This window comes from Danio rerio, chromosome 19, assembly GCF_049306965.1.
Source record: "Danio rerio strain Tuebingen ecotype United States chromosome 19, GRCz12tu, whole genome shotgun sequence".
In the NCBI taxonomy this organism is placed as follows: Eukaryota; Metazoa; Chordata; class Actinopteri; order Cypriniformes; family Danionidae; genus Danio; species Danio rerio.
In genome coordinates, this window is record NC_133194.1 from 25,932,539 (window position 1) to 26,004,627 (window position 72,089).

The following is a 72,089-nucleotide window of genomic DNA, read 5'->3' on the forward strand; positions in this document are numbered from 1 at the left end:
TTTTTAACAGAAAACTGTTAAACAGAGCATCTACTGCGTGAGAATGAAAGATAATGGATCTACTTTCACATTCGCTCTTAAATAGAGAAACCTTTACGCACAGACATCAATTAGTCTATAAATAAATAATTTTGCTTGTTAAGCGCAAATATTCATTTTAAAACTATTTCTAAATTCAGTTCTAATTTCCAGCAAGTGAATAAATGAATAATAATAACAAAATGTGCTCAAAAACCTGAGTTATATCCTAAAACACATGCTGTGCCCCTTATGGTCTAAAACCTGACAGGTGGGCAAATCTTAGCTTGTTTTTAATAAAACAAATATAAATATGGATATAATAAATAATACTGCTAATAATAATAATAACATTATACAAAAGCAAATTGTTAAGAATGAACTGAAAAAGCCTCCCGAGATGAAGAAGACATAAAGCAGTGATTTTTCATATTTATGTAGGCTAGAAAATAATATGTTTTGTAATATTTTAATCCTTTATATTTATATCCTATATCTATTCTTATTATATCCTATATATCCTTAATATTAATTTTTTTCATATGTAAAGATATTTGCCTATTGCTCTCTTGTGCGTATTAAGCAGTGCGTAAGCGAGGCGCAACTCTGCGCCGGAGTTTAGACCGGGTTTGTTTTGGTTTAATAAAAAATCTATTATAGTTTCTCAAAATAGCAACGCGCCAGCCGTGCACCTCAGAACGCCTTCCTTTTTAGACCAGAACGCCTATGGGCACACATATAAGTGCTAATGCATTTGCTATTTAAACAGCGTAGCACAACGCCTCAAATCGACTCTTGCGCCAAGCTGAAACTACTAAAAGACTACTGCGCCGCGCCTTGCGCCACATTGCGCCGGGTGTATGATAGGGCCCCATGTCATGTAACTTAACCAAAGCACATCATTGGCCACACTAAGGTCTTCTCTTTCCAACTAAAACAATTCAATGTTGGTCTTAAAGAAACAGTGACAGGGGAATGAACACAAATATGATGTTGCCATATGGCAACACCATGCGGTAGAGGGTTAAGTGTGCGAAAAGCCTAGAAGCTGTCTGATGTTTGAATGCTTGAGATATTGAGATATCGTTCAGAATGTCTCAACACACACACACACGCATATATACACACACACACAGAAATTTTCTTAGTTTATTTCTTAAGTTAATTAGGTTATAACGCCTATATGTATGACACAGTTAATGATGTTACGTAAGAGTGTGATTGTTGATGTTTTGAGATTGTAAGCAGCATGACCGACAAACTCTGTCCACTTTATTTTAGTTGAATCCCGTTGGTCCCGCGACACAGTCTTACATCTGTTAATTGTGTCTTGGATTTTAAAACTCGAAAAGGTCAACTCTGGGTCATTCTCAGCGCTGGGTAAATCTAGCTTTTTCTTTCACACTGCTTATAATTTACTAGGTAATCCAGGGTTAAGAACAGTGTGGAAAAAATCCAAAATTTTTTTTAAAATTCAAGTAATAAAACTGAGTCTTGAGGGAAAACCGATCAAAGGTTAAAGGTCATTTAGGCCTTATGCGGTTTCAACACTTGTTCTGAAATGAACCAATTGTCTTTGCTTTTCCAGCAGAATGGCTAGTGTCTGTCCTCTAGTGGCCTCTGACTGATACTGTCTGAACTTACGTTTTTATTCAGTCTTATAGATGTGGAAATGTCAGACCAGTAGATCTTGATTTTACAGGAACTTTTTTTTTGGTCCCGAGAGGAAAATGACCCCGAAGTTATTGTAGAAGAATAAAAAATACAGTCTGTACAGTATAAACATCATTACTTATATATCTTCTTAAAGAGTTATGTTCAAGCCTCTGTGTGTGTATGTGTGTGTGTGTGTGAGAGTGTCTGCACAGTCCTCTACCCACTTTTTACTACATTGTGCTTTAATTACTCAATTTGTTCACAATTTCCCAAAACCTTGCTCAGTTACAGTCACATCAGTTTATAAGTGTGTGTGTGTATGTGTTTAGTTGTCCTGGTACTTAAGTGTTCAAGTAATTTGTTTAAGTGTTTCATTCACTGCTGTCTGCTTTTTCAGCATCTTGGCTGATTTGATATATTTTTGATGAAAACAGGACTGGTGCGACAAATATATTTTATTCATGTTTTTATTTACAAATGTTTTCATTGTTGGGGCTGTGCCCTCTTCTCAGGATCTTTTGTGTCTTTTCCAGGATCTTTTCTTGAGGCTTGATCTTTTTTTCTGGATCTTCTGTTGTTGCTGTGACCTTTTTTTTAGGATTTTTTGTTGCTGATGTGTCCTTTTTTAAGCTCTACTGTTGAATCTGTAACTTTTTTAGCGTCAGGAACTGTGGTGCTCAGTAGTGTAAACAATCTTTCCCATCCATTTGCACTACATTCCTTATTGCTTATTCCTTGACCTGAAACATTCAGACACACACCAAATCAAGGTTATTGATTCAGATTCGTCACAATAAACAAAAACCATAAAATGTACAATAAAAAAAACTTTTTTCAAATGAAAGGAGAATCTATTTTCCAAATCATTAGAAGCTGATCTACAGTTCAGTACCTTAAACCATTGATGGAGAATGATTTCTTCCAGAGGAATCCGCTGGCTTGGGTTTTCCTGCAGGAGAGCTTGAATCAAGTCACAGCATTCTGTGCAGAACGATGGTGGGAAGAAGTGAGAGAAACACATCATCAACTTCAACTTTACATCTGCTGTCATTTTATTAATCTATAAGATCTGACTCTACTCTCCTTTAGAATCAGAACATTGTCACCATTATCCAATATCCAACTCTTAGTTTTAATCCATGATTTTGTATGATTTAAACTACAACTGCTCGTCTATGATGTGATGAATGACATCTTACCTTCTGACAATCCAGGCTCAGTCCAGTTTCCATCATCGATCCTCTGCGTGTCCGTGACTTCAGGAAATCGTTGACACAGCAGCAGGAATAACAGAACTCCTAAAGACCATACAGTGGATGGTTCTGCATGGTATTCGTCGTCTAGGTAGTACTCCGGTGGGAAGTACTCCTTTGTGCCTGAAGGAACAAGATTTGGTCTCAGCATGAAACACTAAAGCATGTTTTCTCTGTAACATGAAAATACATGATTGGTCAAATTGACAGTACAGACTACAGGTGTTAAGTTTAATACATACCACAGAAACTGTCATAGCCAGAATCCTGGAGAAGAGCCCCACAGCCAAAGTCAATTAGCTTGACCTCCAGCGTGTCCGTGTTGACCAGCAGGTTCTCCAGCTTTATGTCTCGGTGAAATACCCCACGTCTGCAGCACATGAGACCGGCCGTTGTTGCCTGCTCCATGATCTTTTGAGCCTGGAGTTCAGTGATGGAGCCGAGAGACATTATGAAGTCCAACAGATCTACACATGGTGAAGGTCTTTCCAGGATCATGATGTAACAATCCTGCTGGTCCTGCCAGTCCAGAAGCTCAATAATCTCTGGAACCTTGCCACCTCTATGAGCCAGTATCAACAGGCCGATCTCTAAAGGAAGGGGCTCAGGATGACCAGCCTAGAAGAAAGATTAGTTAGGCGGTGTTGCTTCCCCAAATATACTGTTGTCAGTGCCTTTACATGTTTACTTACGATGTTGATGTATTTCATGTTCGATGGCTTTCTGGCAATTTTTACTGCCACCTGCTCAACAAAACAACACTTCTGTTATAATCACATCAAATGCACTAAAAAGTGAACATAATATATGATAAAGGGATTGTTCACCTCAAGGCCATCCTCCAAGTGCTTCCCTTCATAGACGCTGCCAAATCCTCCCTCTCCAATCTCCTTGCCGAGTTCATACCGGTCCAGAATGTCACCTGTTAAAAGATGAATAATTGCAGCTGATGTGAAATGTCAAGCACTGACAGACACGTGTGTAATGTTTGAGGTGGAATAGACATATACCTATATTCAATAATTCAATACATCGTGAAAATGAACCTGCACAATACTGATATGGTGGACACTTCAAAATACAGCAAACAGTGATTGAAACTTTGAGTGCTTTTAAAAATATATATTTATATTTACAGAACTTAATGTAATGTACTCTACTGCATACTGAAGAGGATCATGAGAGAAGGCCACACATTCTCAAATGACCACTAGATTTACCTTCAGAACTCTTCTTGTGGATCTGAACAGAAGTCTGGTCCTCCTGACTAGAGCTGCTGCTGGACTTCTGGACTTTACAGGAGAGCAGCTTTTCAGGACTGTCAGTCCTTCTCCTCTTTCTCTCACTTTCCTCAGCAACATCAGTGGACTGAAGGCTGGTGATGGATATTTGAGGTGTATGAGGATGGAAATCGTTCACATGAGAGCTGTGACAACTTCGTTTTCTCTTTTGGCCACAGAGAAAAGTCATCCACTGGTTGTCATCTGTATTTAGAGATGTAAGACATGCATTAATGATAATGATAATGGCTTATAAAATTGATTTGTGTTTTGATGTAAAGTGTAAAGACACACTTCATCTTAGAGATCAGAAACAGTCATGAATTGGGTTTCTTATAGTGAATGCTCATAATTTGCCCTCAACAAATCTGATTCATACACATTTTATGCCCATTATTGAGTCCATTGAATATTGATATTTATACCATTTTTATATTTCAGTGATATTATTAATAATCTGCAATTATTTAAATGATTTATGTACAATACAGATTGTTGTTAAAGTTTTCTCTTTTAGTGGATAAATTATGAGAAACTTTGATTACCAAACAATTGGTTCTACTTAGATTTGTGTTAGAAACCTAAAACAAGTTAAAAAGTTATTTTTTTATTGTATGTGTTCAGTTTTTAGTTATTTTACTCTCAAAATCATTCCTCATAAATCTGCAGACTTTTTAACAAAATTCTCAGCAGAAATAGCAAAACAGAATCTGTCTGGGCCGATATGTACATGTACAGAGATCTAGTGAACACAAAACATGGTCAGATTGACAAACAGTGACTGGATTTACCCTCAGCGTAAAGGGAGAGCGGCTTTTCAAAACTCTCCCACCTCCTCTTCTTTCTCACTTGTATCTCAATCTCCTCACCAACACCAACAGGTGAATGGTTCTCAGCCACATTGGCGCTGGATGTTGGAGGTGTACGAGTATGGAAATCATACACCTGAGTTCCTTGAGAACAACGCTTTCTTTTCAATGCCATAATAACAGAATTCACTGGGAACACTACTATTACCAACTGCAATGAGAAGACGCAATGAGGAGATTCTGAACTGTCTTCTACTTTTAATCCTGCGTTCTTCTGTTTCTATGACAGCGCATTCCGGAACACTTGTTTACATTCAAAATCCCAGCACCATATTGGACAAGCTATCTAAACTAGATATATAATAGACAGACAGTTAGATACAAGCTTTAATCTTTAATCTTTCACTTCTCAATAATAAGGAACAGTATTTTCACCACAAATATCTACATAAATACAAGAAATAAACTTGTAAATACAACACCAAACTGATTCTGAAACATTATTGTCCAGAAACTAAATAAAACACTGTCATTTTAAGATTAGATAATCTCAAGTAATTTTGATTTAACTGAAGAAAATTCTATTAAATGTTGTAATTGCTAACAGAACAAACTTAAAATAACATTATTAGGCCTACATTTAGTCATGTGACATATGTGTAAAGTAAAACATAAAACTAAGACTAACATTATTATCCAGTAACAAAATGAAACAAAGTAATTTAAAGCTTATTTATATACAGTAGATTTTAGCTGAAAATAAGTTAGATTTATATTTATATATGAGCAATTTCAGTGTTATGGATGTGACATTTGTAGCAAAAACTCAAAACATAAATTCACATAGAAAATATTTGTTTAACACTTCATTAAACTGTTTCCAGAACAACTGACCACAGAGTTATGGGATCAGAAAAATATCGTTCTGTATACGTTTTGAACTTTAAATGAAAATACTTTGTAGAAATTCTGTGAAATAAACTGCACGACCTAAAATAAGTAATGATCATCAAAATGATAAGAGTTGGCTCTCTATAAAACAAAAATGATTGATTTTATTTTATTTAATATTTTTGCCTTTATGAGGAAAAAGTGTCGTTATGGATGTGACCGATGTGAAATTGTTACTTGTGTGACTTTGGTAAATCAAATATAATTGTTTGAAAAAGCCGACAGAGACATTTTTGAGCATTTTTTAAGTTCTGTAAAATACTTGCTTAAAAAAAAAAAAAAAAAAAGAAACGGGTTCTGTATTTTGGTGAAAACTTAATTTTTTTCATGGCAAGGTTGACATTTGCATGGAATTGCTAAGATATGTTATATGTATAAGCATTAAGACTATATTTAGAGTCATCTTTGTTGGAGAGAAGAATTTATTTCAATCAAGTAACGTTTATATGTGAATTATGTATAGCTATCACTATTTTCTATTATTGTTGGAAACACTCACATCTTATTACAGTAACTCGATGTTTTTCCTGCAAAGACAAGTATGAGGGAGGTGACGACCTCTATCAAATTTTGTACAACCTCCACCTTTTAACAAAAATCAGGCAGGCGATCACTACTGACAGACCCTAAGTAATGCTCAAGTGCTGGTCATGTATTTAATTACATTTAATGTTAACAGTTTAAAATAAGATCATGTTTTGATAAGATTCCAGCAATAATACAAAATGTGTTTATTTCCCGTAGCAAACGTTTCATCATGACTACTAAATGAATAATGCCTGAATAGTGTCATGTGCTCATTCAAAACTTTAAATCAAGCATTGTCAGCTGTAGTCACCAAGCAGTGTTTAAAATAGTTTGTTTGCATTTATGTCTTTAAAATGTTTTGTGTATGAAATATTTGACCTCTCAGATGAGTGTCACTTTTACCTCAGGCCAGGCCCGTGCAGAGACTTTCGTCTTTTCCTCTCTGTCTATCAAGCTGGATGGCTTGATAACCTCCTCAACCCCTGTTGTAAGTAGAAGGTGGGAGAGCTGTGTGAGAGCTTAAATGTATTAAAATAAAATACTATATATAATAAAATATTTTGAAAATACTACAAAATGCTAATAAAAGGGAGCATGAAATGTCTTCACAAACCTTCTATCAATAGGCCTATTTGATCAATCCCTCCACCATTAAACTGGCTTAGTGTAGTAAACCATGTTTGACAGCAACAGCGTTTCTCTGAGCAAGTTTAAGTCAGCTTCTCTGTCGACTCATTCACGTCTACTAAACATAAAACATGTAACTTTTGTTTCTCTTTGATTTTAAGTTTTATACAGAAAGTATTGTCTTGAAGATGATCCCTTTAACGCTGTAAAAATCATTCACAGCACATAATGAGTTGGAATATGATACTATATCTCTTGATTGCTACCATCTCTAAAAGTCTTATATTTCAACATTTTTGCAGTTGAAATCTTTAATACTGAATGTAAAATCATGATTTCTGAAAACTACTAAAATCTCTAGTTTTAGTCATTTCTATATTTCTTTACAATTGTACTCTTCAACACACAGTATAAAACATACTGTACTGTACATGAAGTATACAAGAAGACATTTACAATAGGGGAGCGCAGGGCACAAAGTAACGTGGGGTGAAGTGTAACACAGAGTTTTAGGGTATTTGCTCAGGCTTGATCATGGCATACTTCCGAGGTTTTCACCACAGTGTCAGCAGATGTCTTCCTGGCAATTATTGAATAAGTTCGGTGAAATATGGATGAGAAACACAAGAGAAACCATTTTTTATTATAGTCAATATTTTTTTATTTAAAATAATCTGTGAAAGTATAAATGTGAAATCTTGTATTGTTGTGATCACCGTCTTCTAGGCTAAAAGATAAAACCATTTTGAAAGATGTAAGAAACACACAGTGACTGCTAGCCAGTTTTGAGGAAAACATGACACAGTGGGGTTAGTTGTAACAGGGTGTTAAAATTAAGCCACACACTGTTGAACACCAATTAAACTAACACAACATTTTTTAATTTTGAGAACTTTTTTAATAAAATGATTTTTAATCGATTTTTTTTTTTTGACAAAAATATTTTGTAGGGTCCAGCCAGTTGGTCCAATGATGGTATCCAATGGTGGATGAAGGTTCACTGCATGTTCGGTCTTTCCAGTGCACAATGTTGATTTATATTAAACTTAACTCATATCTGACTTCAATTTTAGTATGAGGTGGTTTAGAATATTAATATGTTTATCCTCGTTTTATCTGACTCCAATTATAAAATATTGAGAAGGTTATTTTGTTTCCGTTCACATTAATTTAGATTATGATTGAATATTCTCTTCGGTTCATCATTTTATGTTATTCTCGTTCATTGGGATCTCTATAACATCCTGAATCTTGTACCGGCCGAGTATACAATTTCTTAAGCACAAGCATGTCAGTCTTGGTCACTAAACAGTGGCGATTGACCGCTATCCTAAAAAGGCAGAACCCTACTTACTCAGATTAGGATATTTTTTATGCGGTCCCCATAGGTCTGCTACCTCCTAAATCAGACAGAGCTATTTAGTCATATAACGATCATTACTATAGAATTAAGCAGACCAGTCGTACTTAAACTAGTAGTAACTTTGAATAATCACTATACTATCTAAATAGTATTAAAAGTTTATCGGGTGAAGGACTATCCCCTTAGATATCCTTTTACAGCCTAAGTATACATGAATAAATGCCAATTTGTTAGTCGGAGCTCTAGAGACATCGTGTAGCGTGCCGCAATGCTCGGTCTACCGTTTTCTAGTCCGCTACTAACCTGAACAGGGGCTTGTGGTGCTATGAAATTACCACAATCTATAATAACACGAACTCTGTTTGAATCATTCAAAACATAACAATTTATTAGTCAGGTAAATGTATTATGCCAATTCAATCAGTCAATTCATAAACGATCAATACAAAACATCAAATTATCAAAGATAAATCCAAGATGAAAAAGATGCATTCCTGACTTTGAAATATACATAACATGGAACAAGCCATGTTATGGGCTGATCTGGTTAGGCAGAATCGCGCTGAGTTTTTCTCAACCCTTACCTTAAATAATCCAAGAATTCCCTCAAGGAAGGGGGTGTGTGTGTAAAAAGTCACACCCTTCACAGTGGTTCAAAAGATGCCTGAAGTTATATATTTATTGTTTTGATTATGTCTATTTCTGAGAGAATGAGACCATTGTACCAATCGCACTGAGACATTTCAAATGATATCAAACATGATAGTTAAAGTCAGTTTGGTTAATCTAAAACATTCAAACATTGAAATGACCATATGCGTGAGTTGGGGGGATGAAGCTGAGTTTCAGCATACTCAGATGCAAATGCAGCAGGAACTGGTTTTTCCCGCATTCCCCTTGCTGAGTTGTGAAGTTACCAGTCTCTGTTTTCAGCTCATGTTTTGAATTGTCAAATATATCAGAATATTTGCAATATTTCAATTCTTACAATTTTATTGCTAATACTCTAAATAAAGGCATTGTATAATAATGGATAATAATCCAAATAAATTCAAATGTATTTATCCAATAAATAAGTAAACATACTGTGCTATGTAGAATAAAAATAAATTGATCTAGGTACTGAGAAAATATAGGTGTTATTTAAAGTAAACTGGATTTAAATTGTGTGTAATCTGCCTTTTTAAGCATGTGTTACAACTAACCTTCTGTCTGTTACAGCTTGCCCCGCAGGTGGGGTAAATAGTAACATTTTTACTTCTGGCACTTTTGGCAACACTGCACAGAAACCATAGGTTCGGCGATCATAATTTCAGAGCTCATTTGTAGGAGAGGCTTGTGTTTTGTTTGTAAAAACAAATGGTTTGTCTAACCCCAATACTTTGTTTATTATTTGACCAAGTGTTACTTTGTGCTCCGCTCTGCCCTACTGTAATCCATCTAATTACATTGTTATAACAAGGCAAATACAATGTTGTTAATTAATAATTATAATGTAATGACATAATAATGATATCCAAACTAAAAGTTTGTAATTACATATGTACTGTGTATATTTAAGTATAAATACACAAATACTGTACTTGAAATACACAAATAAACAATAATAAATGCAATAGCAATGTACAGTTGAAGTCAAAATTATTAGCCCCCCTGAATATTTTCCCCCAATTTCTGTGTGATGAAGAGAGATTTTTCTCAACCCATTTCTAAACATAATAGTTTTAATAACTTATCTATCTCTAATAACTGATTTATTTTATCTTTGCCATGATGACTGTAAATAATATTTGACTAGATATTTTTCAAGACACTTCTATACAGCTCAAAGTGACATTTAAAGGCTTAAATAGGCAGGTTAGGGTAATTAGGCAAGTTATTGTATAACAATGGTGTGTTCTGTAGACTATCTGGAAAAATATAGCTTAAAGGGGTTAATAATTTTGTCTTTAAAATGGTTTTTAAAAAATTAAGAACTGCTTTTATTCTAGCTGAAATAAAACAACTAAGACTTTCTCCTGAAATAAAAATAATCAGACATACTGTGAACATTTCCCTGCTCCGTTAAACATAATTTTAAGAATATTTAAAAAATAAAAATAATAATAAAAAAGGGGGGCTAATAATTCTGACTTCAACTGCAAGTACAAAGTAATGACATAGTAAGTTTGTAAGGACATGTGTACTGTACTGTGTATATTTACCTGTACAACTATAAATAACCAAATACTGTAAGAAAGAAACGTTTAGAAATATTATCTTGTATGTAACTACAAATGCTAATAATTCTAACATGCTAATGACATGCCAATCATGCTAGCATCATGCAATTCATATGCTAATCATGCTAATGACATGCTAATTTATACAGAAAACATAATGAGATGCCAATCATGCTAGCAACATGCTATTCATATTCTAATCATGCTAATGACATGCTAATTCATGCTAGAACTGTGTTAATAACATGCTAAGTCATGCTAGAATCATGTTAAAACATACAAATTCATTGTAGAATCATGTTAATGACATGCCAATTTATGCTACAATTATGCTAATTCATGCTGGAATTATTCTAACATGCTAATTTGTACTAGTATCATGTTAGTAACATGCTAATCCATGCTAGAATCATGCTAAAGGGCTATGACCCCCCCACCCCCCGTTTTAGCAGGGTGTTTTCACATCTCTACTTTGGAAAAAATCAGAAAAGTGGGCGTGTCCAGTTTTGTTTGGGGGGGGGGAGGGTGTCGGAGGAAGGAAAAAGGGATGGTCCATAAATCTTTGCATAAAAATGGGAGTGTCAGTTTGGGCACGCGCTGATTTTCCCTCAGGCAAAACAAACACAGACGCAGAAGAGAAAGACAGTCACTGTTTTTACATGGATATCGGTAATCAAATTATTTGCCAAATTATTAAATAGTGAACTTTAACTGCAGTTTGGCTTCTTTCATTCAGGAATTTCATTCATGCCCCTGGTGACAAACGAGATATTTCATTCGAGGAATTGCTGGAAGCGTGTATTTTTCATGAAATGTTTGTTACCGCACAGCGAATGAGAGACAAAAAACCCTCCACATTTCTCTGTAACTTAAATGCACTCAGTAGGTAGCGTCAGAAAGCTGCGTGTGTTATTCCTGTCACAAAATGCGACGGTAAGTTTGGTTGTGGTGCTTAAACGTTTACACTCAGAAGAGCAGCATTTACAGCAGATTTTTCTGTCCATAATATTGTAGTGATGATAATGTACGGTAAACTTTATTGACTTAGAAATCATTTGACTAAGGTCTGTCTTAAAACTCTGAAAAAGTACAGCGGACAGATACAAACTAACTTTGCCTCTGAATAAACAAACAAAGACCACTAGTCGCTCACTTACCAAATCTGTAAAGACAGAATAATCAACACAAACTGGATCAGCGTCTTTATTAAAAGGAGACGAGCAGCAATTCCAGATTTCACCATTTCCAAATGAGAAAAGCTCTCGGGGAAAAAAACACGTATTTCTGTCGCGCGTCGCGTGCACTGATCCACACGTGAGTCCAGCTGCGCTCTCATAGAGGGGAAATGAAAACAAAATCCTTACTGCAGCAAATTATATAAGCAACACTGACGACCCGTAACTCCAAACAATTCATGTTCTCCCACTTAGCAACACAACGTGGCGTCTCTCTGCCATCTGAACACTGTAACTGGTAAACAGTCTTGGAGGCTATCATGCATATTAATGAAGTTTCACTGCATACATAATAGAGCGCGCTGATTAGTTTGAACCAAGTCTTACTCATGAAAGAAGGCAGTGTTTTTAGCAGTGTGGGACACACATACGACTGTTAACAGCTCAGCTTGTGACCCTTTAATAACATGCTAATTCATGCTATAATTATGCTAATCCGTGCTAGAATCATGTTAATAACATGCTAAGTCATGCTAGAATCATGCTAATTCATGCTATAATTATGCTTATAACATGGTAATTCATGCTAGATTCATGCTAATAACATGCAAATCTATGCTAGAATCATGCTAATTCATGCTAGAATCATGTTAATAACATCCATCCTAGCTTTATGGTAAAATGCAAATTCATGCTAAAATTATGCTAAATACATGCTAATTTGTACTAGAATCATGCTAAGTGATGCTAGAATTATGTTAATAACATGCTAATTCATGCTAGAATCATGCTAAAACATGCCAATTCATGGTTGAATCACAATAATGACATGTTAAATCATGCTAGAATCATGCTAATAACTTGCTAGGTCATGCTAGAATCATCCTAATAACATGCTAGATCATGCTGGAAGTATGCTTTTAACATGCTTGATCATGCTAATAACATGCTAAGTCATGCTATAATCATGCTAATAGCATGCTAATTTATGCTAGAATCATGCTAATAACAAGCTAATCCATGCTAGAACAATGGTAACAACGTGATAATCCTAGCTAGAATCATGTTAATAACATGCTAATCCACCCTAGATTCAGGATAATATCATGCTAATTCATGCTAGAATCATGCTATAAAATGCTAATTTATACAAGAATCATGCTAACAACATGCTAATCCATGCTAGAATCATGCTAATAGCAAGCTAATCCATGCTAGAATCATGCTAATAACATGCTAATTTGTACTAAAATCATCCAAATCGCATGTTAATCCATGCTTGAAGTATGCTACTTCATGCTAGAATGATGCTAATAACATGCTAATTCACACTGGAATCATGCTAACAACATGATAATCCTCTTTAGAACCATGTTAATAAAATGGTAATCCATCCTAGATTCATGATAATAACATGCTAATTCATGCTAGAATCATGCTAAAACATGCTTAAATCATGCTAATAACATGCTAATCCATGCTATAATCATGCTAATAGCATGGTAATCCATGCTATAATCATGCTAATAACATGCTAATTTGTACTAAAATCATCCAAATAGCATGTTAATCCATGCTTGAAGTATGCTAATTTATGCTAGAATTATGCTAATAACATGATAATTGGTACTAGAATCATGAAAATAACAAGCTTATCCATGCAATAAACATACTAAAACATGCAAATTTACACTGGAATCATGCTAACAACATGATAATCCTTGCTAGAAACATGTTAATAACATGGTAAACCATCCTAGATTCATGATAATAACATGCTAATTCATGCTAGAATCTTGCTAAAGCATGCTTGAATCATGCTAATAGCATGCTAATCCATGCTTGAATCATGCTAATAACATGCTAATTTGTACTAGGATCATGCAAATAGAATATTAATCCATGCTTGACGTATGCTAATTAATGCTAGAATTATGCTAATAACATGCTTATTTGTACAAGAATCATGAAAATAACAAGCTAATCCATGCAATAATCATGCTAAAACCATGATAAATCACACTGGAATCATGCTATCAACATGATGATCCTCGCTAGAATCATGTTCATAACATGGTAATCCATCCTAGTTTCATGATAATAACATGCTAATTCATACAAGAATCATGCTAACCCATGCTTGAATCATGCTAATTACATGCTAATCCATAAAATCATGGTAATAACATTCTAATTTGTACTAGAATCATGCTAATTGCATGCTAATCCATGCTTAAATAATGCTAATAACATGCTAATTCGAACTAGAACCATGCTAACAAACAGTGTTATGCAAGTTACTTCCAAACTATCACATTACACATTACTTGTTACTGTTATTTTAAAGTAATCCTTTACCTTACAATATTACTGTCTCTGAATTGTAATATTTTACATTTTACTCTTATATTACTTTTTAGTTACTTTCACCTAAATAACTATACATTTAAAACTTTTAGTTGTAAATTGACTAAATGAAGTGCAGAGCATTTTACATCCATTAGAAAGCAATATGATTTAGCATTATGACTGTGACCAATGCAGGCTATAACAATATAGTATATAATTGTCAACGCGAAGGCTCAAGACAATGCAAGAAAGGATGACAGTCAGAATCACAAATGATCTGAGGGTGCTTTCACACCTGTGAATCGATTCAGTTGTTCAAAAACAGACATTACAATTGTTATATTGTTGTTCTTTGCTCTTGGTGCGGTTCGCTTTAAAATTGCAAAGTTTCTAAACAGACCAAAAGAGCTAAAACAAGTCACATGTGAGTAAACTCTCCTCACATTGGTCAAAGTTTCATGGTTTATTTTGCAGATGAATGACCTCCCGCCCTACTCATAATTCTCTCTTCATGTAGCCGTATGCCTTTTACATATCCATAAAACAATGTGATATAACCGGGCTCGGATTATATCACTTTCTCACTACAATCGATCCGCTCCAGAGTTTTTTTTCAATCGAGCCGAGACCACCTCATTCAAGCAATTTCAAAGCAATTGATCCGAGCTAGATTGCTGCATTCAAATATGCCAAATGAACAGCGCTAACTGGGCAAACGAGACAGCTTCCAAAACAAAAGTCTAGGTGTGAAAGCCCCCTCAGTCTGTTTAAAGTATGGGTGAGGTACAGTGATTATCTGGCAATATCTGTGAATAGCTTGGGTATATTGATATTAGACAAAACAAGCCTATATTTGCCATTACAAGATGCATTTTGTTTTCTTTTTTTATTGTTGCCATTATTTTATTGACTTTAAATTCAAGTGGTTCACAACATAACGAAGTGAGCACGATGAACATAGCTTTCTCAATATAAAGTGCTATTAGAGGACCAACCCCTCAACCTGTCATTTTAGGCCATAGAAATGAACATATAGGCTAAAGCACTGCTTAAAAAGAAAACAGATAAAACAGAGATCTCTATGCCTCTAAAAGTATTATATCCGTGTAGATAATGAACATTCCATAAAGAATAAGATGACACACAGGCTGGCTCGACTGCTCTCCCTTTTACTTCGCTCTTTTTGATAACAACTACAACAACCAGGCATTTCCAGTACCAGTGTTGGGAGTAATGCGTTACAAAAGTAATGTATTACAGTAATGTATTACATTTTCTTGTAACGCAGTAGTGTAAGGCATTACTAATACATTTTCAGTAATATTTTGCTCGGTACATGTTCAGTAACGCGTGCGTTACAACACACTTTTCGCCCGCAAGACATTAACAAATAAAAAATACCACAGTTCTATTTTCTGTTCGTGGCTAGAGAATATATGCGCGTGCTGTCATTAATATCCCTCTGGCTATGGGACCTTTTTACTTTGAACGCGGAATGATTTCAGCTTCTGAGCTCAAGGTCCGGGGCTATTGGCTCAGCCAGGTTCGCAGTACGCGCAGCGGAAAATAGATAAAAATGAGCATAAGACAGTGCATTCGCGAGACGGACGTTAGTGCATGGCGTTATTTCACTGACAAATGTCGTAAGCTCATTCATGTAATCAGGTGAAAGAACGTGCCGGTTTCCTCTGTGGACAAAACTCCTCGCGTTCACTCAACACTGGCTGGGCTGCTCACGTGCTAACGACCTGCTCTCGCTCCGTCAGATAATGCAGACTCACAATCTGTGCCTTGTGTTTCCTCTTCCTTTCGTTCTGTTGCTCTCCAGAAATCCTCCTATTTAATTGTTATCCCAAGAATTTTTATATGGTTTATATATTGCTACACTATTTACTTACAGGTTAAGATAAATTCTATAATAAATACTAGTGTTTTTGAGTGTAAGGTATACTCCCTATGTTTTAGGCTGGCATTTATAATGAATGCTTAAGCATACTGTCGTATTAAGAATAGTGAACTCATAAAATTAAATATAAAGTGTAGTTTTACTACAGTAAAGTGTGGTGAATTGTTTTACAATCTACCCCATATTGTAAAAAAACTACAGCACTGGATCATTTGTTTATATTACACTTGTTGTGTTACCATAGCAACTATAGTATTACCACAACAGAGTAATTAAAGTACTTAATGACAATATGTGTGTTCAGGGGCCCTGTGGAACAGCTTCTTCTCAAAATGAAGATGATGGCAGGGAAAATGTCCTCCACAATCTCATCAACAATGTGGAAGACAACAGACACTAGTTCACTTTATTTTAGTTGCCATAAAAAAAAATGTGATTGATAATGAGATTTATTTGAAGAGTGAAGAGTACAGTAGGCTATAATACCTTAGCAAGTGTTTCTATTAGTTACATTTCTGCTTGGTTAGTTTTTATTTTTGTCTAAGTGCTTTTTATTTGAAATATCTCATCATATAACATATAGCCAACAATGTTATGGTTTATTAGATTAAAAATTATTTTCTGTCTATTTTAGCATTTTGGTTGTTGTTAATAAATAGTGTACTAATATAATTCATATCAAAAAGATTGAAAGGAAGAGGGAACACAAGACACAAATTGTGAGTTTGCATATAATCTCACTGAGAGAGCAGTGTACTGAGAGCAAGAAAACTTATGCGTGAGCAGTGCATATTTGAGAGATCGTGAGAATTTGAGCTTCATGATTTTGGCTAAAGTGAGAATCACGATTTTTTTAGCTTAAAATAAAGATCTCGATTTTCTCACGATTCTGTAGATGTAAAATAAAGATTAATATGAGTCTGCAATTATTATTGTTTTTTTTATCAAACGTGGTAAAACAACTACTAGTTTCTATAAAGATTTCTATTCTACTTATAATAATTCTGAATTTGAATTATGTTTGAGCTATAGGCCTATGCTTGCAACCTGTCCTTGACAACATTATTAGACCATTTCATTTATTCACTGGTAAAATCAACATTATACAGACTAGATTAGTTATACTGATACTGTAAACATTTATTTCACAACTGTGAACACAACTGTGTGTTCGCTATAAAAGAAAAAAACATATCAAATGCTTGTCGCAATCATAACTCTAAAATGAGATATGATTAAATGATGTGCACACTTTCGTTTTCATTTTCACTGCTAAGTGCTGTTCATATTTTGCGCGCGGCTCCCAAACAATCACTCTGTGCCACAAACTGATTATTATTAACAACTTTATTACCTGTTATCCACAGCCTATGCAGGTTCTGTTCACTAAAGTAGATGTGCGCATCTATCATTAAGTAGGGCGCACGCCTGTGGCAATCCCAGATTAATAAATGGACAAAGCCGAAAAGAAAATACAAAATTTTTTAATAACTGTCTCTTTTTCAACAAAAATGTGTAACATTTCATCTCAATGTCAAAAACGCCTCTAAATCATCATATTTACACACATTTTCAGTTTCAGGTTTCTGCTCAATTTTATGTGGTGCTGCATTATTTAGTCGACTCTAATGTTGTGTTTCATTCTGGTCTTTTACATTGTCAACAGAGCAGTCCGGCGAAATGACAAAGATAGCTGATCCTGATTGGCTCTTATGCTTGCATTGGAAATGCTGATTGGCTCAAGGCAAGGCAAGTTTATTTATATAGCACATTTCATACACAGTGGCAATACAAAGTGCTTTACATAAACAAGAATAAAAGAAACAGGTAAAATAAAAATAAAAACAAATAATAAAATGAGTAAAAAAAAACATAAAAACAGGTAAAATGTGATATAAAAGAATGAAGAAGAAGAGAAAAGAACCTTATAGAGTTAAGCTAGAGTTCGACTTTATAGATAAACCTTTTTTTGCTTTCTAAATACTAAGCCTTAAAATGTTGAGAATTTATAAATAAAATGCCACAATGTAAATAAGTTGTCATTTAATAAGAATATGTGAATAACTCAGTTTTGACAAAAATGTCATATACAACCGTATAATTTCAAGGTGATGATATAAAAAATAGCTCTCTGCTTTTGCTGCTATTACACATGAGTTGGAAGTTTTTGACCAGTGTGTAGACTGGAGTATTATTCAATATTTTTGTCTCATACTGATTAACTATGTCAAAGTTTGTAATTAACTATAAAGAGCACCAGCAGATCCGCTACTGGCATTTGAAACAGTCAATGAAGTATTTAAGGTATCGCCACTAAAAGACCTTTTTATGTTGTTTGTCTTATTTTCCTGTCTTATTTTGACTTGCTCCTGAATCCACCCTTACTATCGGTCTCTTGTTTCTTTATATTTGATGTATAATTTCCATCCATACTCCAAGCATTGATCGACATCTTCAGTATTCTTCAATTTTCTAGTCTCATCTCAAGCCTTGGCATACACTGTAAACCCTAATGCTGTAACTAATTAATTGAGTTGAGTTCTATTAACTTAAATCATTAAAATTCGTTTATCTTAATTAACCTTGATGAGTATTTAGAACTTTTTCTTATTTTTGAGTTTGTAAAAATTTAATCTTTCAAGTAAGGTGAACAATTCTGCTGGGTTTAATCTATACAAAATGTCTCTTTAAAGTTTCATTAACTCAAATTCTGTCAGCCTAGTGATTTTGCGTCTGACGTCATCCAGGTTCACGTACGTGCTCATGCTTCATTCGTTTTTTTCAAGATGGCGGATCGGCCTCGCTTCACACTACAGTAAGTAAAATATTTACAAATCCAAGAAATATTTAATGTATGTTTTAATTAATATAATCACAGTAACAGTTCAATGTAATGTAGAGTTAATCAGGGTGCGTTTACATGTCGTACATTACAGAAAACATGTTTAGCCTCACTTGTTGCTAACTAACGTTAACGTTACTGTTTAAAAAGTTAGAATCAGTGCAATGTTAGCGTTAGTTGTAATGTGTTAACTCTGAATTTTAACAGAGTGTGATAAAGACAAAAATATTTAAAATCGGCAGATTACATTTTTCAAAAAAATTTAAATCTTGGCGCGAGTATGCCTTTTCTCAGCCTGTGCTGAAGTTGTCATGGAGACGTGCGCTCTCACAACCGCATGTCATGGCGCTGCGCTGAACTCCATCCAGTCTGTGAATGTGGTATTATCTTCGCGATCTGTAGGCACTTCGGAAACGAAAGGCGCAAGAAACGTAATTTTGAAAGGCGCAAGAAACGCAAGAAACGGTATTTTCTGATGACGCGCAAAAACGTAGTCTCAAAACTTAACTCTGTCACACGCAGCTTGTTGCTTGCTGATCCATGTATGAGGATAGCCTGACGGAGAACATTTAAGCTGCGCTCCTCACCTGAGCAGGAACAGAGCAGAGCTTCATTTTACACTACCACATTGAGGTAAAGTTGGTTTTATATTCATACATTCATTTAGTAACAACTTGTGACTCGCTCCATAAATTGTTTACCATGGTTCTTTGTCTATTCGTTCTGAAATCACATGCAAGTATGACATGAAAACAACATTACACTAAATGCACTATTTTTTTTGACTGAACAATGTTGTACTTTGAAAGTCATTGGCTGCTAATATGATTTCACCATTAAGAATATGCAAAAATTACCTTTCTGAAATTATATTATTAAGGAGAAAGTCTGAATGTGTAAATATAAAACTAACTTTACCTCAATCACCAGCACTGATCAACACTTAATATTTCCTCGCGCTTAAGACGACATCTCTGCATATCAATGATTACCTGATTAATGCGATCAGTTAAGTGAGTTTAAATGTCATTTAGGTCAAATGTATTTTAAAGGTATGATAAAAGTTTTTTTTTTTTTCAATCTATTTTTTAAAATGTCTACTCTGGAGAGAATATAAACAGCCTAAAAAACAAAGTATGCATATCTATAACACATTAATACAAAATTATGTTATTAAATAAAATAATAACAAAACAAAATATTCAAGACGTGGTAAAGAAGACAGTTTTCTGATGTGCAAATTTTGTAGCTTAAAATATATTTATATCTTAAAAATATAAATATTTTAGTCTATATATTTTTACATCATTAGACAATAAGGTAAGTTTTGTTATTTCTAGCTTTTAAAATCAGGCCTTAAATTTCTTTGTCGTCCTATTCAGTTTTAGAAATTTCAATACTGTTTAAATCTGTGTTCATCGAATTAAAGCAACTAACATGATAATCAGCTCTATTGCTAACCATTTTGGAGGTTAACGTTAGACATCAGGCAATTGTACTACTTCCACTCTCAGCTAAATGACACTGTGACTTTGTGTACATACAGAATTGAAGGTCGGGTGTTGCTGACTACAGATAGGTTCTTAAATGGAGGCATGTGAAAGGTGGGTAAAATATTTATTTTGTACTACTATGCCTGGCATATCCAGATAAAATAAATATTACAGTGTATTTATCAATGATACTTTTGCAGCAAGGAAAGTGAAACTTCAGCTAGACCTTGAGTTCAGTTTACAACATGAAGATCCTGCTTTCAACATCTGATCAACACCTGATTTTCATCTGAGGTAAAAAATAGATAAGTAAATGAAACATAATAATAATATTAATACATTTTTTCTAGAATTGTATATTTTGTGGTGTGGGTTTGTTTTATGAAATTCTCTCTTGTTTCTTTTTGCTGTTTGCAGAGTACCAACATGTTACAAATGAGAATTTTCCCCACAAATTCTTTGCAAAACTGGACCACCACCTATTTCATTTGATGACAATTTTAAGGCAAACAGCATCCAAAACTGGCAAGACAGCAGATACCCTGGCTAATCTTTTAAAGGTTTATGATGAGCAGGTATGTTTGGGGTCACGTGTTAAAGTATACATTAAAATATAATTTGAATTATTATTATTTTTTTAATTTTTAAAAAATTGATTCTTGATTTCCAGGAACTGCATGATGTCAGTTCATGACGGACTACTGTTATCAGAGATCTTTTGGTCTTGCTGCGTGAGCGTGACTTAAGATTCTTTAGGAACACCATGGTAAGACTTCATTCATTCTTTTCACAATTAGGCATGTTTAATGAAAAGATGAAAGTTTTGAAAACTTTTACTTAATAACATATTTGTAATCAAGAATAGTTGATGAATCATATAATATTGGCTCAGTCATTTTGATACTGTCCTTACATTAATATCCTTGAATTATGTTTTTAGATTGATAATCCTGCTGACTGAAGATGCTTTATTGGCCCTGCATTCACTAAGGGTCTCTGTTGTCCTGAAGAATGAATTGGACACCACCCACAGCACACTTCCAGACCTTTCTTGTCTTGTATGGATTAATGTATGCTCTTCACATAATATATAGTAAAGGACTTTGAACTTGTGCAAAAAGTTTTGCTTGGCATGGATGATGGAAAATAAAAAGTCTCGTAGCATGGAAACCTTAAAGAATGAGTTGATGTAGAGCTTTTATTTTTTTTTAACTTAATAAAGACTGTCTCTGGGGTAGTAACTTCAAAACATTTATTTACCTTTAATTGGTAAGTATGCATTTTATTATATATAGGGATAGTTTGTCCAAATGTAAAATTCTGTCATTTACTAACTCTTCACTTGTCCCAAACCTGCTTGAATTTCTTGCTTCTGTTGAACACAAAAGTTAAGTAAAGCTGACAACCTGTAACCACTGACTTTCTAATAGGAAAACAAATACTGTGGAAATCGGTGGTTACAGGTCTCAGCTTTTTTTTTTTTTTTTCAACAGAAGAAAGAAACTCAAACAGGTTTGGAATAAGTAAATGACAGAATCATAGTTCAACCAACACTGTATATATATATATATATATATATATATATATATATATATATATATATATATATATATATATATATATATATATACATTGTAACGAGCGCACACATGCCACGTCGCCCTGGTCGCTAATTCAACCCAGCTGGACCATCATCAACACAGGATCGTTCACAGCTGGACGTCATCAAGTGGAGAGGCATATAAACCAAGCCCACGCAAGGAGAAGATGAGCTTCATTCACCCAATGACTCCATGCGCTAACGCTTGTCTCTCTGTCTCTCCACAGCAGACTCCAGCTCGTGACGATCCCACATCCGACTACTCACTGTCCTTCACTTACTTCCCGGAGCACCAGAGCACCTCACCTTGAAGAAGAGCACCGTTTACACCCCATTCACGTTGTAAATAAAGCACCCTCCGGGGACTTGTCTGTAAACTTATCCAACTGTGTCGCTGTTTTCCCTCTGCCTCGCTACAATATATATATATATATATATATATATATATATATATATATATATATATATATATATATATATATATAATCTGCTCTCCGTTAAACAGAAATTGGGGGGAAAATAAATGGGGGCGAATAATTCTGACTTCAACGATATATATATATATATATATATACACAGTTTCTGTGTAGTTTACACTAAACGAGTCACTTCACAGAATGTGCACTTATTATTTTTTTTAACGAATGCCTTAAGAGTAAGTTTTACACTTATTAATGTATTATTAAATTTTATCAAACTTATAGTTGTTTTTTCTTGAGGCTCTTATGTCTGATATCATATTTACATTGTGGGTAATTTTTATTAATTTCAGAATAGTGTTCATTTTCAATCTCTTTATGTCTAATAGTTTTTATTGTTTTAAGACATTTGTAATTGCATAGGAGACAAATTTGAAAGTACTGTTGGACATTTTTTCTTTAACAATAAATGTCTAAAATGGTATTGTCTGTGTGTTTTAAATTACAGATTTATTTTGACAGATTTATGGGGTTTAAAGATTAAAATAATGGCTAATTTTAATTGTGAAACTGACGATGGAGAAGTTAATTTTAAAAAATGCTATCAAAATGTATGAGCTGGGTGACTAAGTATGTAAAGGTGAGATAAATAATTAAAAATAAGTTAATTGTTATTAAAATGTATGAGCTGGGTGATTTAAGTATTTAAAGTTGAAAGAAATTAAAGCAATTAAGTTAATTGGTATTAAAATGTATGAGCTGGGTGACTAAGTATTTTAAGTTTGGAAAAATTAAAACAATTAAGTTAATTGCAATTAAAACGTATAAGCTGAATAACTTGGGTATTTTAAGTTAGGTGAAGTGTCTTGCATGAGTACAACAAACTCAAAACTTAATGTTTCTGTTTACTTAAAATAGATAATTTCATAACTTAAAAAATTTGACGTAACTGATTACCTCAAATTTTTTGAGTTTTGTCAACTTATTCGGGATTACAGTGTATAACAGCAATGTAGACTTCTTACAAAGTATTTTATCTAACCAGCCAGGTCAGAGGACATGGAGAGCTTTTGAGTGGAGGATTGGAAACAACTGTTTCCTGAGTTATTTGCCTTTTTTATCTTTTGAAGTGAATTTCTTTGTATATAAGCTGGCAGTTTGGATGTATTTTGTACCATTTTAAAGCAGTTTTAATAAGACTGCTGAGAGTACACTCAGCCTTGGGTAAGGAGCTTAACTTAAAAATGACACCTTATACATACTTTCCAACAGCTGATATTCCAATAGCTTTCATTTATTATTTTTTTTTATTAATATTACTAAAAAGCTAATATTTAATTGTCATGGATATAACATAGAGTGAAGATAAATATTTTCTCCAGTAAATATTATAACAAATAAATAACAAGTCTAGTATATCCAGATACATCAGAATAAAGTAGCTACTAGCTAACAATGTTTATAAATTACACTAAACTTTACTACGCCTGTCTTATCTGCCTCAGAGCTAACTTACTCGAACTGTCTCCATCACTGCTCTTACCAAATGTCCAGTCTGCATCATTCTCATGCTCACTAAAACTCATAAAAATTCTCATGGTCACTAAAAAATCTCATCCTCACTTTCATCTGCAGGAAGAGCCAGTTCTGTCCTTTTCTTCTTTCACTTATCATTGAACATGGTGGTGCTCCCTTATACACTGTTCCCTGTATTCATATCTATTCAAAAGTAGTATTGCCATTAAAACTAGATTTTATCCATAATGCAAATGTCATTAACATACACCTAAACAACAATATATTACTAGCATTCATGTTGTTATTGTTGCAACTTAAAAGTTCACAGCTGAACTTGCTAGCTAGCTAACCCATTGCAATATTGCACGTTCCTCTATCCCACAGTGTTGGCACTTGGAAACACATACATTTAAACGATTAACAGAAAACTTAAGTGATTAAAAAAGATTGAGTAGTGAATATGTCATCGTAACTTACTGGAGGTGATGTTACAGATTTCTTTGTTGATCTAACATGAGTTGATGCTTTGTCTTTATTGAAGTTTACATTTGCATTCAGCAACTACTCACTATGAACGCCAGACTGCCAGAAATCATGCCACAGAAAAACACTGCAGGTCATGTGACTAAACCAAAGCACATTATTGGCTACACTAAGGTCTTCTCTTTCCAACTAAAACAATTCAATGTTGGTCTTAAAGAAACAGTGACAGGGGAATGAACACAAATATCATGTTGCCATATGGCAACACCATGAGGAAGAGGGATAAGTGTGCGAAAAGCCTAGAAGCTGTCTGATGTTTGTATGCTTGAGATATTGAGATATCGTTCAGAATTGTTCACACACACACACACACACACACACACACACACACATGGAAATTTTCTTAGTTTATTTCTTAAGTTAATCAGGTTATAACGCCTATATGTATGACACAGTTAATGATGTTACGTAAGAGTGTGATTGTTAATGTTTTGAGATTGTAAGCAGCATGACCGACAAACTCTGTCCACTATATTTCAGTTGAATCCCGTTGGTCCCGCGACAGTCTTACATCTGTTAATTGTGTCTTGGATTTTAAAACTCAAAGGTCAAGTCTAGGTCATTCTCAGCGCTGGGTAAATCTAGCTTTTTTTTCACACTGCTTATAATTTACTAAAACTGAGTGTTGAGGGAAAACTGATCAAAGGTTAAAGGTCATTTAGGCCTTATGCGGTTTCAACACTTGTTCTGGAATGAACCAATTTTCTTTGCTTTTCCAGCAGAATGGCTAGTGTCTGTCCTCTAGTGGCCTCTGACTGATACTGTCTGAATTTACAGATATATACAAGCCTCTGTTTGTGTGTGTGTGTGTGTGTGTGTGTGTGTGTGTGTGTGTGTGTGTGTGTGTGTGTGTGTGTGTGTGTGTGAGAGAGAGAGAGAGAGAGAGAGTGTCTGCACAATCCTCTTCTTACTTTTTTCTACATTGTGCTTTAATTACTAAATTTGTTTACATTTCCCAAAACTTTGCTCAGTTACAGTCACATCAGTTTATAAGTGTGTGTGAGAGTGTGTATGTGTTTAGTTGTTCTGATGTTTAGGTGTTCAAGTGATGTGTTTAAGTGTTTCATTCACTGCTGTCTGCTTTTTCAGCATCGTGGCTGATTTGATGTGTTTTTTGAGGAAAACAGGACTGATGCGACAAAGTATATTTTATTCATGTTTTTATTTACAAATGTTTTCGTTGTTAAAGCTGTGCCCTCTTCTCAGGATCTTTTCTTGAGGCTTATTCTTTTTTTCTGGATCTTCTGTTGTTGCTGTGACCTTTTTTAGGATTTTTGTTGCTGCTGTGTCTTTTTTTAAGCTCTCCTGTTGAATCTGTAACTTTTAGCGTCAGGAACTGTGGTGCTCAGTAGTGCAAATAATCTTTCCCATCCATTTGCACTACATTCCTTTTTTTTTATTCCTTGACCTGAAACATACAGACACACACCAAATCAAGGTTATTGATTCAGATTCGTCACAATAAACAAAAACCATAAAATCCATCAAAAAAAAAAACTTTTTCAAATGAAAAGAGAATCTATTTTCCAAATCATTAGAAGCTGATCTACAGTTCAGTACCTTAAACCATTGATGGAGAATGATTTCTTCCAGAGGAATCCGCTGGCTTGGGTTTTCCTGCAGGAGAGCTTGAATCAAGTCACAGCATTCTGTGCAGAACGATGGTGGGAAGAAGTGAGAGAAACACATTATCAACTTCAACTTTACATCTGCTGTCATTTTATTCATCTATAAGATCTGACTCTACTCTCCTTTAGAATCAGAACATTGTCACCATTATCCAATATCCAACTCTTAGTTTAATCCATGATTTTGTATGATTTAAACTACAACTGCTCGTCTATGATGTGATGAATGACGTCTTACCTTCTGACAATCCAGGCTCAGTCCAGTTTCCATCATCGATCCTCTGCGTGTCCGTGACTTCAGGAAATCGTTGACACAGCAGCAGGAATAACAGAACTCCTAAAGACCATACAGTGGATGGTTCTGCATGGTATTCGTCGTCCAGGTAGTACTCTGGTGGGAAGTACTCCTTTGTGCCTGAAGAAACAAGATTTGGTCTCAGCATGAAACACTAAAGCATGTTTTCTCTGTAACATGAAAATACATGATTGGTCAAATTGACAGTCCAGACTACAGGTGTTAAGTTTAATACATACCACAGAAACTGTCATAGCCAGAATCCTGGAGAAGAGCCCCACAGCCAAAGTCAATTAGCTTGACCTCCAGCGTGTCCGTGTTGACCAGCAGGTTCTCCAGCTTTATGTCCCGGTGAAATACCCCACGTCTGCAGCACATAAGACCGGCCGTTGTTGCCTGCTCCATGATCTTTTGAGCCTGGCGTTCAGTGATGGAGCCGAGAGACATTATGAAGTCGAACAGATCTACACATGGTGAAGGTCGTTCCAGGATCATGATGTAACAATCCTGCTGGTCCTGCCAGTCCAGCAGCTCAATGATCTCTGGAACCTTGCCGCCTCTATGAGCCAGTATCAACAGGCCGATCTCTAAAGGAAGGGGCTCAGGATGACCAGCCTAGAAGAAAGATTAGTTTGGCGATGTTGCTTCCCCAAATATACTGTTGTCAGTGCCTTTACATGTTTAAGTCTACTTACGATGTTGATGTATTTCATGTTCGATGGCTTTCTGGCTATTTTTACTGCCACCTGTTCAACAAAACAACACTTCTGTTATAATCACATCAAGTGCACTAAAAAGTGAACATAATATATGTTAAAGGGATTGTTCACCTCAAGGCCATCCTCCAAGCGCTTCCCTTTATAGACGCTGCCAAATCCTCCCTCTCCAATCTCCTTGCCGAGTTCATACTGGTCCAGAATGTTACCTGTTAAAAGATGAATAATTGCAGCTGATGTGAAATGTCAAGCACTGACAGACACGTGTGTAATGTTTGAGGTGGAATAGACATATGCCTATATTCAATAATTCAATACATCGTGAAAATGAACCTGCACAATACTGATATGGTGGACACTTCAAAATACAGCAAACAGTGATTGAAACTTTTAGAGTGCTTTTTAAAAAATATATTTATATTTACAGAACTTAATGTAATGTACTCTACTTCATACTGAAGAGGATCATGAGAGAAGGCCACACATTCTCAAATGACCACTAGATTTACCTTCAGAACTCTTCTTGTGGATCTGAACAGAAGTCTGGTCCTCCTGACTAGAGCTGCTGCTGGACTTCTGGACTTTACAGGAGAGCAGCTTTTCAGGACTGTCAGTCCTTCTCCTCTTTCTCTCATTTTCCTCAGCAACATCAGTGGACTGAAGGCTGGTGATGGATATCGGAGGTGTACGACGATGGAAATCGTTCACATAAGAGCTGTGACAACTTCGTTTTCTCTTTTGGCCACTGAGAAAAGTCATCCATTGGTTGTCATCTGTATTTAGAGATGTAAGACATGCATTAATGATAATGATAATGGCTTATAAAACTGATTTGTATTTTGATGTAAAGTGTAAAGACACACTTCATCTTAGAGATCAGAAACTGTCATGACTCGGATTTCTAACAGTGAATGCTCATAATTTGCCTTCAACAAATCTGAATCATACACATTTTATGCCCATTATTGAGCCCATTGAATATTGATATTTATACCATTTTTATATTTCAGTGATATTATTAATAATCTGCAATTATTTAAATGATTTATGTACAATACAGATTGTTGTAAAGTTTTCTCTTTTAGTGGATTAATTATGAGAAACTTTGATTACCAAACAATTGGTTCTACTTAGATTTGTGTTAGAAACCTAAAACAAGTTATAAAGTTATTTTTTTATTGTATGTGTTCGGTTTTTAGTTACTTTACTCTCAAAATCATTCCTCATAAATCTGCAGACTTTTTTAACAAAATTCTCAGCAGAAATAGCAAAACAAAATCTGTCTGGGCCTATATGTACATGTACGGAGATCTAGTGAACACAAAGCATGGTCAGATTGACAAACAGTGACTGGATTTACCCTCAGCGTAAAGGGAGAGCGGCTTTTCAAAACTCTCCCACCTCCTCTTCTTTCTCACTTGTATCTCAATCTCCTCACCAACACCAACAGGTGAAAGGTTCTCAGCCACATTGGCGCTGGATGTTGGAGGTGTACGAGTATGTAAATCATACAACTGAGTTCCTTGAGAACAACGCTTTCTTTTCAATGCCATAATAACAGAATTCACTGGGAACACTACTATTACCAACTGCAATGAGAAGACGCAATGAGGAGATTCTGAACTGTCTTCTACTTTTAATGCTGCGTTCTTCTGTTTCTATGACAGCGCATTCCGGAACACTTGTTTACATTCAAAATCCCAGCACCATATTTGACAAGCTATCTAAACTAGATATATAATAGACACACACACACACACACACACACACACACACCTAAATGATTATAAATGATTCATTGTAAATATACTAATTTTTATTGTTTTAATTACTGTTTATCCTAAAAATGTACAGTTTATTCTGATCTATTTTTGTATTGATTTGTATGAATAATCAATGTTGAGTAATAATATAATATATTGAATATCAATGTGATATATTGAATATTATGATGTATTGTTGATATTTTATTTAATAATTATATATAAATATAATATTTTTTTTGCTACTACTACAATTTACTGTGTGTACTGTTTTTTTATTATTATTATATATGTATGTTACTTTTTATGTAAACTTTATAACTGCTTTGGCAACACATTTGTAACAATTGTCATGCCAATAAAGCAATTATTAAATTGAATTAATAGACAGACAGGCAGATACAAGCTATAATCTTTAATCTTTCACTTCTCAATAATAAGGAACAGTATTTTGACCACAAATATCTAAATAAATACAAGAAATAAACTTGTAAATACAACACCAACTGATTCTGAAACATTGTCCAGAAACTAAATAAAACACTGTCATTTTAAGATTAGATAGATTTTATCTCAAATAATTTTGCTTTAATTGAAGAAAATAATAATAAATGTTGTAATTGCTAACAGAACAAACTTATTATAACATTATTATCCAGTAACAAAATTAAACAATGTAATTTTAAGCTTAATTATATACAGTAGATTTTAGCTGAAAATAAGTTAGATTTATATTTATATATGAGCAATTCCAGTGTTATGGATGTGACATTTGGAGTAAAAACTCAGAACATAAATTCACATAGAAAATATTTATATGTTTATTAATTGTAAACATGTTTTGTACTTTAAATGAAAATACTTAGTAGACATTCTGTGAATTAAACTGCAAGACCCAAAAGAAGTAATGATCATCAAAATGATAAGAGTTGGCTCTCTATAAAACAAAAATGATTAATTTTATTTTACGATATTTTTTTTGCATTTAAGAGGAAAAAGTGTTGTTATGGATGTGACCGATGTGAAATTACCACTTGTGTGACTTTGGTAAATCAAATATAATTGTTTAAAAAAGCTGACAGAGACATTTTTGAGCATTTTTAAAGTTCTGTAAAATACTTGCTTAGACAAAAAAAAAAAAACAGAAACGGGTTCCGTATTTTGGTGAAAACTTAATTTCTTTCATGCTAAGGTTGACATTTGCATTACAAGTGCTCTTATATGTCATATGTATAAGCATTAAGACTATGTTTAGTGTCATCTTTGTTGGAGAGAAGAATTCATATCAATCATGTAACGTGTATATGTGAATTATGTATAGCCATAACTATTTTTCTATTATTGTTGGAAACACTCACATCTTATTACAATAACTCGATGTTTTTCCTGCAAAGACAAGTAGGAGGGAGGTGACCACCTCTATCAAATTTTGTACAACCTCCACCTTTTGACAAAAATCAGGCAGGCGATCACTACTGACAGACCCTAAGTAATGCTCAGGTGCTGGTCATGTATTTAATTACATTTAATGTTAACAGTTTAAAATAAGATCATGTTTTGATAAGATTCCAGCAATAATACAAAATGTGTTTATTTCCCGTAGCAAACATTTCATCATGACTACTAAATGAATAATGCCTGAATAGTGTCATGTGCTCATTCAAAACTTTTAATCAAGCATTGTCAGCTGTAGTCACCAAGCAGTTTATAAAATAGTTTGTTTGCATTTGTGTCTTTAAAATGTTTTGTGTATGAAATATTTGACCTCTCAGATGAGTGTCACTTTTACCTCAGGCCAGGCCCGTGCAGAGACTTTTGTCTTTTCCTCTCCGTATTTTAAGCTGGATGGCTTGATAACCTCCTCAACCCCTGTTGTAAGTAGAAGGTGGGAGAGCTGTGTGAGAGCTCAAATGTATTAAAATAAAATACTATATATAATAAAATATTTTGAAAATACTACAAAATGCTAATTAAGGGAGCATGAAATGTCTTCACAAACCTTCTATCAATAGGCCTATTGGATCAATCCCTTCACCATTAAACTGGCTTAGTGTAGTAAACCATGTTTGACAGCAACAGCGTTTCTCTGAGCAAGTTTAAGTCAGCTTCTCTGTCGACTCATTCACGTCTACTAAACATAAAACATGTAACTTTTGTTTCTCTTTGATTTTAAGTTTTATACAGAAAGTATTGTCTTGAAGATGATCCCTTTAACGCTGTAAAAATCATTCACAGCACATAATGAGTTGGAATATGATACTATATCTCTTGATTGCTACCATCTCTAAAAGTCTTATATTTCAACATTTTTGCAGTTGAAATCTTCAATACTTAATGTAAAATCATGATTTCTGAAAACTACTAAAATCTCTAGTTTTAGTCATTTCTATGTTTCTTTGCAATTGTACTCTTCAACACACAATATAAAACATACTGTACTGTACATGAAGTATACAAGAAGACATTTACAATAGGGGAGCGCAGAGCACAAAGTAACGTGGGGTTAAGTGTAACACAGAGTTTTAAGGTATTTGCTCAGGCTTGATCATGGCATACTTCCAAGGGTTTTTACCACAGTTTTCAGCAGATGTCTTCCTGGCAATTATTGAAAAGGTTCGGTGAAATTTAGATGAGAAACACAAGAGAAACCATTTTTGCAGCATAAAGGTATTTTTTATCATAGTCAATATTTTTTTATTTAAAATAATCTGTGAAAGTATGAACGTGAAATCTTGTATTGTTGTGATCACCGTCTTCTAGGCTAAAAGATAAAACCATTTTGAAAGATGTAAGAAACACACAGTGACTGCTAGCCAGTTTTGAGGAAAACATGACACAGCGGGGTTAGTTGTAACAGGGTGTTAAAATTAAGCCACACACTGTTGAACACCAATTAAACTAACACAACATTTTTTTTTATTTTGACAACTTTTTTAATAAAATGATTTTTAATCGATTTTTTTTTTGACAAAAATATTTTATTGCTAATACTCCAAATAAAGGCATTGTATAATAATGGATAATAATCCAAATAAATTCAAATGTATTTATCCAATAAATAAATAAACATACTGTGCTATGTAGAATAAAAATAAATTAAGCTAGGTACTGAGAAAATATAGATATTATTTAAAGTAAACTGGATTTAAATTGTGTGTAATCTGCCTTTTTAAGCATGTGTTACAACTAACCTTCTGTCTGTTATAACTTGCCCCGCAGGTGGGGTAAATAGTAACATTTTACTCCTGGCACTTTTGGCAACACTGCACAGAAACCATAGGTTCGGCGATCATAATTTCTGAGCTCATTTGTAGGAGAGGCTTGTGATTTGTTGGTAAAAACAAATGGTTTGTCTAACCCCAATACTTTGTTTATTATTTGACCAAGTGTTACTTTTTGCTCCGCTCTGCCCTACTATCATCCATCTAATTACATTGTTATAACAAGGCAAATACAATGTTGTTACATAATAATTATAATGTAATGACATAATAATGACATCCAAACTAAAAGTTTGTAATTACTTACTGTTGTATGCCAAAAATGTGCAAGAGTTCGTTGTGCGCAAGTGTTAACAAACGGGACTTTTATTTTGACTCCGGTTGTGAATGTTGAACTTACTTCCAAGTACTTTTATGTGATTTCCTTCCCCCTTGGGACGCTGATGTTTTACCAGTGCGTTGTGATGAAAGCGAACAAATAAATAATATTAAGAAGTTAAATCTGGATTATTCTTTCATGGATGGATGTCAACAACATATTGCACATAGACATGACGAATAGAAATGAAAACCCTACACCAGGGGTCACCAATCCTGACACCGGCCCCTTCAGGATTTAGCTCCAACTTACCTCAACACACCTGCCTGGATGTTTCAAGTATACCTATAAGACCTTGATTAGCTTGTTCAGGTGTGTTTGATTAGGGTTGGAGCTAAAATCTGCAGGACACCGGCCCTCCAGGAACAAGTTTGGTGACCATTGCCCTACACTAATTCACACTGCAATCATGCTAACAACATGAAAATCCTCGCTAGATTCATGTTAATAACATGGTAATCCATCCTAGATTCATGATAATAACATGCTAATTCATGCTATAATCACGCTAAAACATGCAAATTCATACTAGAATCATGCTAAAACATGCTAATTCATACTAGAATCATGCTAACCCATGCTCTAATCATGCTAATTACATGTTAATCCATGCTAGAATCATGGTAATAACATGCTAATTTGTACTAGAATCATGCTAATAGAATGCTAATCCATGTTTAAATCATGCTAATAACACGCTAATTCAAACTAGAACCATGCTAACAAAAAGTGTTATGCAAGTTACTTCCAAACTAGCACATTACACATTACTTGTTACTGTTATTTTAAAGTAATCCTTTACCTTACAATATTACTGTTTCTGAATTGTAATATTTTACATGACTCTTATATTACTTTTTAGTTACTTTCACCAAAATAACTATAGATTTAAAACTTTTAATTGAAAATTAACTAAATGTACTGCAGAGCATTTTACATCCATTAGAAAGCAATATGATGTAGCATTATGACTGTGACCAATGCAGGCTACTAACAATATATAATTGGCAACGCGAAGGCTCAAGACAATGCAAGAAAGGATGACAGTCAGAATCACAAATGATCTGAGGGTGCTTTCACACCTGTGAATCGATTCAGTTGTTCCAAAACAGACATTACAATTGTTACATTGTTGCACTGCTTTTGGTGCGGTTCGCTTTAAAACTGCAAAGTTTCTAAACAGACCAAAATAGCTAAAACAAGTCACATGTGAGTAAACTCCTGACATTGGTCAGAGTTTCACGGTTTATGACCTCCCCCCCTACTCATAATTTCCTCTTCATATAGCCGTATGCCTTTTATATATCCATAAAACAATGTGATATAAACGGGCTTGGATTGTATCGTTTTCTCAATACAATCTATCCGCTCCAGAGTTCGTTTAATTTCAGCTGAGACCACCTCATTCAAGCAATCTCAAAGCAATTGATTTGGCGCAGATCCGAGCGTGATTGCTGGATTCACATACGCCAAACAAACAGCGCTAACTGGGCAAACGAGACAGGTTCCAAAACAAAAGTCTAGGTGTGAAAGCCCCCTCGGTCTGTTTAAAGTATGGGTGAGGTACAGTGATTATCTGGCAATATCTGTGAATAGCTTGGGTATATTGATATTAGACACAACAAGCCTATATATGCCATTACAAGATGCAGTTTGTTTTCTTTTCTTATTGTTGCCATTATTTTATTGACTTTAAATTCAAGTGGTTCACAACATAATGAAGTGAGCATGATGAACATAGCTTTCTCAATATAAAGTGCACTTAGAGGACCAACCCCTCAACCTGTCATTTTAGGCCATAGAAATGAACATATAGGCTAAAGCACTGCATAAAAATAAAACAGATCAAAAAGAGATCTATATGCCTCTAAAAGTATTATATCCGTGTGGATAATGAACGTTGCATAAAGAATAAGATGACACAAAGGCTGGCTCGACTGCTCTCCGTTTTACTTCGCTCTTTTCGACAACAACTACAACAACCAGGCATTTTCGGTACACATCACAATGAATTCTGGGTGCTGTAGTGAAATAACAATGCCACGAAATATACAACATTTCCATCCCTTTTAATTTTAAGGTCAACGTATTAACTTTGAACTAGCACCATGCAGAATGAATGTATATAATTCAGTTTACCTTTTAACATACTGTGAACTGGAGCTGCACGATTTTGGCTAAAATGAGAATCACGATTTATTGCTTAAAATAAAGTTCACGATTTTCTCACGACTCTGTAGATGTAAAATAAAGGTTAATATGAGTCTGCAATTATTATTGATTTTTATCAAACATGGTAAAACAACATTATGGTGTGTAGGTCTACTGGTTTCTATTAATAATTCTATTCTACTTATAATAATTCTGATGTTGAATTATGTTTGAGCTATAGGCCTATGCTTGCAATCTGTCATTGACAACGTTATTAGACCATTTATTCACTGGTAAAATCAACATTATATAGACTAGAGTAGTTATACTGACACTGTAAACATTTATTTTCATGCACAACTGTGTGTTCGCTATGAAAGAAAAAAACATATCAAATGCTTGTCGCAATCATAACTCTAAAATGTGTTATAATTCAATGATGTGCACGATTTCGGTTTCATTTTCACTGCTAAGTGCTGTTCATATTTTGCGCGTGGCTCCGAAACGATCACTCTGCACTGTAAAAAAAATCCCCATAAAAAAACGTTTTTTTTCTGGCAGCAGGGACGCCAGAAAAAAAAACGTAAAAATACAGAAAAAAACTGTTAGAATAAAAGATGTAGATTAACTGTTAAAAAACAGTCGTTTTCTGTTTTACAGTTACAGGTTATTACTGTAATTATACACGTTATAACTGTAATTATACAACTTATTTATGTAATTATACAATTTATTATGGTAGTTATACAGGTTATTATTGTAATTATACATGTTATTAATTTAATTATACAAGTTATTTATGTAATTATACAAGTTATTATGGTAGTTATACAGGTTATTACTGTAATTATACAAGTTATTACTGTAATTATACAAGTTATTATGGGAGTTATACAGGTTATTACTGTAATTATACATGTTATAACTGTAATTATACAAGTTGTTATGGGAGTTATACAGGTTATTACTGTAATTATACAAGTTATTACTGTAATTATACAAGTTACTGTATTATGGAAGTTATACAGGTTATTACTGTAATTATACATGTTATAACTGTAATTATACAAGTTATTATGGGAGTTATACAGGTTATTACTGTAATCATACATGTTATAACTGTAATTATACAAGTTATTTATGTAATTATACACGTTATTATAGTAGTTTTACAGGTTATTGCTGTAATTATACTTGTTTTTACTTTAATTATACAAGTTATTTATGTAATTATACACGTTATTATAGTAGTTATACAGGTTATTGCTGTAATTATACTTGTTATTACTTTAATTATACAAGTTATTTATGTAATTACACAAGTTATTATGGTAGTTATACAGATTATTACCATACTTATACATGTTATTACTTTATATAGGTTATTACTGTAGTTATACATGTAATTAACATAATTATACATGTAATCACTGTAATTATACAGGTTACTAACGTAATTCTACATGTTATTAACATAATTACACAGATTACTAACATAATTATACACATTATTACTGTAGTTATATACGCTATTAAAACATTTTTACAGGTTATCACTGCAATTACACAGACTATTAAGTTATGCATGTTATTAATGTAATACAGGTTATTACTGTAGTCATACAGTTTATTACTGTAGTTATTTCAATTATTAGTCTTTAAATATTCCATGGATTGAAAAAAAAAACAAATAATTCATTTCCTTTTCTAAGATTACAAGTAGGCGAGGCAGTGGTGCAGTAGGTAGTGCTGTCGCCTCACAGCAAGAAGGTCGCTGGGTTGAACCTCGGCTCAATTGGTGTTTCTGTGTGGAGTTTGCATGTTCTCCCTGCCTTCGCGTGGGTTTCCTCCGGTTGCTCTGGTTTCCCCCACAGTCCAAAGACATGCAGTTCAGGTGAATTGGATAGGCTAAATTGTCTGTAGTGTATGAGTGTGTGTGTGAATGTGTGTGTGGATGATTCCCAGAGATGGGTTGCGGCAGGAAGGGCATCTGCTGCGTCAAAACTTGCTGGATAAGTTGGCGGTTCATTCCGCTGTGGCAACCCCGGATTAATAAAGGGACTAAGCCGACAAGAAAATGAATGAATGAATGAAAGATTATAAGTTATTACTGTAATTATACAAGAACTAATTGCAAAATTCCATGAACTCTTTTACTTTTAACATAATTTTCAAAATACAGTAATATACCTTTAAAACATTAATTATATTTAAAAGTATGATGAACATTTAGCTTAGGTACAGATAATTACTGTTGTTAAAATAAAACACGTTAAATTAATGTGTTATAATATTGTTTATATACATATAGCTGTAGAAATTAAAAGACTAAACCTTGGTCCCACTGTCTGGATTTATCTTGAAAAGGCACCTGTGAAGACAGAATTACACCTCAATATAGAGCTACCAACATTTGTCTATATACACACACTCACACACACATGCATACATATATATATATATATATATATATATATACACACACACATGTATATGTGCACACTGCTCTAAAATATATTCTTTTTAAATGTCTGGGTAAAAAACGTTCGAGGTTACTAAAGTAACCCTTCGTTCTCCGAGGAGGGGAACGGAAGCACTATAAGTGGATTTGATTTGTAAAATCCACGCATTGGGAGGATTCGGATCAGAAGCCGCTTGTCTGGAGAGTATTGAACGGGCCAATGAATGAAATTAATTGGCAGCGTAAGCTTGCGCAGGTGTGCGACATCTGCAATTATCTCAGCATATAAGCACACCTGAAGCCAGCAGACGCCATCCTTTTAAGCTGAAGAGACTTTCAAACAGCTAAGGGACAGTCATTATGGCGACGGAGTATAGTGCTTCCGTTCCCCTCCTCGGGGAACGAAGGGTTACTTTAGTAACCTCGAACGTTCCCCTTCGGGGGGAACTTCAGCACTATAAGTGGATTTGATTTGTAAAATCCACGCATTGGGAGCCCATTGAAAGCGCCATAATGACTGCACCTTACCAACACCCCCGATGAGGAGATAGTCAAGCAAGCGTGACGCACCCACATCATGGGGGGCGCGGTCCTCCAACGTGTCCCTGGCCCTAATTTATCCTACTTCAACAGAAGTTTTACGGATGTAGATATATTTTTTGGGAAGTCGTGAGCATCTAGATAATTCTAGGAAATACGACAGTACGTTGGGAAGCGTGCAATCCCGATAGGGAGGACGCTGCGGAGGCCATCCGTTACCCAAGGGGGGGATAGATGGCAGAATTTACATATGGACTAGCCCTAAAAAGGGGGAGTATGCATAGCAAAAGAGTGGTTAGCGGAGAGGGAAGACACGGGTTCGCCCAGGGGGGGGACTTAACCGTGGCGGAATAAGCATATGGGATCGCCTAGTGGGGATCACGCATAGCAGGCACCTATACCCAAAACGCGGGCTGACCAGCGGGCAGACCTACAACGTAGTGGGCCAGCAAGTGACTCCTCCGCTGAGTCAGTGCTGGGGGCCACGGAGGAATCTGCAGGGCTCACCTGACGGGGAACTTTACTGACAGATAAAAAAGGCGCACGTACCTCCGTGTTAGGGAGAATGGCGCAGCAAGCGTGTTTCAACACCCTACCGAGTTGTCTCCTCAATCACCAAAGGGTTACCTAATACCCTTGAGGAAACCGGCTCCACTCGCAGATTGTAAAACCTTGCAAATGTGTTGGGTGTCGCCCAGCCCGCAGCTCTACAGAAGTCTGTTAGAGAGGCGCCGCGTGCACGCGCCCAAGAGGATGCAACGCTCCGAGTGGAGTGTGCACGAACTCCCGGGGGACACGGCTGACCTCGACTCGAATAAGCGAGTGAAATGGCATCCACAATCCAGTGGGATAATCTTTGTTTCGATACGGCACTTCCCTGCTGCCGACCGCCATAACAGACAAAGAGCTGCTCAGATGATCTAAAATTCTGAGTACGGTCCACATAAATGCGCAGAGCGCGAACTGGACAAAGTAAAGAAAGGGCTGGGTCTGCCTCCTCCGGGGGCAGCGCTTGCAGGTTCACTACCTGATCTCTAAAGGGGGTGGTAGGAACCTTGGGCACATAACCGGGGCGGGGTCTCAGGATGACGTGAGAGTAATCCGGCCCGAATTCCAGGCACGAGTCACTGACCGAAAATGCCTCCAGGTCCCCGACCCTCTTGATGGAGGACAGCGCAACCAGCAGAGCTGTCTTCAGGGACAGAAATCTTAGAGATACTGATTCGAGTGGCTCAAAGGGATCGGATCGCAGACTCGTGAGAACGAGGGCGAGATCCCAAGAGGGCATGAGAGGGGGGCGAGATGGATTAATTCGCCTAGCACCCCTAAGGAACTGGATGACCAGGTTATGCTTTCCCACGGTGCCGCCAGCTACCGCGCTATGATAAGCGGAGATGGCGGCCACGTAAACCTTGAGAGTGGAGGGCGACAGCCTGCTGTCCAACTTCTCTTGAAGGAAAGACAGCACAACACTAATCTGGCAATTTCGGGGGTCTTCTCTGCGAGAGACGCACCATTCAGTGAATAGACTCCACTTCAGGGCGTAGGCGCGCCTCGTGGAGGGGGCTCTAGCCTGAGTGATGGTATTAACCACCGCAGTCGGTAGGTTACCTAAGTCTTCCTCGCGTCTAGGGACCACACGTGGAGGTTCCAAAGATCGGGGCGAGGGTGCCAGATGGTGCCCTGTCCCTGAGAGAGTAGGTCCTCTCTCAAAGGGATCCGCCAGGGGAGGGCCGTCGCGAGGAGTGAGAGCTCTGATATCCAGGGCCAGTTGGGCCAAAGGGGCGCAACTAGCAGAACCTGTTCCTCGTCCTCCCTGACCCTGCACAGAAACTGCGCGAGCAGGCTCACTGGGGGAAACGCATACTTGCGCATGCCCCGAGGCCAGCTGTGGGCCAGTGCATCCGTGCCGAGAGAGCCCTCGGTCAGGGAAAAAAACAACTGGCAGTGAGCGTTCTCGGGGGAAGCAAACAGATCGATCTGGGCCTCCCCGAATCGCGCCCATATCAGCTGAACAGACTCGGGGTGGAGTCTCCATTCTCCAGGGCGTAACAGCTGTCGTGAGAGCGCATCGGCTGCACGATTGAGCGTGCCTGGGACGTGAATGGCGCGCAGCGATTTCAGCCGCGGGTGACTCCAGAGGAGCAGACGGCGGGCGAGCTGAGACATGCGGCGAGAGCGCATACCCCCCATGCGGTTGATATACGCCGCCGCCGCCGTACTGTCCGTCCTGACCAGCACGTGTTGCCGCTCCAGCACCGGTAAAAAGCGGTGGAGAGCGAGAAACACTGCCAACAGCTCTAGGCGATTGATATGCCAATGCAGCTGGGCACCCTTCCAGAGGCCCGCAGCCGCATGCCCGCGACACACGGCCCCCCAACCCGTGTTGGAAGCGTCTGTTGAAACAACAACATGGCTGGACGCCTGTCCTAGAGGCACACCGGCCTGTAGGAACGAGGGGTCGTTCCAAGGGCTGAGGGCGCGGCGACACAGCGCAGTAACCGAGACCCGGTGTGTGCCCGCGTGCCATGCGCGTCTGGGGACCCGATCGTGAAGCCAGTGCTGAAGTGGTCTCATATGGAGCAACCCGAGCGGCGTGACGGCGGCTGCGGATGCCATATGCCCCAGGAGCCTCTGAAAGAACTTCAGTGGGACCACTAGTTTGCTGTCGAGCTCCCTCAGACAGTTCAGCAACAGGCGAGCGCGTTCCTCGGAGAGGTGCGCTACCATGGTGATCGAGTCCAGCTCCATCCCGAGAAAAGAAATCCTCTGCACGGGGGCGAGTTTGCTCTTTTCTCGGTTGACCTGAAGCCCCAGTAGGCGGAGATGCCGAAGCACCTTGTCCCTGTGCATAATCAATTGCTCCCGCGAGTGGGCTAAAATCAGCCAGTCGTCGAGATAATTGAGTATGCGAATGCCCGCGAGCCGAAGGGGCGCTAGGGCACCCTCCGCGAGTTTGGTGAAGACCCGCGGAGACAGAGAGAGCCCGAAGGGGAGGACCTTGTACTGCCACGCTCGACCCTCGAACGCAAACCGCAGAAATTGGCGGTGGCGTGGAAGAATGGAGACATGGAAATACGCGTCCTTCAGGTCTATGGCTGCAAACCAATCCCGAGGACGAACGCATTGGAGAATGCGCCTCTGCGTGAGCATTCTGAACGGCAGCCTGTGCAGACAGCGGTTCAAAACGCGCAGATCTAGGATTGGCCGTGACCCACCGCTCTTTTTGGGTACGATGAAGTATGGGCTGTAAAACCCACTCTCCATCTCGGCTGGAGGAACCGGCTCGATTGCACCCTTCGCCAGGAGGGCAGCAATCTCCTCTCGCAAGACAGGGGCGGACAGGGGGCTGACCCTGGAGAAATACACGCCCGTAAACTTGGGGGGCCGTTTCGCGAACTGAATCGCGTAACCGAGTCTGATTGTGCGTATGAGCCACCGCGAGGGGCTGGCCCGCGCTAACCAGGCAGGCAGAGCCCTCGCTAATGGAGTCATCGCTACAATCGCTGACGTACCAGCGGTGGGGCAGCGCGGAGTGGGTGTGCTGATCCGGGAAGCACGAGGGTCCCGCGGAAGAGCTGGAGGAGAGCGATTCGCTCTGGCTCCGCACCCTGACTCCGGAGAGGGGGCTGGAGGGCTGAGGGAAGGGAGACCGTCCCCCCAGCGCTCGTGAGCCACTGGCGAAGCACGTAGAGTCTGCGAGCCGGAAGGCAGCGCGTCCCGGACTGGCAGAACTCGTGCAGTCACATCCGGGGAAGGGAAAAAGTGCTCTTTTACTGATGTTTTGGTGGCACTGAAAAGTACCTTTGTTATCAGGGCCCCGCCCTCCAGCGGGGAAAGAGCAAGTTTCCTCTTCTCCGGATGGCCTGTCTCAGGGACGCTTCGCGGTCCGTTTACCGGACTTAACGGCGCCCTGGGCAGGAGGGGCTGCCTGCTTTCGAGGTGAACGCCGCGCCCGCTTGGCCGGAGGCGCAGGCGGGGGCGGGGCAGCACTCGTTGGCGGGCGCCCTCGGCGAGGAACAGCGGAAGTGGATGGCTCGGCGGGCGGAGCGGGCTTACGGCCACGCCGATAGATGACATTGCCCATCACATCCGACTGCTCTTTCACCGCCTTGAATTCCTGGGTGAATTCACCGACGGTGTCGCCGAACAGGCCAGCCTGGGATATGGGCGAGTCAAGAAAGAGAACTTTGTCAACGTCGCGCATATCGGCCAGGTTTAGCCAGAGGTGGCGTTCCTGAACCACAAGTGTGGACATCGTCCTCCCCAGCGCACACGCGGCGGACTTAGTAGTCCGAAGAGCATAGTCGGTCGCGGTGCGCAGCTCATGTAATAAGCTTGGGTTGGACCTGCCCTCGTGCAGCTCGGCCAGCGCCTGCGCTTGGTAGCGCTGGTAGGTGGCCATCGCGTGCAAAGCAGAAGCAGCCTGGCCCGCAGCCTTATAAGCTCTGGCTCCGAGGGAGGCAGACAACCTACAGGCTTTGGACGGGAGGCGGGGCAAACCCCGCCACGTAGAGGCGCCGCGCGGACAAAGATTGACCGCGATAGCGCGCTCCACTGACGGGATCGCCTCATACCCCCTGGCAGCTCCGCCGTCAAGGGCGGTGAGGGCGGAGGCACACGCAGCACGGGCAGAGAAAGGTGCCCTCCAAGACTGCGTGAGCCTACTGTGCACTTCCGGGAAGAAGGGGACGAGAGGCTTCGAAGGCTTCGCCTTCTGGTCCTCTACGTAGCACCCATCTAGTCGGTCCGGCCGCGGAGCTGGGGGATAAACCATCTCCAACCCCACGGCCGAAGCAGCCCGGGAAAGCACGGCTAACATGTCCGCTTCAGGATCCGATTTGACAGCGCTCACCTGCCCGGAGGGGGCGAGCGGGTCCGGATCTTCGTCGGACAGTGAAAGCCCACCCTCCGATGCCGCGGAGGACATCTGATCTCTGGTGTCAGCGAGTGTGAGAGCTACCATCTGGTTAGACGGATCACTCTCACCACCCGAAGCTTGGATGGAGCGCCGTGAGGAGCGAGAGGTCCGCGAGCCCGTGGGCGGCGGATTATCTCCCGCTGAAACCCTCAGATCTGCCCGAGCGCCCGCTGCTTTTTTAGAACAGGAGGCAACTGGGGTGGCTCGCTCTCTTGCGAAAGTTAGCCGCGATCTTAGCTGTGCAACGGTCATGGCATCGCAATGACGACATGAACCGCCCGCGAGCACCGCATTAACATGCTGGACCCCCAAACATGCAATGCAGTGATCGTGTCCATCATCCGGAGCCAGGAAACCCCCGCATCCAGAAACGCACAGTCGGAGCGCCATCCTGAAAAGGACGTGCTGCACGACTGTGTTGCTCTTTTAGGAAAGTTGCAACTATACGCACCGCTCTGGAGGACCGGACCCAAAGAACCGCAGGCAAGGGAGTAACCCAGCTCGACCGTCTGCCACCGCGAAGACCTACTCTGGACCGGGAGACACACTCGTTCGCTCTGAAGTGCTGATCAGCAAGAGGAACCCTCATCGACTCACTCAGAAAGGATCTGAAGCGAAAAGGATGGCGTCTGCTGGCTTCAGGTGTGCTTATATGCTGAGATAATTGCAGATGTCGCACACCTGCGCAAGCTTACGCTGCCAATTAATTTCATTCATTGGCCCGTTCAATACTCTCCAGACAAGCGGCTTCTGATCCGAATCCTCCCAATGCGTGGATTTTACAAATCAAATCCACTTATAGTGCTGAAGTTCCCCCCGAAGGGGAACTACTTTTTTCCTCTTTGAAAGAATATACATTTAATTTTTTTTTGAAAGATTTATGAGCAATTCCAGCTTTATGGATGTGACATTTGCAGTAAAAACTTAAAACATAAATTCACAAAGAAAGTATATGTTAACATTACATTAAAACATCTGTTTACATTTTCCAGAACATCTGACCACAGAGTTAAGGGATCAGAAAAATATCAATCTGTAGACATTTTTTGTACTTTAAATGAGGGAAATAAACATGCGTTATGGATGTGACCAAAAAAGTCAGCAAGTTTACCGTATGCAACATACTTTGTAGAAATTCTGTGAATTTAATTGCACAACCCAAAAGAAATAATGCTGATCAACAGAGTTTTTAAGAGTGGAATGTCTATAAAACAAACCATCATTATACAGTTACTTGCCTAATTAATTACCCTAACCTGCCTACTTAACGTAATTAATTGTCTGTGTGTATGTATACGTAAATGTATATGTATGTATGTATGTGTGCGTGTGTGTGTGTATATAAATATATATATATATATATATATATATATATATATATATATATATATATATATATATATATATATATATATATATAAATATATATATATATAAGGGATGTGTGGAGCAGCCAGTATTTGTATCTGTATTTGTATTTGTTGAGGGGGGGAAAAGTATTTGTATTCGAGTAACATTCAAAATGGCACAAAAATATATTTTTTTTCTATTACACTTCTAATTTACGTTATAGTGAAAGTATTGTTTAATTATACCCATTATATAAATTATAGATATGCAATATTGGTTGTTGTTTTTGAACATGTGACAAGGAATGTCATTGAAAAGAAAATAACATAGAAGCCATTATCTCATCCATGGTTAAACCAACAACTAATAAAATCCCATTGTGAATATTATGAACCCCACCACCACCGTTATTGTTGAAGGACACTGAATAGACAGAATAAAAACAAATAATACTTCAAAAAACTGTTCTTCTTCTGAAAGAACTTTTTTCCAATGGACAGAATTCCAAAAACTAAAATTAACTAAATAAATCTAAATAAAACCCTGCCTGGGAGATCTGGCAGAACAAAAGTATGCTATATAATACTAAAAGATACAGCCCTGCTATTATCATCTGCCTGCCACAAAACAGACACAAAGTTTTTGTTTTTTTTCTTTTTTTATGTTTGAAACTGACTTGCTGGGGCAGAATGTGGCTGTGTTGATGGTTTGGTGCTTGTGGAGGATTTAGCAGAACATAGCTGTGCTGATTGAGGGGATTGATGCTTATGGGGGGTTCACAGACAGTATCAGGGGAGGATGCTTTTAGTGCATGTGATAATACATTACATAGAGGGTTGCGCGGTGGCACAGTGAGTAGCACTGTCGCCTGACAGCAAGAAGGTTGCTGGTTGGAGCCTCGACTTGGTTCTCCCCATGTTGGCGTGGGTTTCCTCCGTGTGCTCCGGTTTCCACCACAGTCCAAACACATGCAATACAGGTGAATTGGGTAAGCTAAATTGTCCCTATTGTATGTGTGTGAAAGAGTGTGTATGGATGTTTCCCAGTGCTGGGTAGCAGCTGGAAGGGCAGCCACTGCGTAAAACATATGCTGGATAAATTGGTGGTTCATTCCACCGTGGCAACCCCAAATTGATAAAGGGACTAAGCCGAAAAGAAAATGAATGATTATGCATAGAAGATGTTGACAGATGTTTAATATCTCTGCCTCTGCTGATTTCACTTTTGCACACATTATACAGTATCACTTTGTTTTATCTGCAGCACCACTGACTGTAAAATGCTTCCACAAAGAACATGAAGTTTCACTCTTTTTCATGGTGCCCAAATGTATTTGAGGAGTTTCAAGTTAATAAAAAGTGACGGGAAGCTATGCTAAGGTTAACTAGCCTAAAGCATATATCTTGCTGTCTGCAAACGACAGTAATTTAGACGTACCATATAACTCCCATAAGTGCATACTATTCGACACAACTGCACAAGCATCGTTTTAACCTTTATAAACGAACGTTAACGTTACTCAGTCAACAATTTATTGTCTAAGTTACCGCGCTAACAGAGCTAACGTTGCGTATACAGAGAGCACCCGGTTGCAAACTTCAAAAATGCAGCGTAATGGAATATCCCGATCAAACTCCGCTACAAGTTTATAAACTGCATCTGGAACCCAATTAAGGTACAAAAATCTATTTAACAAAAATAGTGATGCAGTGAAGTATTTTTTTCGCTCAGCCGAGCCTTCTTTGTATGTTGCTGTGGAGAAGATTGTGCCAGACACCTTTTACCTCCGCCCCGCCCTCCAACTTCTGACTGAGCGTCTCTCTCTCTCTCTCTCTCTCTCTCTCTCACTCTCTCACTCACTCACTCACGCGGGCATGCACTGTGGTCTCATGAGGAAACGCTGCTTTTTGATATAATGTTTTTCTTGCTCCCAAATACAAATAATTTTTCAAGTATTTGTTCGAAATAAGTATTCGTAAAAACCCGCTATTCGTGCCTTTCCGAATACCGTATATGGGTTCGGCTCCACCCTTAATATATATATATATATATATATATATATATATATATATATATATATATATATATATATATAAATAGATTGTGTGGCTTGTTTCATATGCAAACAAGTATCGGCATCTGAAAAGGTGTGAACCAAATGTGTGCAGGATATTAAGAGTTGTAAGCCAAATAAACCATTTGGTTAATCTCCGGGGAGGTTATATCCTTTGTTATAAAGTACTGTCTCATAGAGCTCAATATTTCCACTGACTGTAAAATCTACACTGGACCTCAAGCAGCTTGGATTATGTGCCTCTCCTCACTTCTAAAGGAAATATCAAGTTTAAAAAAGGACTTTGGCAAACTGACTAAGAGTTTTTATGAGCAGTCTTTTGTCCTCTTTTGCTTCCATATGCTGACCAGCTTCATCGAGGATTTGACACCTGTCCACACTGTCAGAAGGACAATATTACTGTGCTCGATTGGCCAGCAAACTCTGGCCTATGGAAAGAGAACCTATGAGGTATTATGAAGAGGAAGTTGTGAGTCACTAAACCAAACAACGCTGAAGAGCTAAAAGCCATTTTTCAGAGCAACATGGACTTCACATCTCAGCAGTGCCACAGACTGATCCACTCCATCCCACGTCACATTGCTAAAGTAATTCATGAAAAAAATTGCCCCGACCAACCATTGAGTGCTGTACATGTTATTAATTTACAGTAGTCAAACATTTCTATGTTAAAAATCTTATTTTTAATTGGTCCTAAGTAATATTCTATATTTGGGGTTTTCATTAGCTGTAAGCCATAATCATCAAAAGTAAATCAAACAAACACAAATATATTAGTCTGTGTAATGAATCTATTCTATATATGAGTTTCACTATTTAAATTGAATTACAGAAATAAATTACATGGCTTTTACATGGCATCTAAATTTATCGAGATGTACTTTCTATTTGAGTATCTCCCATTAGGCAGTTGTGCCTACAATGACTTTGAAGCATCTGCTGCCAGTGTGAACATCTCCACCGATTACTAAAGTCATGATGGCTGCACCACAAGATACATACACGAAGCAACTCTTTCTTAAATATTTCTCAAAAATTGGAATATTGTAATTTATTGAAAAGGAATAGACAGTTTGTTATGTACCAATACATCTTCCCAAAATTGCCAGAAGAGCTTGTGTGAAGTTGCTCCTTAAACTTCATAAATGTATTATATGTTGTAAGGAATTTACCATTAAATAGCTTTTTTTAAATATGGACTATTCTTGTGTTATTTAAAGTCCATTCATTAAATGAACCGATTCGTAAATAAAGTTTATCATTTTATATATTGGTCACATATCTAAACACATTTTCCCTACTAAGCATCTATTTTGTAGTTACACTTTGAAGGCTTACCTTTGCATGAACTCTAGAGTTGCACCAACTTCCAATGGATAACTGATGTTGAGACAGTAGTAGGTCACAAACATCATCAGAAGGGCATCACCACAATTTGTGACACCATCGTTCACAATGGTCTGATCCACAGCAATCATAAAGCAGCCAGCTGTCAGGGGAGAATTCCCTACATTACACAACACACACATTAGTCAAATTTTAAAATGTTAACAGTGCTTACATGGCTATTTCTCCTTTTTAGTTAATTACCCTGATGAAGAAATAATAGTAAAAAATATTTTTTTATGGTTTACTAGAAACCCCAGCAAGAAATAATTGATCTGTTCATTAAAAAAAACTTTACTTAAATGGGAGTGAATAATAATCATACCCAAACAACGATGCAAGGTGTACTGGGCAGTTGATCAACTTCAAATGGCAGACTTGTCTCATCAACTATCATGAACATCTTGGACTCTTCTTCATTAATATATTTCAGAAGCAGCATCACACATCCAGGAAGATCAGAATCTACTTGCTTTGCTTTGGCAATTTCCATGCCTGCTAAGACGTCCTCGATTTTGCTCTTTTTCTCATTGGACGTTAGGTATGAAATGACTCTCTTACATTTACTTGAAACAGCTTCTCTATCAACATCCAGTCCTGTTAGCTCTTTGAAGTGAATAATTAATCCACACATCTCGAACAGATATGGCCACTCTTCTACCAGAAGAGGTGTATCCATTCCACTTATTATGTTCCTTCTCTGATTGTAGAAAGTATTCATCATTTTTTTTCAATATCTTTGGTGTTCTTGCATTTGTTTTTGTGCATTGTCTTTAATTCTTCTTGTATGCATTTTTGAGATTCCTCAGTTTCACCATCTGGCAGCTGCTTTGGTTGCCAATTTATACAGCCGTATGTGTCTACTCTCTTAATCTTGAAAGGTGTGTCATCTCCCTCACTTGGACTGGATGTCTGTCTTTTCAGGTAAAGTGAGATTTTGCCCCTTTTCATGTTATCAACTCTACTCTGCAGCTGTTTGGTAAGGGAGTCATAACCGCTACCTACAACTTGATCTTCAATAACATATTTGAACGATTGAGGATACATTGCAACAATTTTCCTCGCTATTTCACTGAGATGTTTCTTTCCTGGTGTAGGGCAGATGGTCAGGATCTCACTTACCATCAGCCGAATTAGTTCACGTCTTTCACGTCCAGTTGGCCTCTCTTTGTTTTCCAGCTTTCTAGTAATTTCTGATGGAATTTTACTCCAGGGTATTTCGAAACTAAAGTGCCAGTTGTTGTCCACTGGAGTATGTCTGTAAGAAGCTGAGGCTTCACTTGATGATGTGGATTGAGGAAAGTTGGAAATATCCACACAGTCTGGAGTGAGCACAAAAAGTATTTGAAAACAGCTCATTACATTTCAAAATAAACTAAAACAGACAAAATTGGACTCAATTTAAGCTTATTTACCTCTAATGCCCATAAGTCAATATTGTTTAGTTCACAATTAAAGTATTATTTCTCCTCCCAAACCAAAAAATTATAATTTACACCCCTCATTATCCAAGTTGTTCATTTCAGTTCATAATTTTTTGTTTGTTTTTATAAACATTTAAAGATTGTTCTCCATATAGTTGATTCAATTGTAACCACACTTCTGTAATTTTACATTCCAAAATGCTTAGGAGCTCTAAATGATACCAGCCATAGAAAATCTAATTAACAAAAAAATAAATAAATTTGGACTATACATTTTTTTGTGCACAACGCCTCAAATCGACTCTTGCGCCAAGCTGAAACTACTAAAAGACTACTGCGCCGCGCCTTGCGCCACATTGCGCCGGGTGTATGATAGGGCCCCATGTCATGTAACTTAACCAAAGCACATCATTGGCCACACTAAGGTCTTCTCTTTCCAACTAAAACAATTCAATGTTGGTCTTAAAGAAACAGTGACAGGGGAATGAACACAAATATCATGTTGCCATATGGCAACACCATGCGGTAGAGGGTTAAGTGTGCGAAAAGCCTAGAAGCTGTCTGATGTTTGAATGCTTGAGATATTGAGATATCATTCAGAATGTCTCAACACACACACGCACGCATATATACACACACACACAGAAATTTTTTTAGTTTATTTCTTTAGTTAATCAGGTTATAACGCCTATATATATGACAAAGTTAATGATGTTACGTAAGAGTGTGATTGTTGATGTTTTGAGATTGTAAGCAGCATGCCCGACAAACTCTGTCCACTTTATTTTAGTTGAATCCCGTTGGTCCCGCGACACAGTCTTACATCTGTTAATTGTGTCTTGGATTTTAAAACTCGAAAAGGTCAACTCTGGGTCATTCTCAGCGCTGGGTAAATCTAGCTTTTTCTTTCACACTGCTTATAATTTACTAGGTAATCCAGGGTTAAGAAAAGTGTGGAAAAAATCCTAATTTTTAAAAAAAATTCAAGTAATAAAACTGAGTCTTGAGGGAAAACCGATCAAAGGTTAAAGGTCATTTAGGCCTTATGCGGTTTCAACACTTGTTCTGGAATGAACCAATTTTCTTTGCTTTTCCAGCAGAATGGCTAGTGTCTGTCCTCTAGTGGCCTCTGACTGATACTGTCTGAACTTACGTTTTTATTCAATCTTATAGATGTGGAAATGTCAGACCAGTAGATCTTGACTTTACAGGAACTTTTTTTTGGTCCCCGAGAGGAAAATGACCCCGAAGTTATTGTAGAAGAATAAAAAATACAGTCTGTACAGTATAAACATCATTACTTATATATCTTCTTAAAGAGATATGTTCAAGCCTCTGTGTGTGTATGTGTGTGTGTGTGAGAAAGAGTGTCTGCACAGTCCTCTACCCACTTTTTACTACATTGTGCTGTATTACTAAATTTGTTCACAATTTCCCGAAACCTTGCTCAGTTACAGTCACATCAGTTTATAAGTGTGTGTGTGAGTGTGTATGTGTTTAGTTGTCCTGGTACTTAAGTGTTCAAGTAATTTGTTTAAGTGTTTCATTCACTGCTGTCTGCTTTTTCAGCATCTTGGCTGATTTGATGTATTTTTGATGAAAACAGGACTGGTGCGACAAATATATTTTATTCATGTTTTTATTTACAAATGTTTTCATTGTTGGGGCTGTGCCCTTTTCTCCGGATCTTTTGTGTCTTTTCCAGGATCATTTCTTGAGGCCTGATCTTTTTTTTCTGGATCTTCTGTTGTTGCTGTGACCTTTTTTCTGGGATTCTTTGTTGCTGCTGTGTCCTTTTTTAAGCTCTACTGTTGAATCTGTACTTTTTTAGCGTCGGGAACTGTGGTGCTCAGTGGTGTAAACAATTTTTCCCATCCATTTGCACTACATTCCTTATTGCTTATTCCTTGACCTGAAACATTCAGACACACACCAAATCAAGGTTATTGATTCAGATTCGTCACAATAAACAAAAACCATAAAATGTACAAAAAAAAAAAACATTTTTTAAATGAAAGGAGAATCTATTTTCCAAATCATTAGAAGCTGATCTACAGTTCAGTACCTTAAACCATTCATGGAGAATGATTTCTTCCAGAGAAATCCGCTGGCTTGGGTTTTCCTGCAGGAGAGCTTGAATCAAGTCACAGCATTCTGTGCAGAACGATGGTGGGAAGAAGTGAGAGAAACACATTATCAACTTCAACTTTACATCTCCTGTCATTTTATTCATCTATAAGATCTGACTCTACTCTCCTTTAGAATCAGAACATTGTCACCATTATCCAATATCCAACTCTTAGTTTTAATCCATCATTTTGTATGATTTAAACTACAACTGCTCATCTATGATGTGATGAATGACGTCTTACCTTCTGACAATCCAGGCTCAGTCCAGTTTCCATCATCGATCCTCTGCGTGTCCGTGACTTCAGGAAATCGTTGACACAGCAGCAGGAACAACAGAACTCCTAAAGACCATACAGTGGATGGTTCTGCATGGTATTCGTCGTCTAGGTGGTACTCTGGTGGGAAGTACTCCTTTGTGCCTGAAGGAACAAGATTTGGTCTCAGCATGAAACATCTAAAGCATGTTTTCTCTGTAACATAAAAATACATGATTGGTCAAATTGACAGTCCAGACTACAGGTGTTAAGTTTAATACATACCACAGAAACTGTCATAGCCAGATTCCTGGAGAAGAGCCCCACAGCCAAAGTCAATTAGCTTGACCTCAAGCGTGTCCGTGTTGACCAGCAGGTTCTCCAGCTTTATGTCTCGGTGAAATACCCCACGTCTGCAGCACATGAGACCGGCCGTTGTTGCCTGCTCCATGATTTTTTGAGCCTGGCGTTCAGTGATGGAGCCGAGAGACATTATGAAGTCCAACAGATCTACACATGGTGAAGGTCGTTCCAGGATCATGATGTAACAATCCTGCTGGTCCTGCCAGTCCAGAAGCTCAATGATCTCTGGAACCTTGCCGCCTCTATGAGCCAGTATCAACAGGCCGATCTCTAAAGGAAGGGGCTCAGGATAACCAGCCTAGAAGAAAGATTAGTTAGGCGGTGTTGCTTCCCCAAATATACTGTTGTCAGTGCCTTTACATGTTTACTTACGATGTTGATGTATTTCATGTTCGATGGCTTTCTGACTATTTTTACTGCCACCTGTTCAACAAAACAACACTTCTGTTATAATCACATCAAATGCACTAAAAAGTGAACATAATATATGTTAAAGGGGTTGTTCACCTCAAGGCCATCCTCCAAGCGCTTTCCTTCATAGACGCTGCCAATTCCTCCCTCTCCAATCTCCTTGCCGAGTTCATACCGGTCCAGAATGTCACCTGTTAAAAGATGAATAATTGCAGCTGATGTGAAATGTCAAGCACTGACAGACACGTGTGTAATATTTGAGGTGGAATAGACTTATGCCTATATTCAATAATTCAATACATCGTGAAAATGAACCTGCCCAATACTGATATGGTGGACACTTCAAATTACAGCAAACAGTGATTGAAACTTTTAGAGTGCTTTTAAAAAATATATTTATATTTACAGAACTTAATGTAATGTACTCTACTTCATACTGAAGAGGATCATGAGAGAAGGCCACACATTCTCAAATGACCACTAGATTTACCTTCAGAACTCTTCTTGTGGATCTGAACAGGAGTCTGGTCCTCCTGACTAGAGCTGCTGCTGGACTTCTGGACTTTACAGGAGAGCAGCTTTTCAGGACTGTCAGTCCTTCTCCTCTTTCTCTCATTTTCCTCAGCAACATCAGTGGACTGAAGGCTGGTGATGGATATCGGAGGTGTTTGAGGATGGAAATCGTTCACATGAGAGCTGTGACAACTTCGTTTTCTCTTTTGGCCACTGAGAAAAGTCATCCACTGGTTGTCATCTGTATTTAGAGATGTAAGACATGCATTAATGATAATGATAATGGCTTATAAAATTGATTTGTATTTTGATGTAAAGTGTAAAGACACACTTCATCTTAGAGATCAGAAACAGTCATGAATTGGGTTTCTTATAGTGAATGCTCATAATTTGCCCTCAACAAATCTGAATCATACACATTTTATGCCCATTATTGAGTCCATTGAATATTGATATTTATACCATTTTTATATTTCATTGATATTATTAATAATCTGCAATTATTTAAATGATTTATGTACAATACAGATTGTTGTAAAGATTTCTCTTTTAGTGGATAAAATATGAGAAACTTTGATTACCAAACAATTGGTTCTACTTAGATTTGTGTTAAAAACCTAAAACAAGTTAAAAAGTTATTTTTTTTATTGTATGTGTTCGGTTTTTAGTTACTTTACTCTCAAAATCATTCCTCATAAATCTGCAGACTTTTTAAACAAAATTCTCATCAGAAATAGCAAAACATGTCCACAGAATCTGTCTGGGCCGATATGTACATGTACAGAGATCTAGTAAACACAAAGCATGGTCAGATTGACAAACAGTGACTGGATTTACCCTCAGCGTAAAGGGAGAGCGGCTTTTCAAAACTCTCCCACCTCCTCTTCTTTCTCACTTGTATGTCAATCTCCTCACCAACACCAACAGGTGAAAGGTTCTCAGCCACATTGGTGCTGGATGTTGGAGGTGTACGAGTATGTAAATCATACACCTGAGTTCCTTGAGAACAACGCTTTCTTTTCAATGCCATAATAACAGAATTCACTGGGAACACTACTATTACCAACTGCAATGAGAAGACGCAATGAGGAGATTCTGAACTGTCTTCTACTTTTAATGCTGCGTTCTTCTGTTTCTATGACAGCGCATTCCAGAACACTTGTTTACATTCAAAATCCCAACACCATATTGGACAAGCTATCTAAACTAGAAATATAATAGACAGACAGGCAGATACAAGCTATAATCTTTAATCTTTCACTTCTCAATAATAAGGAAAAGTATTTTCACCACAAATATCTACATAAATACAAGAAATAAACTTGTAAATACAACACCAACTGATTCTGAAACATTATTGTCCAGGAACTAAATAAAACACTGTCATTTTAAGATTAGATAATCTCAAGTAATTTTGATTTAACTGAAGAAAATAATAATGAATGTTGTAATTGCTAACAGAACAAACTCAAAATAACATTATTAGGCCTACATTTAGTCATGTGACATATGTGTAAAGTAAAACATAAAACTAAGACTAACATTATTATCCAGTAACAAAATGAAACAAAGTAATTTAAAGCTTAATTATATACAGTAGATTTTAGCTGAAAATAAGTTAGATTTATATTTATATATGAGCAATTCCAGTGTTATGGATGTGACATTTGTAGCAAAAACTCAAAACATAAATTCACATAAAAAATATTTGTTTAACACTGTATTAAACTGTTTATATTTTCCAGAACAACTGACCACAGAGTTATGGGATCAGAAAAATATCGTTCTGTATAAGTTTTGAACTTTAAATGAAAATACTTTGTAGAAATTCTTTGAATTAAACCGCACGACCTAAAATAAGTAATGATCATCAAAATGATAAGAGTTGGCTCTCTATAATACAAAAATGATTGATTTTATTTTATGTAATATTTTTGCCTTTATGAGGAAAAAGTGTCGTTATGGATGTGACCAATGTGGAATTGCCACTTGTGTGACTTTGGTAAATCAAATATAATTGTTTGAAAAAGTTGACAGAGACATTTTTACTTAAAAATACTTGCTAAAAATACTTTTACTTAAAATACTTGCTTAAAAAAAAAAAAGAAACGGGTTCTGTATTTTGGTGAAAACTTATTTTTTTCATGGCAAGGTTGACATTTGCATGGAATTGCTAAGATATGTTATATGTATAAGCATTAAGACTATATTTAGAGTCATCTTTGTTGGAGAGAAGAATTTATATCAATCAAGTAACGTTTATATGTGAATTATGTATAGCTATCACTATTTTCTATTATTGTGGGAAACACTCACATCTTATTACAGTAACTCGATGTTTTTCCTGCAAAGACAAGTAGGAGGGAGGTGACCACCTATATCAAATTTTGTACAACCTCCACCTTTTAACAAAAATCAGGCAGGCGATCACTACTGACAGACCCTAAGTAATGCTCAAGTGCTGGTCATGTATTTAATTACATTTAATGTTAACAGTTTTAAATAAGATCATGTTTTGATAAAATTCCAAGAATAATACAAAATGTGTTTATTTCAATTAGCAAACATTTTATCATGACTACTAAATGAATAATGCCTGAATAGTGTCATGTGCTCATTCAAAACTTTTAATCAAGCATTGTCAGCTGTAGTCACCAAGCAGTTTATAAAATAGTTTGTTTGCATTTATGTCTTTAAAATGTTTTGTGTATGAAATATTTGACCTCTCAGATGAGTGTCACTTTTACCTCAGGCCAGGCCCGTGCAGAGACTTTTGTCTTTTCCTCTCCGTCTTTCAAGCTGGATGGCTTGATAACCTCCTCAACCCCTGTTGTAAGTAGAAGGTGGGAGAGCTGTGTGAGAGCTCAAATGTATTAAAATAAAATACTATATATAATAAAATATTTTGAAAATACTACAAAATGCTAATAAAAGGGAGCATGAAATTTCTTTATAAACCTTCTATCAATAGGCCTATTGGATCAATCCCTCCACCATTAAACTGGCTTAGTGTAGTAAGCCATGTTTGACAGCAACAGCGTTTCTCTGAGCAAGTTTAAGTCAGCTTCTCTGTCGACTCATTTACGTCTACTAAACATAAAACATGTAACTTTTGTTTCTCTTTGATTTTAGTCTAGATTTTACACACATTTTATACAGAAAGTATTGTCTTGAAGATGATCCCTTTAATGCTGTAAAAATCATTCACAGCACATAATGAGTTGGAATATGATACTATATCTCTTGATTGCTACCATCTCTAAAAGTCTTATATTTCAACATTTTTGCAGTTGAAATCTTCAATACTGAATGTAAAATCACGATTTCTGAAAACTACTAAAATCTCTAGTTTTAGTCATTTCTATATTTCTTTGCAATTGTACTCTTCAACACACAATATAAAACATACTGTACTGTACATGAAGTATACAAGAAGACATTTACAATAGGGGAGCGCAGGGCACAAAGTAACGTGGGGTTAAGTGTAACACAGAGTTTTAAGGTATTTGCTCAGGCTTGATCATGGCATACTTCCGAGGTTTTCACCACAGTGTCAGCAGATGTCTTCCTGGCAATTATTGAATAAGTTTGGTGAAATTTGGATGAGAAACACAAGAGAAAGCATTTTTTATTATAGTCAATATTTTTTTATTTAAAATAATCTGTGAAAGTATGAACGTGAAATCTTGTATTGTTGTGATCACCGTCTTCTAGGCTAAAAGATAAAACCATTTTGAAAGATGTAAGAAACACACAGTGACTGCTAGCCAGTTTTGAGGAAAACATGACACAGCGGGGTTAGTTGTAACAGGGTGTTAAAATTAAGCCACACACTGTTGAACACCAATTAAACAAACACAATATTTTTTAATTTTGAGAACTTTTTTAATAAAAAATGATTTTTAATCGATTTTTTTTTGACAAAAATATTTTATTGCTAATACTCCAAATAAAGGCATTGTATAATAATGGATAATAATCCAAATAAATTCAAATGTATTTATCCAATAAATAAGTAAACATACTGTGCTATGTAGAATAAAAATAAATTGAGCTAGGTACTGAGAAAATATAGCTGTTATTTAAAGTAAACTGGATTTAAATTGTGTGTAATCTGCCTTTTTAAGCATGTGTTACAACTAACCTTCTGTCTGTTACAGCTTGCCCCGCAGGTGGGGTAAATAGTAACATTTTTACTCCTGGCACTTTTGGCAACACTGCACTGAAACCATAGGTTCGGCGATCATAATTTCAGAGCTCATTTGTAGGAGAGGCTTGTGTTTTGTTTGTAAAAACAAATGGTTTGTCTAACCCCAATACTTTGTTTATTATTTGACCAAGTGTTACTTTGTGCTCCGCTCTGCCCTACTATCATCCATCTAATTACATTGTTACAACAAGGCAAATACAATATTGTTAATTAATAATTATAATGTAATGACATAATGATGATATCCAAACTAAAAGTTTGTAATTACATATGTACTGTGTATATTTATGTATAAATACACAAATACTGTACATGAAATACACAAATAAACATTAATAAATGCAATAGCAATGTACAGTTGAAGTCAGAATTATTAGCCCCCCTGATTATTTTTCCCCAATTTCTGTGTGATGAAGAGAGATTTTTCTCAACACATTTCTAAACATAATAGTTTTAATAACTTATCTATCTCTAATAACTGATTTATTTTATCTTTGCCATGATGACTGTAAATAATATTTGACTAGATATTTTTCAAGACACTTCTATACAGCTCAAAGTGACATTTAAAGGCTTAAATAGGCAGGTTAGGGTAATTAGGCAAGTTATTGTATAACAATGGTGTGTTCTGTAGACTATCTGGAAAAATATAGCTTAAAGGGGTTAATAATTTTGTCTTTAAAATGGTTTTTAAAAAATTAAGAACTGCTTTTATTCTAGCTGAAATAAAACAACTAAGACTTTCTCCTGAAATAAAAATAATCAGACATACTGTTAACATTTCCCTGCTCCGGTAAACATAATTTTAAGAATATTTAAAAAATAAAAATAATAATAAAAAAGGGGGGCTAATAATTCTGACTTCAACTGTAAGTACAAAGTAATGACATAGTAAGTTTGTAAGGACATGTGTACTGTACTGTGTATATTTACCTGTACAACTATAAATAACCAAATACTGTAAGAAAGAAAGGTTTAGAAATATTATCTTGTATGTAACTGCAAATGCTAATAATTCTAACATGCTAATGAAATGCCAATCATGCTAGCATCATGCAATTCATATGCTAATCATGCTAATGACATGCTAATTTATACAGAAAACATAATGAGATGCCAATCATGCTAGCAACATGCTATTTATATTCTAATCATGCTAATGACATGCTAATTCATGCTAGAACTGTGTTAATAACATGCTAAGTCATGCTAGAATCATGTTAAAACATACAAATTCATTGTAGAATCATGTTAATGACATGCCAATTTATGCTACAATTATGCTAATTCATGCTGGAATTATTCTAACAACATGCTAATTTGTACTAGTATCATGTTAGTAACATGCTAATCCATGCTAGAATCATGCTAAAGGGCTATGACCCCCCCACCCCCCGTTTTAGCAGGGTGTTTTCACATCTCTACTTTGGAAAAAATCAGAAAAGTGGGCGTGTCCAGTTTTGTTTGGGGGGGGGAGGGTGTCGGAGGAAGGAAAAAGGGATGGTCCATAAATCTTTGCATAAAAATGGGAGTGTCAGTTTGGGCACGCACTGATTTTCACTCAGGCAAAACAAACACAGACGCGGAAGAGAAAGACAGTCACTGTTTTTACATGGACATCAGTAATCAAATTATTTGCCAAATTATTAAATAGTGGACTTTAACTGCAGTTTGGCTTCTTTCATTCAGGAATTTCATTCATGCCCCTGGTGACAAACGAGATATTTCATTCGAGGAATTGCTGGAAGCATGTATTTTTCATGCAATGTTTGTTACCGCACAGCGAATGAGAGAACAAAAACCCTCCACATTTCTCTGTAACTTAAATGCACTCAGTAAGTAGTGTCGAAAAGCCGCGTGTGTTATTCCTGTCACAAAATGCGATGGTAAGTTTGGTTGTGGTGCTTAAACGTTTACACTCAGAAGAGCAGCATTTACAGCAGATTTTTCTGTCCATAATATTGTAGTGATGATAATGTTTGGTAAACTTTATTGACTTAGAAATCATTTGACTAAGGTCTGTCTTAAAACTCTGAAAAAGTACTGCGGACAGATACAAACTAACTTTGCCTCTGAATAAACAAACAAAGACCACTAGTCGCTCACTTACTTAATCTGTAAAGACAGGATAATCAACACAAACTGGATCAGCGTCTTTATTAAAAGGAGATGAGCAGCAATTCCAGATTTCACCATTTCCAGATGAGAAAAGCTCTCGGGGAAAAAAACACGTATTTCTGTCGCGCGTCGCGCGTCGCGTGCACTGATCCACACGTGAGTCCAGCTGCGCTCTCATAGAGGGGAAATGAAAACAAAATCCTTACTGCAGCAAATTATATAAGCAACACTGACGACCCGTAACTCCAAACAATTCATGTTCTCCCACTTAGCAACACAACGTGGCGTCTCTCTGCCATCTGAACACTGTAACTGGTAAACAGTCTTGGAGGCTATCATGCATATTAATGAAGTTTCACTGCATACATAATAGAGCGCGCTGATTAGTTTGAACCAAGTCTTACTCATAAAAGAAGGCAGTGTTTTTAGCAGTGTGGGACACACATACGACTGTCAACAGCTCAGCTTGTGACCCTTTAATAACATGCTAATTCATGCTATAATTATGCTAATCCATGCTAGAATCATGTTAATAACATGCTAAGTCATGCTAGAATCATGCTAATAACATGCAAATCTATGCTAGAATCATGCTAATTCATGCTAGAATCATGTTAATAACATTCATCCTAGCTTTATGGTAAAATGCAAATTCATGCTAAAATTATGCTAAATACATGCTAATTTGTACTAGAATCATGCTAAGTGATGCTAGAATTATGCTAATAACATGCTAATTCATGCTAGAATCATGCTAAAACATGCTAAATCATGGTTGAATCACAATAATAACATGTTAAATCATGCTAGAATCATGCTAAGTGATGCTAGAATTATGCTAATAACATGCTAATTCATGCTAGAATCATGCTAAAACATGCTAAATCATGGTTGAATCACAATAATAACATGTTAAATCATGCTAGAATCATGCTAATAACTTGCTAAGTCATGCTAGAATCATCCTAATAACATGCTAGATCATGCTGGAAGTATGCTTTTAACATGCTTGATCATGTTAATAACATGCTAAGTCATGCTAGAATCATGCTAATAGCATGCTAATTTATGCTAGAATCATGCTAATACCAAGCTAATCCATGCTAGAACAATGGTAACAACGTGATAATCCTAGCTAGAATCATGTTAATAACATGCTAATCCACCCTAGATTCAGGATAATATCATGCTAATTCATGCTAGAATCATGCTAAAACATGCTAATTTATACAAGAATCATGCTAACAACATGCTAATCCATGCTAGAAGCATGCTAATAGCAAGCTAATCCATGCTAGAATCATGCTAATAACATGCTAATTTGTACTAAAATCATCCAAATCGCATGTTAATCCATGCTTCAAGTATGCCACTTCATGCTAGAATTATGCTAATAACATGCTAATTTACACTGGAATCATGCTAACAACATGATAATCCTCGCTAGAACCATGTTAATAACATGGTAATCCATCCTAGATTCATGATAATAACATGCTAGTTCATGCTAAAACATGCTTAAATCATGCTAATAACATGCTAATCCATGCTATAATCATGCTAATAGCATGGTAATCCATGCTATAATCATGCTAATAACATGCTAATTTGTACTAAAATCATCCAAATAGCATGTTAATCCATGCTTGAAGTATGCTAATTCATGCTAGAAATATGCTAATAACATGATAATTGGTACTAGAATCATGAAAATAACAAGCTAATCCATGCAATAAACATACTAAAACATGCTAATTCACACTGGAATCATGCTAACAACATGATAATCCTTGCTAAAACATGTTAATAACATGGTAACCCATCCTAGATTCATGATATTAACATGCTAATTCATGCTAGAATCATGCTAAAACATGCTTGAATCATGCTAATAGCATGCTAATCCATGCTTGAATCATGTTAATAACATGCTAATTTGTACTAGAGTCATGCAAATAGAATGTTAATCCATGCTTGAAGTATGCTAATTAATGCTAGAATTATGCTAATAACATGCTTATTTGTACTAGAATCATGAAAATAACAACCAAGTCCATGCAATAATCATGCTAAAACGATGATAATTCACACTGGAATCATGCTAACAACATGATAATCCTCGCTAGAATCATGTTAATAACATGGTAATCCATCCTAGATTCATGATAATAACATGCTAATTCATACAAGAATCATGCTAACTCATGCTCGAATCATGCTAATTACATGCTAATCCATAGAATCATGGTAATAACATTCTAATTTGTACTAGAATCATGCTAATTGCATACTAATCCATGCTTAAATCATGCTAATAACATGCTAATTCGAACTAGAACCATGCTAACAAACAGTGTTATGCAAGTTACTTCCAAACTATCACATTACACATTACTTGTTACTGTTATTTTAAAGTAATCCTTTACCTTACAATATTACTGTCTCTGAATTGTAATATTTTACATGACTCTTATATTACTTTTTAGTTACTTTCACCTAAATAACTATACATTTAAAACTTTTAATTGTAAATTGACTAAATGAAGTGCAGAGCATTTTACATCCATTAGAAAGCAATATGATTTAGCATTATGACTGTGACCAATGCAGGCTACTAACAATATATAATTGGCAGCGGGAAGGCTCAAGACAATGCAAGAAAGGATGACAGTCAGAATCACAAATGATCTGAGGGTGCTTTCACACCTGTGAATCGATTCAGTTGTTCAAAAACAGACATTACAATTGTTATATTGTTGCTCTTTGCTCTTGGTGCGGTTCGCTTTAAAACTGCAAAGTTTCTAAACAGACCAAAAGAGCTAAAACAAGTCACATGTGAGTAAACTCTCCTCACATTGGTCAAAGTTTCATGGTTTATTTTGCAGATGAATGACCTCCCGCCCTACTCATAATTCTCTCTTCATGTAGCCGTATGCCTTTTACATATCCATAAAACAATGTGATATAACCGGGCTCGGATTATATCGCTTTCTCACTACAATCGATCCGCTCCAGATTTTTTTTCAATCGAGCCGAGACCACCTCATTCAAGCAATTTCTAAGCCATTGATCCAAGCGTGATTGCTGCATTCAAATATGCCAAATGAACAGCGCTAACTGGGCAAGTTAGACAGGTTCCAAAACAAAAGTCTAGGTGTGAAAGCCCCCTCAGTCTGTTTAAAGTATGGGTGAGGTACAGTGATTATCTGGCAATATCTGTGAATAGCTTGGGTATATTGATATTAGACAAAACAAGCCTATATATGCCATGACAAGATGCCGTTTGTTTTCTTTTCTTATTGTTGCCATTATTTTATTGACTTTAAATTCAAGTGGTTCACTGCATAACGAAGTGAGCATGATGAACATAGCTTTCTCAATATAAAGTGCTATTAGAGGACCAACCCCTCAATATGTAATTTTAGGCCATAGAAATGAACATATAGGCTAAAGCACTGCTTAAAAAGAAAACAGATAAAACAGAGATCTATATGCCTCTAAAAGTATTATATCCGTGTAGATAATGAACATTCCATAAAGAATAAGATGACACACAGGCTGGCTCGACTGCTCTCGCTTTTACTTCGCTCTTTTAGATAACAACTACAACAACCAGGCATTTCCAGTACCAGTGTTGGGAGTAATGGGTTACAAAAGTAATGTATTACAGTAATGTATTACATTTTCCTGTAACGCAGTAGTTTAAGGCATTACTAATACATTTTCAGTAATATTTTGCTCGGTACATGTTCAGTAACGCGTGCGTTACAACACACTTTTCGCCAGCAAGACATTAACAAATAAAAAATACCACAGTTCTATTTTCTGTTCGTGGCTAGAGAATATATGCGCGTGCTGTCATTAATATCCCTCTGGCTATTGGACCTTTTTACTTTGAACGCGGAATGATTTCAGCTTCTGAGCTCAAGGTCCGGGGCTATTGGCTCAGTCAGGTTCGCAGTACGCGCAGCGGAAAATAGATAAAAATGGCATAAGACAGTGCATTCGCGAGACGGACGTTAGTGCATGGCGTTATTTCACTGACAAATGTCATAAGCTCATTCATGTAATCAGGTGAAAGAACGTGCCGGTTTCCTCTGTGGACAAAACTCCTCGCGTTCACTCAACACTGGCTGGGCTGCTCACGTGCTAACGACCTGCTCTCGCTCCGTCAGATAATGCAGACTCACAATCTGTGCCTTGTGTTTCCTCTTCCTTTCGTTCTGTTGCTCTCCAGAGATCCTCCTATTTAATTGTTATCCCAAAAATTTTTATATGGTTTATATATAGCTACACTATTTACTTACAGGTTAAGATAAATTCTATGATAAATACTAGTGTTTTTGAGTGTAATGTATACTGCCTATGTTTTAGGCTAGCATTTACAATAAATGCTTAAGCATACTGTCGTATTAAGAATAGTGAACTCATAAAATTAAATATAAAGTGTAGTTTTACTACAGTAAAGTGGTGAATTGTTGTACAATCTACCCCATATTGTAAAAAAAACTACAGCACTGGATCATTTGTTTATATTACACTTGTTGTGTAACTATAGCAACTATAATATTACCACAACAGAGTAATTAAAGTACTTAATGACAATATGTGTGTTCAGGGGCCCTGTGGAACAGCTTCTTCTCAAAATGAAGATGATGGCAGGGAAAATGTCCTCCACAATCTCATCAACAATGTGGAAGACAACAGACAGTAGTCCACTTTATTTTAGTTGCCATAAAAAAAATGTGATTGATAATGAGATTTATTTGAAGAGTGAAGAGTACAGTAGGCTATAATACCTTAGCAAGTGTTTCTATTAGTTACATTTCTGCTTGCGTATTTTTGTCTAAGTGCTTTTTATTTGAAATATCTCATCATATAACATATAGCCAACAATGTTATGGTTTATTAGATTAAAAATTATTTTCTGTCTATTTTAGCATTTTGGTTGTTGTTAATAAATAGTGTACTAATATAATTCATATCAAAAAGCTTGAAAGGAAGAGGGAACACAAGACACAAATTGTGAGTTTGCATATAATCTCACTGAGAGAGCAGTGTACTGAGAGCAAGAAAACTTATGCGTGAGCAGTGCATATTTGAGAGATCGTGAGAATTTGAGCTGCATGATTTTGGCTAAAATGAGAATCACGATTTTTTTAGCTTAAAATAAAGTTCTCGATTTTCTCACGATTCTGTAGATGTAAAATAAAGATTAATATGAGTCTGCAATTATTATTGTTTTTTTTATCAAACGTGGTAAAACAACTACTAGTATCTATAAAGATTTCTATTCTACTTATAATAATTCTGATGTTGAATTATGTTTGAGCTATAGGCCTATGCTTGCAATCTGTCCTTGACAACATTATTAGACCATTTATTCACTGGTAAAATCAACATTATACAGACTAGAGTAGTTATACTGACACTGTAAACATTTATTTTCACAACTGTGAACACAACTGTGTGTTCGCTATAAAAGAAAAAACATATCAAATGCTTGTCGCAATCATAACTCTAAAATGCGATATGATTAAATGATGTGCACACTTTCGTTTTCATTTTCACTGCTAAGTGCTGTTCATATTTTGTGCGCGGCTCCCAAACAATCACTCTGTGCCACAAACTGATTATTATTAACAACTTTATTACCTGTTATCCACAGCCTATGCAGGTTCTGTTCACTAAAGTAGATGTGCGCATCTATCATTAAGTAGGGCGCACGCCTGTGGCAATCCCAGATTAATAAATGGACAAAGCCGAAAAGAAAATACAAAATTTTTCAATAACTGTCTCTTTTTCAACAATGTAAAGTATAACATTTCATCTCAATGTCAAAAATGCCTCTAAATCATCATATTTACACACATTTTCAGTTTCAGGTTTCTGCTCAATTTTATGTGGTGCTGCATTATTTAGTCGACTCTAATGTTGTGTTTCATTCTGGTCTTTTACATTGTCAACAAAGCAGTCCGGCGAAATGACAAAGATAGCTGATCCTGATTGGCTCTTATGCTTGCATTGGAAATGCTGATTGGCTCAAGGCAAGGCAAGTTTATTTATATGGCACATTTCATACACAGTGGCAATACAAAGTGCTTTACATAAACAAGAAAAAAAGAAACAAGTAAAATAAAAATAAAAACAAATAATAAAATGATTAAAAAAACATAATAATAGGTAAAATGTGATATAAAAGAATGAAGAAGAAGAGAAAAAAACCTTATAGAGTTAAGCTAGAGTTCGACTTTATAGATAAACCTTTTTTTGCTTTCTAAATACTAATCCTTAAAATGTTGAGAATTTATAAATAAAATGCCATAATGTAAATAAGTTGTCATTTAATAAGAAAATGTGAATAACTCAGTTTTGACAAAAATGTCATATACAACCTTATAAATTCAAGGTGATGATATAAAAAATAGCTCTCTGCTCTTGCTGCTATTACACATGAGTTGGAAGTTTTTGACCAGTGTGTAGACTGGAGTATTATTCAATATTTTTGTCTCATACTGATTAACTATGTCAAAGTTTGTAATTATCTATAAAGAGCACCAGCAGATCCGCTACTGGCATTTGAAATAGTCAATGAAGTATTGAAGGTATCGCCACTAAAAGACCTTTTTATGTTGTTTGTCTTATTTTCCTGTCTTATTTTGACTTTCTCCTGAATCCACCCTTACCATCTGTCTCTTGTTTCTTTATATTTGATGTATAATTTCCATCCATACTCCAAGCATTGATCGACGTCTTCAGTATTCTTCAATTTTCTAGTCTCATCTCGAACCATGGCAAATAACTGAGAAAACAGCAATGTAGACTTCTTACAAAGAATTTTATCTAACCAGCCAGGTCAGAGGTCATGGAGAGCTTCTGAGTGGAGGATTGGAAACGACTGTTTCCTGAGTTATTTGCCTTTTTTATCTTTTGAAGTGAATTTCTTTGTATGTAAGCTGCCAGTTTGGATGTATATTGTACCATTTTAAAGCAGTTTTAATGAGACTGCAGAGATTACACTCAGCCTTGGGTAAGGAGCTAAAAACAGATTGTACTTTAACCCTCTACTGCGCGCAATATGATAGATCTATAAACAAAATTGACATTAAAATTGCTTAAATAGATTTTTTAAGGTAATTCCAACAGTGGGTCCAACTTACAAATGTCAAATTAAAAAATTTCCTTATAATTAATAATTTTGTTGTTTGAAATAATTTAATTGGTGTTGCAGTATTATAAGCTTTAACTTTATTAACTTATAAATGACACCTTATACATACTTTCCAATAGCTGATATTCCAATAGCTTTCATTTATTAATTTTTTTGATTAATATTACTAAAAAGCTAATATTTTATTGTCACGTATATAACATACAGTAAAGATAAATATTTTCTCCAGTAAATATTATAACAAATAAATAACAAGTCTAGTATATCCAGATACATCAGAATAAAGTAGCTACTAGCTAACAATGTTTATAAATTACACTAAACTTTACTACGCCTGTCTTATCTGCCTCAGAGCTAACTTACTCGAACTGTCTCCATCACTGCTCTTACCAAATCTCCAGTCTGCATCATTCTCATGCTCACTAAAACTCATAAAAATTCTCATGGTCACTAAAAAATCTCATCCTCACTTTCATCTGCAGGAAGAGCCAGTTCTGTCCTTTTCATCGTTCACTTATCATTGAACATGGTGGTGCTCGCTAATACACTGTTCCCTGTATTCATATCTATTCAAAAGTAGTATTGCCATTAAAACTAGATTTTATCCATAATGCAAATGTCATTAACATACACCTAATCAACAATATATTACTAGCATTCATGTTGTTATTGTTGCAACTTAAAAGTTCACAGCTGACCTTGCTAGCTGGCTAACCCATTGCAATATTGCACGTTCCACTATTCCACAGTGTTGGCACTTGGAAACACATACATTTAAACGCTTTACAAAAAACTTAATTGATAAAAAAAAATTGAGTAGTGAATATGTCATCGTAACTTACTGGAGGTGATGTTACAGATTTCTTTGTTGATCTGACATGAGTTGATGCTTTGTCTTTATTGAAGTTTACATTTGCATTCAGCAACTACTCACTATGAACGCCAGTCTGCCAGAAATCACGAAACAGAAAAACACTGCATGTCATGTAACTTAACCAAAGCACATCATTGGCCACACTAAGGTCTTCTCTTTCCAACTAAAACAATTCAATGTTGGTCTTAAAGAAACAGTGACAGGGTAATAAACACAAATATCATGTTGCCATATGGCAACACCATGCGGTAGAGGGTTAAGTGTGCGAAAAGCCTAGAAGCTGTCTGATGTTTGTATGCTTGAGATATTGAGATATCGTTCAGAATTGTACACACACACACACACACACACACACACAAACACGGAAATTTTCTTAGTTTATTTCTTAAGTTAATCAGGTTATAACGCCTATATGTATGACACAGTTAATGATGTTACGTAAGAGTGTGATTGTTGATGTTTTGAGATTGTAAGCAGGATGACCGACAAACTCTGTCCACTTTATTTTAGTTGAATGCCGTTGGTCCCGCGACACAGTCTTACATCTGTTAATTGTGTCTTGGATTTTAAAACTCAAAGGTCAAGTCTAGGCAGAGCCGGCCCAAAGCATAAGCGAACTAAGCGGCTGCTTAGGGCCCCGTGGCCACCAGAGGGCCCCCAAGAGTGCTTGAAATTATTGTGTGACTTTCGTTTTAGTTTGTTGAGTTGTGGATTAGTGGTGGGACAAAATATATGCCCATGTATAGTGTTATTTCTAACCGCGATACATACTCAGGTGCCAAGATATTTACCTAAATTTACAAAAGATTTGATTTAATTAATGAGTTTTCCACACTGACTGCAGCAGATAACCGCTTTAGCTACAGTACACCCAGCCGCCACCAGGTGGCGCTTCCTGTAATGGCAGATCATTAGACATACACCAGCGTCACTGCCAGATGAGCCATCCATTGCAATGATAAAAATCTCAGGCATACAGACACTTTCTTCATCCCAATCTGGGCCAATGTATTTGTGTGTTTCAGACATCCAGCTCCCCCGAATTTGCCACTAGTTTCTTTCTTACAGACGCGCTTTCACTTCGCTATATTGCTCGCGCGTGCCCGCGGCCAGTGCAACTTCTTATGTGCTCAAACTTTTTAACTCCGCCAAAATATATAAAGATATCAATAGGACATGAACATTTAATTAGAAGGGCCTTGCGTTTATTTGACTCTTACAGACCTTGTCAAAGTCTTGTAGATGGTATTTTGACAAAAAATATTAGTGGAATTAAAAAACTTAAATAGATGAGTAAATAACTAATGTTCTACATACGTGCTCAGATGAGTCTGTGCTCACCTCTCAGAGCATTCTGATCAGTTGAAAAAATAGTGGGAATACATATTTTTTAATTAAAAATCAACCAGGGCTAAACATAAAATGTTTCCATGTTTACATAAAATTAGTTGAAAATCGATAATGTGTGTTTTAAATTTATAGTGTGCGAATTATCAAGGATTGACCATAATTTGTCATATTGTTTGCACCAAGGGGGCCCCAAATAAAATCCTGCTTAGGGCCCCCTGCAGGCTTGGGCTGGCCCTGAGTCTAGGTCATTCTCAGCGCTGGGTAAATCTAGCTTTTTTTTCCACACTGCTTATAATTTACAAAAACTGAGTGTTGAGGGAAAACTGATCAAAGGTTAAAGGTCATTTAGGCCTTATGCGGTTTCAACACTTGTTCTGGAATGAACCAATTTTCTTTGCTTTTCCAGCAGAATGGCTAGTGTCTGTCCTCTAGTGGCCTCTGACTGATACTGTCTGAATTTACAGATATGTACAAGCCTCTGTGTGTGTGTGTGTGTGTGTGTGTCTGTGAGAGAGAGAGAGAGAGAGAGAGAGAGAGTGTCTGCACAATCCTCTTCTTACTTTTTTCTACATTGTGCTTTAATTACTAAATTTGTTTACATTTCCCAAAACCTTGCTCAGTTACAGTCACATCAGTTTATAAGTGTGTGTGAGAGTGTATATGTGTTTAACTGTCCTGATGTTTAGGTGTTCAAGTGATGTGTTTAAGTGTTTCATTCACTGCTGTCTGCTTTTTCAGCATCTTGGCTGATTTGATGTATTTTTGATGAAAACAGGACTGGTGCGACAAATTATATTTTATTCATGTTTTTATTTACAAATGTTTTCATTGTTAAAGCTGTGCCCTCTTCTCAGGATCTTTTCTTGAGGCTTGATCTTTTTTCAGGATCTTCTGTTGTTGCTGTGACCTTTTTTTAGGATTTTTTGTTGCTGCTGGGTCTTTTTTTAGGCTCTCCTGTTGAATCTGTAACTTTTAGCGTCAGGAACTGTGGTGCTCAGTAGTGCAAATAATCTTTCCCATCCATTTGCACTACATTCCTTATTGCTTATTCCTTGACCTGAAACATACAGACACACACCAAATCAAGGTTATTGATTCAGATTCGTCACAATAAACATTTGAAATGTACAATAAAAAAACAAATGATAGGAGAATCTATTTTCCTAATTATTAGAAGCTGATCTACAGTTCAGTACCTTAAACCATTGATGGAGAATGATTTCTTCCAGAGAAATCCGCTGGCTTGGGTTTTCCTGCAGGAGAGCTTGAATCAAGTCACAGCATTCTGTGCATAACGATGGTGGGAAAAAGTGAGAGAAACACATTATCAACTTCAACTTTACATCTGCTGTCATTTTATTCATCTATAAGATCTGACTCTACTCTCCTTTAGAATCAGAACATTGTCACTATTATCCAATATCCAACTCTTAGTTTTAATCCATGATTTTGTATGATTTAAACTACAACTGCTCGTCTATGATGTGATGAATGACGTCTTACCTTCTGACAATCCAGGCTCAGTCCAGTTTCCATCATCGATCCTCTGCGTGTCCATGACTTCAGGAAATCGTTGACACAGCAGCAGGAATAACAGAACTCCTAAAGACCATACAGTGGATGGTTCTGCATGGTATTCGTCGTCCAGGTAGTACTCCGGTGGGAAGTACTCCTTTGTGCCTGAAGAAACAAGATTTGGTCTCAGCATGAAACACTAAAGCATGTTTTCTCTGTAACATGAAAATACATGATTGGTCAAATTGACAGTACAGACTACAGGTGTTAAGTTTAATACATACCACAGAAACTGTCATAGCCAGATTCCTGGAGAAGAGCTCCACAGCCAAAGTCAATTAGCTTGACCTCCAGCGTGTCAGTGTTGACCAGCAGGTTCTCCAGCTTTATGTCTCTGTGAAATACCCCACGTCTGCAGCACATGAGACCCGCTGTTGTTGCCTGCTCCATGATCTTTTGAGCCTGGCGTTCAGTGATGGAGCCGAGAGACATTATGAAGTCCAACAGATCTACACATGGTGAAGGTCGTTCCAGGATCATGATGTAACGATCCTGCTGGTCCTGCCAGTCCAGCAGCTCAATGATCTCTGGAACCTTGCCGCCTCTATGAGCCAGTATCAACAGGCCGATCTCTAAAGGAAGGGGCTCAGGATGACCAGCCTAGAAGAAAGATTAGTTAGGTGGTGTTGCTTCCCCAAATATACTGTTGTCAGTGCCTTTACATGTTTAAGTCTACATACGATGTTGATGTATTTCATGTTCGGTGGCTTTCTGGCAATTTTTACTGCCACCTGTTCAACAAAACAACACTTCTGTTATAATCACATCAAGTGCACTAAAAAGTGAACATAATATATGTTAAAGGGATTGTTCACCTCAAGGCCATCCTCCAAGCGCTTCCCTTCATAGACGCTGCCAAATCCTCCCTCTCCAATCTCCTTGCCGAGTTCATACTGGTCCAGAATGTCACCTGTTAAAAGATGAATAATTGCAGCTGATGTGAAATGTCAAGCACTGACAGACACGTGTGTAATGTTTGAGGTGGAATAGACATATGCCTATATTCAATAATTCAATACATCGTGAAAATGAACCTGCACAATACTGATATGGTGGACACTTCAAAATACAGCAAACAGTGATTGAAACTTTTAGAGTGCTTTTTAAAAATATATATTTATATTTACAGAACTTAATGTAATGTACTCTACTTCATACTGAAGAGGATCATAAGAGAAGGCCACACATTCTCAAATGACCACTAGATTTACCTTCAGAACTCTTCTTGTGGATCTGAACAGGATTCTGGTCCTCCTGACTAGAGCTGCTGCTGGACTTCTGGACTTTACAGGAGAGCAGCTTTTCAGGACTGTCAGTCCTTCTCCTCTTTCTCTCATTTTCCTCAGCAACATCAGTGGACTGAAGGCTGGTGATGGATATCGGAGGTGTATGAGGATGGAAATCGTTCACATGAGAGCTGTGACAACTTCGTTTTCTCTTTTGGCCACTGAGAAAAGTCATCCATTGGTTGTCATCTGTATTTAGAGATGTAAGACATGCATTAATGATAATAATAATGGCTTATAAAATTGATTTGTATTTTGATGTAAAGTGTAAAGACACACTTCATCTTAGAGATCAGAAACAGTCATGAATTGGATTTCTTATAGTGAATGCTTATAATTTGCCCTCAACAAATCTGAATCATACACATTTTATGCCCATTATTGAGTCCATTGAATATTGATATTTATACCATTTTATATTTCAGTGATATTATTAATAATCTGCAATTATTTAAATGATTTATGTAGAATACAGATTGTTGTAAAGTTTTCTCTTTTAGTGGATAAATTATGAGAAACTTTGATTACCAAACAGTTGGTTCTACTTAGATTTGTGTTACAAACCTAAAACAATTTATAAAGTTATTTTTTTTATTGTATGTGTTCGGTTTTTAGTTACTTTACTCTCAAAATCATTCCTCATAAATCTGCAGACTTTTTTTAACAAAATTCTCAGCAGAAATAGCAAAACATGTCCACAGAATCTGTCTGGGCCTATATGTACATGTACAGAGATCTAGTGAACACAAAGCATGGTCAGATTGACAAACAGTGACTGGATTTACCCTCAGCGTAAAGGGAGACCGGCTTTTCAAAACTCTCCCACCTCCTCTTCTTTCTCACTTGTATCTCAATCTCCTCACCAACACCAACAGGTGAATGGTTCTCAGCCACATTGGCGCTGGATGTTGGAGGTGTACGAGTATGTAAATCATACACTTGAGTGTCTTGAGAACAACGCTTTCTTTTCAAT

At 36.8% G+C, this 72,089-nt stretch overlaps 4 protein-coding genes across 6 annotated transcripts in view; all 4 read right to left on the minus strand.

Moving 5' to 3' along the window:
- Window positions 1-2,125: 2,125 nt before the first annotated feature.
- Window positions 2,126-6,229, minus strand: LOC137487295 (serine/threonine-protein kinase pim-2-like). Of its 2 annotated transcripts, XM_073931675.1 has the most exons (8): window positions 4,999-6,229; window positions 4,148-4,411; window positions 3,755-3,849; window positions 3,620-3,670; window positions 3,170-3,545; window positions 2,874-3,050; window positions 2,567-2,655; window positions 2,126-2,414 (listed from the first exon to the last, which is right to left on the minus strand). In XM_073931675.1, the coding sequence occupies exons 1-8, from the start codon at window positions 5,189-5,191 to the stop codon at window positions 2,403-2,405; spliced, it is 1,257 nt and encodes a 418-aa protein (XP_073787776.1). In that variant the 5' UTR covers window positions 5,192-6,229; the 3' UTR covers window positions 2,126-2,402. The 2 variants fall into 2 exon arrangements, with proteins under 2 accessions (XP_073787776.1, XP_068071310.2); XM_068215209.2 differs by having other exon boundaries at window positions 2,126-2,655.
- Window positions 6,230-13,939: 7,710 nt separating this feature from the next.
- pimr75 (Pim proto-oncogene, serine/threonine kinase, related 75) lies at window positions 13,940-28,847 on the minus strand. Its single transcript, XM_073931700.1, has 9 exons — window positions 28,552-28,847; window positions 27,701-27,964; window positions 27,306-27,400; window positions 27,171-27,221; window positions 26,715-27,090; window positions 26,419-26,595; window positions 26,113-26,201; window positions 23,488-25,960; window positions 13,940-18,632 (listed from the first exon to the last, which is right to left on the minus strand). The coding sequence occupies exons 1-8, from the start codon at window positions 28,742-28,744 to the stop codon at window positions 25,949-25,951; spliced, it is 1,257 nt and encodes a 418-aa protein (XP_073787801.1). The 5' UTR covers window positions 28,745-28,847; the 3' UTR covers window positions 13,940-18,632; window positions 23,488-25,948.
- A 21,635-nt stretch (window positions 28,848-50,482) lies between these two features.
- On the minus strand, window positions 50,483-54,619 carry LOC141379079 (serine/threonine-protein kinase pim-2-like). 2 transcript variants are annotated; one of them, XM_073931678.1, is made up of 8 exons: window positions 53,370-54,619; window positions 52,510-52,773; window positions 52,116-52,210; window positions 51,981-52,031; window positions 51,531-51,906; window positions 51,234-51,410; window positions 50,927-51,015; window positions 50,483-50,773 (listed from the first exon to the last, which is right to left on the minus strand). In XM_073931678.1, the coding sequence occupies exons 1-8, from the start codon at window positions 53,560-53,562 to the stop codon at window positions 50,762-50,764; spliced, it is 1,257 nt and encodes a 418-aa protein (XP_073787779.1). In that variant the 5' UTR covers window positions 53,563-54,619; the 3' UTR covers window positions 50,483-50,761. The 2 variants fall into 2 exon arrangements, with proteins under 2 accessions (XP_073787779.1, XP_073787778.1); XM_073931677.1 differs by having other exon boundaries at window positions 51,234-51,461.
- Window positions 54,620-69,032: 14,413 nt separating this feature from the next.
- LOC141379084 (serine/threonine-protein kinase pim-2-like) overlaps window positions 69,033-72,089 on the minus strand; it is a 3,165-nt gene continuing 108 nt past the window's right edge. The window contains exons 1-8 of the mRNA XM_073931702.1: window positions 71,902-72,089; window positions 71,042-71,305; window positions 70,646-70,740; window positions 70,511-70,561; window positions 70,055-70,430; window positions 69,759-69,935; window positions 69,452-69,540; window positions 69,033-69,312 (exon numbers count right to left, since the gene is read on the minus strand). The exon at window positions 71,902-72,089 is cut by the window's right edge and continues 108 nt beyond it. Of these exons, the coding sequence (XP_073787803.1) occupies window positions 69,301-69,312; window positions 69,452-69,540; window positions 69,759-69,935; window positions 70,055-70,430; window positions 70,511-70,561; window positions 70,646-70,740; window positions 71,042-71,305; window positions 71,902-72,089 (1,252 nt within the window). The 3' untranslated portion in view covers window positions 69,033-69,300. The remainder of the gene's footprint in view (window positions 69,313-69,451; window positions 69,541-69,758; window positions 69,936-70,054; window positions 70,431-70,510; window positions 70,562-70,645; window positions 70,741-71,041; window positions 71,306-71,901) is intronic.

Excerpts from the sequence above, each read along its gene's own strand:
- LOC137487295 (XM_068215209.2), bottom strand. The coding sequence starts at position 5,191 with ATGGCATTGAAAAGAAAGCGTTGTTCTCAAGGAACTCAGGTGTATGAT. Across the intron at positions 4,412-4,998 it reads GCTCTCCCTTTACGCTGAGG|ATGACAACCAGTGGATGACT; the intron begins GTAAATCCAGTC and ends CTCTAAATACAG. Across the intron at positions 3,546-3,619 it reads ACATGAAATACATCAACATC|GCTGGTCATCCTGAGCCCCT; the intron begins GTAAGTAAACAT and ends TCTTTCTTCTAG.
- pimr75 (XM_073931700.1), bottom strand. The coding sequence starts at position 28,744 with ATGGCATTGAAAAGAAAGCGTTGTTCTCAAGGAACTCAGTTGTATGAT. Across the intron at positions 27,401-27,700 it reads CCACAAGAAGAGTTCTGAAG|GTAACATTCTGGACCAGTAT; the intron begins GTAAATCTAGTG and ends ATCTTTTAACAG. Across the intron at positions 26,202-26,418 it reads TGAGCCTGGATTGTCAGAAG|AATGCTGTGACTTGATTCAA; the intron begins GTAAGACGTCAT and ends CGTTCTGCACAG.
- LOC141379079 (XM_073931677.1), bottom strand. The coding sequence starts at position 53,562 with ATGGCATTGAAAAGAAAGCGTTGTTCTCAAGGAACTCAGGTGTATGAT. Across the intron at positions 52,211-52,509 it reads CCACAAGAAGAGTTCTGAAG|GTGACATTCTGGACCGGTAT; the intron begins GTAAATCTAGTG and ends ATCTTTTAACAG. Across the intron at positions 51,016-51,233 it reads TGAGCCTGGATTGTCAGAAG|AATGCTGTGACTTGATTCAA; the intron begins GTAAGACGTCAT and ends CGTTCTGCACAG.